The 72,089-nt window shown below is 34.8% G+C and overlaps 3 protein-coding genes and 1 pseudogene across 6 annotated transcripts; 3 read left to right on the forward strand and 1 right to left on the reverse strand.

The window, feature by feature from the left end:
- Nucleotides 1–6,263, forward strand: part of LOC127098396 (protein argonaute 10-like) — an 8,639-nt pseudogene extending 2,376 nt beyond the window's left edge.
- A 20,352-nt stretch (nt 6,264–26,615) lies between these two features.
- On the forward strand, nt 26,616–29,981 carry LOC127098397 (AUGMIN subunit 2). 4 transcript variants are annotated; one of them, XM_051036981.1, is made up of 7 exons: nt 26,616–26,896; nt 27,239–27,409; nt 27,505–27,633; nt 27,743–27,847; nt 28,136–28,204; nt 29,020–29,133; nt 29,414–29,981. In XM_051036981.1, exons 2-7 carry the CDS (start codon nt 27,284–27,286, stop codon nt 29,615–29,617), a joined length of 747 nt encoding a protein of 248 aa, XP_050892938.1. In that variant the 5' UTR covers nt 26,616–26,896; nt 27,239–27,283; the 3' UTR covers nt 29,618–29,981. The 4 variants fall into 4 exon arrangements, with proteins under 4 accessions (XP_050892938.1, XP_050892937.1, XP_050892939.1 ...); XM_051036980.1 differs by having other exon boundaries at nt 27,250–27,409; XM_051036982.1 differs by having other exon boundaries at nt 27,255–27,409.
- A 19,581-nt stretch (nt 29,982–49,562) lies between these two features.
- LOC127098398 (meiotic recombination protein DMC1 homolog) lies at nt 49,563–53,344 on the forward strand. Its single transcript, XM_051036984.1, has 15 exons — nt 49,563–49,681; nt 49,785–49,870; nt 50,265–50,356; nt 50,455–50,526; nt 50,610–50,648; nt 50,808–50,865; nt 50,991–51,036; nt 51,148–51,193; nt 51,337–51,398; nt 51,528–51,594; nt 51,707–51,799; nt 51,877–51,945; nt 52,031–52,109; nt 52,274–52,440; nt 52,691–53,344. Exons 1-15 carry the CDS (start codon nt 49,665–49,667, stop codon nt 52,733–52,735), a joined length of 1,038 nt encoding a protein of 345 aa, XP_050892941.1. The 5' UTR covers nt 49,563–49,664; the 3' UTR covers nt 52,736–53,344.
- Nucleotides 52,936–55,057, reverse strand: LOC127098399 (stem-specific protein TSJT1). The gene is made up of 4 exons (XM_051036985.1): nt 54,761–55,057; nt 54,014–54,254; nt 53,804–53,924; nt 52,936–53,499 (listed from the first exon to the last, which is right to left on the reverse strand). Exons 1-4 carry the CDS (start codon nt 54,958–54,960, stop codon nt 53,309–53,311), a joined length of 753 nt encoding a protein of 250 aa, XP_050892942.1. The 5' UTR covers nt 54,961–55,057; the 3' UTR covers nt 52,936–53,308.
- Nucleotides 55,058–72,089: the final 17,032 nt, after the last annotated feature.

A 72,089-nucleotide genomic window follows, 5' to 3' on the forward strand; every position in this document is an offset into this window, starting at 1 on the left:
ATTCAAACATACTCTAACAATTTTTTAGAAGTAAGGACGGATTTTCTCGAAATCTTTCAAACACTCATTTATCTAATTGAAATCTCTTTAATCATTGATTGAGACAAATACAAAGGTTCTTGAATGTTACAATTAGGCTGGAGATAATTACTTGCACCTGATAGAAATTGTTTAGAGCACCAATTGTGGGCTCAATTGTTTAGAAGGAATATGTCTTTTTGATGAGACCAAGTTCAAGACAACAACAAGTAGTTCCAATGGAAATGTTGGTTTTCCTAGTTCAAGCAAGTCTTTGAACTTTGCTACTAGACCTGGATTTGGAACTGTTGGTACAAAATGCATTGTGAAAGCTAATCACTTCTTTGCACAGTTACCAGACAAGGACTTAAACCAATATGATGTAAGAAGATCTTTTCCTTTGTATTTATTTATCACAAAACTGAAAAAAACAATTAAGTACTAGTAGTATTTAAGTTCTTCCTCTGATTTTCTACTTATAGGGAGAGGTTCTGATTTTTGCAGTCCTCTTTTTGGTTGTGCTATTTATAAAACTTAAATTTGGTTTGAGGCTTTTGTTCCTACTGTTGCTTTTGCTTTTAATGTAGTGTCATCATTATTATGTGTTGGTTTTGTATTGAAGGTTACTATTACTCCTGAGGTGTCATCAAGAACAGTAAACAGATCCATTATAGCTGAGCTTGTGAGATTGTATAAAGACTCTGACTTAGGGATGAGGCTTCCTGCTTATGATGGCAGAAAAAGTCTGTACACTGCAGGACAACTTCCCTTTTCATGGAAAGATTTTATGATTAAGCTTGTAGATCAAGAGGATGGACTTAATTACCCCAAGTAAGAATTTATTGCCTTTTGTCTAGTAAACTAATGGCCGAAATTTCAACCCTTAAATGTGAGTAAGTGGAATATTAGATGTCTCTGCACAACTATCAACTAATTCGGCTTAACATGATGTTGCTTATTAACACTTTAATAATTTCTGCACACGTTGAGAGATTGCGGAGTTGACTGCGTGAATGCGTGAGATTTGTGATTGACTACATGCACTCCAAATCTAAGAGAATACCTTTTTTGATGCATTGATTGATAACCTAAAAAAATGAACTTTTTAATAAATGTTTTCTCTTTTTCTTTATTTCTTTTGATCAGTGGCACACAACATAGCATTTGCCAAAACAAAATAGTGTTTTGATATGTTTAAATATACTTCAATTTCAGCTGACACATTTTGGTAAATATTTTTAGAAGGGTAAAAGAGTACAAGGTGGTCATTAAGTGTGGTACCTATGGAGGTTTGACAAGTAACTTGTAATTGAAGTAACTATTCCGTTGTGTTTTTGTTTATTCTGTGTGTTTCCTGTTCACCAGGCATGCAAAATTGTCGAAGGTCTACTTATACAAAAACATTAAACGAGAAACATATTACTTCTCTTTTGAAAGTTACCTGCCAGAGACCTCGTGATCGGGAAAATGACATTTTACAGACCATTCAACATAATGCTTATGACCAAGATCCTTATGCAAAAGAATTTGGAATTACAATTAGTGAGAAGCAAGCGTCTGTTGAAGCATGAATTCTTCCCGCCCCTTGAGTAATGTGCTCCTCCTTCTATTTATCTTGCTTGTCATACACTGAAAAACATTTAATTTTTATATAGCTTCTTACTATTCATTGATATAAATCACTTTCGAATGCAGCTTAAATATCACGAAAGTGGGATTTAAATAACTTCAAAGAGCAATAAGTTTTAAAAAATATATTAATTATTTGTATTGCAAGTAAGATTTCACAATGCTGCCTAACAAAGTATGTGTTCAAAATCACCAAACAGTATTGACTAACTTGACTCTAAAGATAAATGTGAAGGTTTGTTAGCTCTCAATCACATCAAAATGCATAATTTCCTTCATTAAATAGTGGTCATTTACTTACTTCTTGGTGCAGATGGGAGGTAGAAACACTCTTCTTTTAGATGCTGTTAGCTACAGAATACCAACCATAATTTTTGGAGCAGATGTTACGCACCCTGAAAAAGGAGAAGACACTAGCCCCTCAATAGCCGCTGTATTCATCTAATCTTTTTATCTTGTTTTTAATACCATTGCAGTGGTTATTAGGATTTTTTTTGCAACTGATACATGCTTCCAAATCATAATAGGTTGTAGCGTCACATGATTGGCTTGAAGTGACAAAATATTCTGTTTAGTGTGTGCTCAATCAAGTCACTGACAGGAACTTATACAAGATTTTTACAAAACATGGCATGATCTTGTTTGCGGCATGATAAGGTAATAAGAATATGAATTTCACTTTGTTAGTTTTGAAGATTGTCATAGCTTGGTTGGTTAACCTTTTTCTTGTGCAAGGATTTACTGATTTCCTACACAAAAACCTCTACGAGTTATATTTTACCTGTCCTTACATTTAATATATGTTGCAGTATCATAATGCATGTTGACGTAAGTTTTAGTTAATCGGCGTGCTAACAATGAAATTTAAACAGGGATGGTGTAAGTGAAGGACAATTTTATCAAGTTTTACTTTATGAGTTGGATGCAATCCAGAAGGTCAATGTCGTCAATTGCTTTCTCTTATCATACACTTATATGTTCTTTTTATAACAAAATCATGTTCTGATATAAGCATTATCTGTGCAGGCCTGTTATACGTACGCTAGGTGCACACGATCCGTATCCATAGGTAAGCCTATTTTCCATTAAAGTGAAGTTTTTTTTTCTTCAGTTTTTCAACATGTTTTGGACAGTTTTTCAACTTTTGTGCAGTTCCTCCAGCATACTATGCACATTTAGCCGCCTTTAGAGCATGATTCTATATGGAACCAGAGATGCAAGAGAATGGCTCTACAGCTGAGGGTGTTGATTCTAGCCATAGTTCCAAGGGAACAACAACAAGAGCAGCTGGAGAATGTGGTGCGAAGCCATTACCAGCATTGAAAGATAATGTCAAGAGAGTAATGTTTTACTGTTAGACTTCATTGTATAAATTTTGCTCAAAAGCCTTTACATAAGCCAACAATCATGCTTATTCTGCACCATAGCTGAAAGAAAATGAATCAAGTCATTGTAACATTTCTTTGCCATTTCTCTATGTAAATAAACAACCAAAAATTATTATATGTGCTAGTGTACAATGGTGGATTCATGCACAAGTTTATCCATCATTGTTATTTGATTCGTTTCTCTAATGTTTAACAAACTCATAGCACTATGTCCCACATTGACTAGAAAACCAAAGAATTAACTGTTTATAACCTTCTGACACATGAGTCAGCTTGCCGAGTTGGGTGACTCCAGCTTGTAACCCGAGTGGGGGTATTAGGGTGGTGGAACATGGGTCAGACATTACTGGGTTAGTTGGGTTGGTGATTGCAAATGCAAGTTGGGTTGGTGATTGCAAATGCACTATCATGAGCCTGACCCTTCTAAGGCGGAGTTGTTAACTTATGCAGACCGGGGTTGGTATTCGACCTTGGTTGAGTGACACAGTTCTATGTATAGTATAAAGGGCTAGTGGGGGGACTGGCTTCCCAGAGCAGTCTTTCAGCTCTTGTCCTTGGAAGGATAAGGATAACCAAGGTTGCTGAGCAAAAATCATCTGGCCCAGTGTGCCTAGTGAGTTCTGAGCTACTGAACCACCACTTTTTAATTTCTAGTTGTTGTTCTCGAAGGATACCAGTCCTTTGTATTTATTTATCACAAAACTGAAGAAAAAAATCAATTAAATAGTATTTAAGTCCTTCCTGTGATTTTCTACTTATAGAGGAGAGGTTCTGATTTTTGCAGTCCTCTTTTTGGTTGTGCTATTTATGAAACTTAAATTTGGCCTGACGCTTTTGTTCCTATTGTTGCTTTTGCTCCTAATGTAGTGTCATCATTATTATGTGTTGGTTTTGTATTGAAGGTTACTATTACTCCTGAGGTGTCATCAAGAACAGTAAACAGATCCATTATAGCTGAGCTTGTGAGATTGTATAAAGACTCTGACTTAGGGATGAGGCTTCCTGCTTCTGATGGCAGAAAAAGTCTGTACACTGCAGGACAACTTCCCTATTCATGGAAAGATTTTATGATTAAGCTTATAGATGATGAGGATGGACTTAATTACCCCAAGTAAGAATTTATTGCCTATTGTCACCATTTTTTTTGGTCTAGTAGCCTAAAGGCCGGAATGTCGCGGGTTCCAACCCGCACCTCTGCAGACGAATGTCCCCGCACAGCTACCAATTGAGCCGACTTAACGGGAGGTTGCTTATTATCACTTTAATAATTTTTGCACATGCTGAGAGATTGCGGATTTGGTTTTTCCACGGTCACAAATCTCATACCTTCGTGCAGTTAACACGTCGTTGACTGTTGGATCAAGATCAGATGGTGCAGAGAGCAAACATATTTTATTTTTTAAAACTACATGCTGACCTTGAAATCTGAATACGTTGACCGTGTGAATGCGTGAGATTTTTGATTGACTACATGCACTCCAAATCTAAGAGAATACCTTTTTTGATGCATTGATTGATAACCTAAAAAAGTTAACTTTTTAATAAATGTTTTCTCTTTTTCATTTCTTTTGATCAGTGGCATACATCATAGCATTAGTGATCATTTTTAAACTAATGAAACATTAAGATATCTTTTAGTCTTGGTTGCATTAGTGATATCTTTGTCTCTTAGTTCTTGAGTGCCACAGAAAATGATTAATGGAATGACTGTTAACCAGTGGGCTTGCATAAATTTCTCGAGGAGCTTGCAAGATAGTGTTGCTCGCACTTTTTGTAATGATCTCGCTCAAATGTGTCGAGTATCTGGCATGTTAGTTTTCAATCTTTTCTTTGTTGTATGTATGCATTGTAAGTGCAGAAAGAAAATTTACGATTTTTAATGCTATGCTTTTTTGCAGGAATTTAATCTGGAGCCTGTTACCCTCATCTACAATGCCAATCCTGAGCAAGTGGAGAAAGCATTGACAAACAAAACTAAAGGAAAGGAATTGGAGCTTTTGTTAGCAATATTGCCAGACACTTAATCATCTTTTGTTATTAGGTGATCTCAAGCGTATTTGTGAAACAGACCTTGGTATAATTTCACAGTGCTGCCTAACAAAGCATGTTTTCAAAATCAGCACACAGTATTTGGCTAACGCGTCTCTTAAGAAAAATGTGAAGGTTTGTTAGCTCTCTTGACCACATCAAAATGCATAATTTCCTTTATTTACTTCTCGGTGCAGATGGGAGGTAGAAACACTCTTCTTTTATATGCTGTTAACTACCGAATACCATTAGTTAGTGACATTAACTATTGATTCTGATTCGCTACGTAGGGTACTAGTTGGCCAGCTCATTATCATGCTCTATGGGATGAAAAAAAATTCACAGCAGATGGAATTCAATCTTTGACTAACAATCTTTGTTATACATTTGCTAGGTGCACACGATCCGTATCCATTGGTAAGCCTATTCTCCATTAAAGTTTTTTTTTCAGTTTTTCAACATGTTTTGATAGCCGAAAACTTTAACTGTATCCTAAATTCTTTTCCGTGCAGTTCCTCCAGCATACTATGGAACCAGAGATGCAAGAGAATGGCTCAACAGCTGATGGTGGCAATCCTAGCCATAGTTCCAAGGGAACAACAAGAACAGCTGGAGAATGTGGTGTGAAGCCATTAAGAGAGTGCTAGTGTACATTTCTGAAAGAAAATGAATCAAGTAATTGTAACATTTCTTCACCATTTCTCTCGTAAGTAAACACTGTTATGTGCTAGTGTACCATGGTGGCTTCTTGCACAAGTTTATCCGTCACTGTTATTTGATTCATTTCTCTTATGTTTAACAAATTCATAGCACTAGGTCCCACATTGACTAGAAAACCGAAGAATTACTGTTTATAAGGTTCTGACAGATGAGTGAGCTTGCCGAGTTGGGTGACTCCAGCTTGTAACTCAAGTGGGGGTATTAGGGTGGTGGAACGTGGTTCAGACACACCACTGGGTAGTTGGGTTGGTGATTGCGAATGCAATACCATGACCTGACCCTGAAGACTTCCAAGGCGAGAGCTGTTAACTTATAAACCATAGTCCTATGTGCAGTTGTAAACAGGACGCTATCTGGGGGGGGCTGGCTTCACAGAGCAGTCCTTTCATCTCTTGTCCTTGGAAGGAAGGCTTAAGGGATAACATGTGGCTGAGCAAACCATAGTCCTTGGTGAGATCTGAGCAACTGAACCACCACTTTTTAACTTCTTTTTGTTCTCAGAATGAATGGATTCAATGTTTCATTTCCTTCTATTTAGTATTTGTCCCTAAACATACTTAGGACAAGTTATAGTTCACTAACATGGTGGGTTCACACGAGTTTTTAATCCTTTTTCAACTATACGAATTAAATAGAAGATAACTGATTGATAATTGATTGAGTCAAACACAAAGGTTCTTGAGGGTTACAATTAAGCTGGAGATAATTATTTGCACGTGATAGAAATTATTTAGAGCACCAATTGTGGGCTCAATTGTTGTTGAAAAAATATAAGGAATGTGTATTTTACATTCAACTTAGGAAATTTATGATTTTTCTACCTTTGAGCTCATAGTGTTTTGTTGCAAAGCCAAACACGATTAGAAAAGTTCACTAAAGATTAAGCTGTCCAAGAATCAACGGTGAGTTTAGAAAAGACGAAGGCAGCATATTTATTTTTTGTTGGAATCGAGAAAGAAGTTTTCAAGGTCATTAGAAAGCTGGAAGACAAATGTGTAGTTAGTGTTTGGGCTTAGAGAATTGATTAAAAATATCTTTAGTTTTCGGAGATTTATCTTTGAATGCACACTAACACACACTCAACACAAACCATTATGACTGACATCCTATAAGCAGAATTATTTTTATTTAAGAGTTATATCTCTGAAAGTTTGGGTGGAATTTTGAAATATCATGTCATCTTTGCATGTCTGATATCTCCGAAATAATCTAATAAAAGAAATAGCGGCATGATCACACAACCATTGTTGTCATTGTTGTTTTCTAACACAAATCCTCACCAAAAATCCTTTCATTCTCAATCCATTTTTTCACTCCAAATCTTCAATCTTGTGGTTCATCACATCGAAGGGAGCAAAATAAAATACGATTTCAGGTAAAGATCTTTTATTTCACACTGGATTGCTCACATTAATCATGCATTTTGTCTAAAAAGCGAACTGTGTCTGGAAATGTATCTCTAGAACGAGTATGAATTTTTTCGAAGATGCATTTTCGGAACTAATATGTGTTCATTTTATCACTTTTGTTTTCAGTAGTAGCACTTATTTACTGTTTTGTGGTAATTATTTTCATTAGATATGGTGTACCCCAATATTTTCCTTAAATAAGTTGTTTCTCGGAATGTCCAAGGTGTTGTTGTGAAGGCGGTAGATGTTGGGAACCAATTTAAAAACGAGCAAGAGTTTGAATCTCGTGATCAAATATTTCAATGGATTCGTATGGAGACCTCTAAACTTGGATTTGGTGTGGTTATTGGAGGTTCGATAATGGTTCAGATAGACGATGCGTTTTCGTAACAATGACGTGCAAAAGAAGCGGGAAATATAGAACTCCACTCCGGATTTTTAAAGGAGACGACACCGGTTCAAGAAAATGTGAGTGTTCGCTTAAGGTATGTGGTTACATGTTGGCAGACAAAAACTAGTGTATGAAAAATTAGCTGGTCATCCTAGTGTGTGTCGGCTCATGCCAAAAGAGATGGAATGTGTTGCCAATATGACATTGAATTTGGTTCAACCAAAAAAATTATACTTGCAACATTGAAATAGAAAAGTCCCAAAATTATATCAAATATCAAGCAAGTGTATAATTTTCGTTGTCAAACTAATAAGGCGCTTATAGGGGATAAAATTGAAATACAACAACTCTTGAAACAATTGGATGATAACAGTTACGTGTCTAGGTATTGAATGTTTGAGGATGAAGTTACTGTTAGAGATATATTTTGAACTCATCCTGATTCCATAAATTTGTCCAACACGTTTCCTACTGTGTTCATACTTGATTCAACTTACAAGACAAACCAGTATAGACTTTCATTATTGGAGGTGGTTGGTTGGAAAATAACAAGGGTGATTTGTGTAGAGATTGAGACTCTGTGAACCACATGATTCAAAACCAGCATAATGAAATACATACATCATTTGTCAGAGCATCACATTTTTAGAACACGGATTTAAAGGAAACACTCTTTATTCTCAGTTGCTCAGATGATGAGCTTCACAGAGCAGTCCTTTTATCTCTTGTCCTTGGAAGACTAAGGATAACATGTCACTGAGCAAATCATCAAGCCCAATGTACTTGGCGAGTTCTGAGATACTTAACCACCATTTTTTAACTTCTTTTTGTTCTCGATTGAATGGATTATGGATTCACACAAACTCTTTTTATAAATACTTAATCTTTCTCACTATTTTATTTCTAACACTTTCTACAAACTCTTTTCAACTCTTTTAAGCAATCTCGTTTAAGGGTTAAATATGTTTGTAATCCTCATAAATATCTCATATTTTATTTTTAATCTTTAGAAAAAGTTCTTTAAATAATGGTTATCCTAAAAAATTTCATCCACATTTTTGGTCCTTCCTGTCAAAACCTGTCACTAGTTCAATCGCTAAATACCAAATCTTCGCTAATTTTATTGTTAAGTTATAAAAGTTATCGCTAAGTTGCATAAGAGACCAAAAATATATGTGAAAAAGTTTAGAAGGATAATTCTTTAATATTTAAGAGGACCACAAACATAGTTAACCTTTCATTTAATTAATTGAATCTCTTTGATAATTGATTGAGTCAAATACAGAGATTCTTGAGGGTTATAATTAAGCTAGAGATAATTATTTGCATGGGATAGAAAATATTTAGAGCACCGATTATGGCCTCAATTGTTGTTCAAAAAATATAAGGAATGTGTATTTTTCATTCAATTTGGAAAATGGAAATTTATGATTTTTCTACCTTTGAGCTCTTAGCAGGCCCGACCTGAAGGAGAAGGGCGATCCAAAACGCAACGGAAATTAAAATTTTCTCCTTTAGTGATCCTTACGAATGAGCATGATCAACGATAAAATAGTTACCTCTTGTGACGATTGAAACCTTTGATGCAGATCTACGGAGCGATCACGAACGTCGAACGATGACAACGCGTCTACTCAGTCCACACGAATGGATTCCTTCAATCTCAGTGCTAGCTGCTATGAATGAAGGCTTTGAGTGTGAGAGAGAGAGAGAGAGAGATAGAGAGAGAGAGAGAGAAAGAGAAAACGAAAATGCAACCGCAATCAATGCTTCTGCACAAGGGTTCTATTTACAGAACCACTTGTGTGGGCTTCAAGCTAAAAAGCCCACTTAAGTGTATGTAGCCCATATCTTATAATATGCCAAATTCACTTAACCACGTGGTACCTTACCATATTTCGTATTCTACTTAAGTACACCGTACCTTACGATGTTCTACAATTCACTTAAGTGCAACGTACCTTACGGTGTTCCTTAGTTACTCTATCTCTCATCAATCCGTCCTTTGTGTGTGACCCTGTAGGTTTTCGCGGCATTGACAATTATATTAAATCACGTATTTAACATAATAAACAGTGAGCGGTATCTAGCAACACATCACTGCTACCCAAGACACGAAAATGTCATGTGATCTGACAAATCCTTCTATGATAATACTTATGTGCATAATTATCCTTTTGCCTTTATGTCTATATTGAACACAAGGCATAAACTGTGTCATCCTTGTTCAGTTCAATATTGGGCCCATAGACATTTATCCTGTTACGCAGGATGGGCAAATTCCATATAGGTCATTCATGTCCCTCAGCATGCTTCGTGGAGTACCCATCAACTGTCTTTATGGTTATCCAGTTACGGACAATGTTTGATCAGCAATAAAGCACTCGGCTCTACATTTAGGGTCCATAGTGGTTTCAGGTCGAAGAGTGGTATACATCATTATCACCATGAGAACAACTTATGACACTTTGCATAACTTTCTATATAGTATTCTCATAGCGGGTCAATCCGGTATATATATTATTCTTAACATTCATACCTATGTTTAAGACTTGATAACTCCTTATCCATGATCCATGAGATGTGATCATCAGTCTATATACATAATAGTCTTAATGCTTTAATGTTATCCCACTTCACAATAAAGCTCGACTACGAATACTTTAAGAATAGTGTCCTTATATTTAATGTGATCTCATGATTAAGTCATACTTGATACATTAAACGGACTAGATATTCTAGGGACTTTATTAAACAAACATAATAAAGAAAAAGCCTTTTATTATTAATAAATAATTCGATACAAGTACCAAAAGTATTGGCCTCTAGGGCTTACACCAACAATCTCCCACTAGCACTAGAGCCAATCAGGCATACCCCTAATGCCCATAGATCTAGTATGACCATCATGCTTCTGCTGCGCAAGAGGCTTTGTCAGTGGGTCAGCAATATTGTCAAGTGTAGGTACTCTGCATCTTTTCACATCTTCTCTATCTATTATCTCTCGAATGAGGTGATAACGCCTAAGTATGTGTTTGGATCGTTGGTGAGATCTAGGCTCCTTAGCTTGTGCAATAGCACCATTGTTGTCACAATAGAGATCAATGGAATCCATAATGCTAGGAACTATGCCAAGTTCACTAATGAACTTTTTGATCCAAACAGCTTCCTTTGCTGCACTTGGGGCAGCAATATACTCGGCCTCGATTGCAGAATCAGCAACAATATCTTGCTTTGAACTTTTCTAGCTCACAGCGCCACCATTTAAGCAAAACACATAACCAGATTGCGAGATTGCGATCTAAAGTCATCCTTATCTGTCTGGAAGCTAGCATCGGTGTATCCAATTACATCCAGCTCTTCCTGACCTCCATATATCAAGAATGAGTCTTTAGTCCTTCTCAAATACTTAAGGATATTCTTGACAGCTACCCAATGAGCATCACCAGGATCAGATTGGTACCTACTCGTTGTACTTAAAGCATACGAGACATCTGGTCGAGTACATAACATGGCATACATGATAGATCCTATTGCATATGGATATGGAATCTTATTCATGAGATCCCTTTCTTCCTTAGTTGAAGGGGATTGTGTTTTTGATAGACACAGGCCATGTTGCATAGGCATGAATCCTTTCTTGGAATCATGCATATTAAAGCGTCTCAGCACTTTGTCTATGTATGTACTCTGACTTAGGCCAAGCAGTTTTTGTGATCTATCTCTATAGATTCTGATTCCTAATATATAGGTTGCTTCACCTAGGTCCTTAATAGAAAAGCATTTCCCCAACCAAGACTTTACTTGTTGCAGGGTAGGGACATCGTTTCCAATTAGTAATATGTCATCTACATATAATACCAAGAAAACGATCATGCTCCCACTAACCTTCTTGTAGACACAAGGCTCATCTTCGTTCTTGATGAATCCATATTGTTTTACTGTTTCATCAAAATGAAGATTCCATCTTCTGGAAGCTTGCTTCAATCCATAGATTGATCTTTGTAACTTACATATCTTTTGGGCTTCTTCTGGTATGTCAAATCCTTCCGGCTGTGTCATGTACATATCCTCAAGATTATTCCCATTAAGGAAAGCAGTTTTGACATCCATCTGCCATATTTCATAATCATGATATGCAACGATAGCAAGTAAAATCTGAACAGATTTAAGCATTGCAACTGGTGAAAAGGTTTCATCATAGTCAACCCCATGAATTTGTTTATATCCTTTTGCAACCAGTCTTGCCTTATAGGTATGTACCTTACCATCCATGTCAGTCTTCTTTTTGAAGACCCACTTGCTTCCTATAGGGTTAACTCCTACAGGAGGCTCTACCAAGGTCCAAACCTGGTTTGTGTACATGGAATCCATTTCAGATTTCATGGCTTCTAGCCACTTCTCAAACTCGGGACCAGTTATGGCCTCTTGGTAGGTCACAGGCTCATCTTGATCTATGAGTAATACATCACCTTGATCAGTTATGAGATATCCATATCTCTCGGGTAGGTGACGTATCCTGCCTGACCTACACTGGTCTTGTTCTACTTGAGCAGGTTGCTCTTCCACAACTACTTGTGTTTCCTGCTCTAATTCCTCCATAGGTGTATCAATGCTTTGTGATTCTTGAATTTCTTCAAGCTCTACTTTCCTCCCACTAATTCCTTTGGAAATAAAATCCTTTTCTAGGAAAACTCCAGTTCGAGCGACAAACACTTTGCCCTCAGAAGGATTGTAGAAGTAATACCCTCTTGTTTCTTTAGCATACCCCACAAATAAGCATTTGTCAGATTTGGGCTCAAGCTTAGTTGAAATTTGTCGTTTCACATAAACTTCGCAACCCCAAATCTTCATGTAAGACATATGTGGTTTCTTACCACTCCATATTTCATATGGTGTCTTCTCAACCTTTTTGGATGGAACACGGTTAAGTGTGTAAGCTGCTGTCAATAGTGCATGTCCCCAAAAGGAGTTTGGAAGATCGGCGTGACTCATCATGGATCGTGTAAGACCCCAATTTTGTCCCTAAGATCCCTCATGGCATCATATCATATCATTGCATAGCCTCAAGGATCATTGAACACCTTGCTTCCTTCCCTGTGGGTGGGATCTTTTTGAGAGTGGTTCTTGATCACCAAGAATTGCTTGAATTTGTATATCATTTCTTTTCTTTTAATCACTAACCAAAAATGTACAAAAATATGTCATTAACATTTGTCTTGCAGCTTAAGCAGTCAACAAGTCAAGGTAATTCAAGTGGATCTTTTGTGCAAGAGATGAGTTTTCCATTGAGATATGGGTCATGTGATCATTATATGGAGCTTATATGAGCTATATATTCATTTTGGAGCAAATTCCCCAAGTGGTTGAAGCTCAAGTTCATCAGAACATTGTCAGGTCATCTGAAGGCCTATGCCAGTCAACTGAAAAGTCAACTGTGGGTTTTGAGTGTGGAAATTGAGTTTCTTCATCTCATTCATGTCCAAACAATGCTTATTCATCATGTCAAATCTCTACATTGAAGAATTTGAAGTCAGTGCAAAAGTTTCCAAAAATGGAAAGTGACCTATAATTTCAACTTTCCAAAAATGGAAAGTTTTTGGACCAACTTCAACTCAACTTTCCAACATCAAAGAAGCTTCAAATGAATTTTTGTCCAACATGAAAGTTGAATATCTCTCTCTCCTATTTCCAAAAAGTCCAAGATCATGAGCATCTGATGAATGGTTGAGGAGATATGGTCCAATCATTGCCAAGTGTGCATGGAACTTCAAAAGGCCATAACTTTTGATTCATAACTCCAAATTTGGTGCCTCTTTTTCTAAAATGCTTCTCATGACATGAAGTTTCCAAAACATTCATCACATTGCATGAATTTCCATCACATGATCATTTTCTATTCCATGCCCATTTTGGAGGGAATTTCAAAAATTTAAAAATGGTGCATTACATGAACCAATTTCCATTGCCATTGTGTTTGAAAAATGTTTTTAAGTGAATTTAACCATGCAATTGGCATTGTTCACGTATGCATGCTTCATACACCACCAATTTTCATTTTTTTGCCATACACCTTATTTGCACTTAATTTCAACTAAGCATGGTTAATTTGGATTAAGAGTGGATTAGGACTTCATATATATTGATAATCATAATAGAATTGAGGGGAATGCTAGATCTAGATCTCAAAATTCTCTCTCCCTCCAAAATTTTCTCATAATCACAATTCAAATTTCTTCAACATAGCAACTGGATTTTATTGAAGAATCATGATCAGTGAACTTGATTAAGTGTGAATCCAGCTTTTGTTTGGAGAATTGGAGCCATAATCAAGCAGTTGAAGCTCAAGAACATTGCCATGGCAGTTGAGATTTGAGCTAGATCTACACAGTTTCAAGCCTCAATTTCTTCATCAAACATCATAGCAAGTATTCTGGAGTAGATTTGAAGCTTGCCAAGCCTTGGATCGTGCATTTCCAGAAGTTGATCTTCAAGAGGTTCAGTTTTCGAATCTCATAATTTTGCAATTCATTAACATGTTCATGTAGATCTTTCCATGCTGAGTTTACTGATGCTTTTAGAATTGAAAATAATGCATTATTGAGAGAGATATGCTTGATTAAAGTTTGTTGCCTCAAAATGTTTTCTATCGATTCTCTCTATTCATGATGATTTGGACTGAATTATTGCTTGATCTGTAATTTCCATGGCATAAGGTTTCGTTTGATATAAAGTTTGACAAATTCTGGAATTTTTTTTAGCATTGCTATTGTTCACTCACCGTCTTCACGAGGAAGACGGTGTTTTCCACCGTGTGCGGCCGTGAGCGCTGCCGTCTGGTTTTGCTTATGTGGCTTAGGGTTTTGTCATATTCGGATGCCATGCGAGCGCTTCGCTGGCCTTTCCATTGGCCAACATCCTTTTGACTTTGACACATGCGCGCTTGACCGCTGACTGGACGTGCCAGCGAATTAATGAAACGTCAGTGTTTCAGTGAGTAGCGCGCTTCATTTGAAATCGTACCGAGTTCGATTCTGGTCTGAAGCATATTTTCAAATTGATTCCTCATTTTGCCATTTCCCTCCATAATTGCATATGCATTCTTCATGATTATTTCATATTTTCTTTCCAACTTTGAAAATGCATAATAAATTGAAAAAGGCTCCAAATAATTCCATTCTTTTTGCCACTTGATCCTTGGTTTGTCTAGAATTTTATGGTGTTGATTTCTGAAATTGTGCATGGCTGGAATTTTGCTTGCTCTAGACTCTTCGAACATGTATGCTTTTGTGACCTTGCCTTGCTCTTTCCATTGTGAAATGCTTGATATTGATCCAAATGCCATGAAATTTTGCATGATGATTCTTAACATGTTGATGGATGTTTAAGGCTTGATTGTGCATTTTTACCATTTGTCATATCTATTTTATACACATGTTTGTATGGTGTGACAATGTGTGTCACACAATTTGATGTTCAACTTGTGCAATTTCATTTCCTTATCAAATGACCTCTGTTGATTCTGATTTTTTGTATGATGATTGTATTGGATGTGTTGTATGCTCATAAATTTTTCCAGAATTGTTTGATTCATTTCTGTTTTGTTATGGAATTTTCATTCTCAATGTCCAAATGTATGCTTTGAAATTGTCTTTGACTTCTCTTGCTTATTACATGGATTTGCTTGATGATTTTGTTTTGGTCCTTTTTAGGACATGTTAATATGTGTTTGAAGTTGCATTGTGTTGAATATTAGCTCCTATTTTGAATTTTTTCTTCACCTTTGACCCTAGCCTTTGAGTTAGTGGTTGGAACTCACATTTGAGCTTTGAATTTCAGGTTCAAGCATCCAATTTCCATGATTGATGTTGCTTCATCATTTGAATGTTGATATTTGCTATTGATTGCTAACATTTGGTTGTTTTGTAGGTTGATGATAATTCGCTCGAGTTTGCCTTATGGCTTACATATTGTACATTGGGATTGTCTGTTTGTTGTTGACTGTTGTCTGTTTGTCTGAATACTGTACTGATTTGTTTAGTTGTTTACACAGGTACATAAGTTGCTTTAAGTTCATTTGAACTTTGCTTTGCTTGTGGTTGGCATACCACTTAGGTATAATTCCTGATCTTCATGTAGTCTGGAAGACCTGCTGTTATTGGCAGGCACCTGTCTGAAGCCCTCCTTAAGAAGCCATGTTCTTGTTTGTTTAATTTTGTGCCAAGCAGGTTAAGTCCTCTTAAGAGGCAATTGGCAGATAGAAGGGATGTGCAATCCATCCCCTATTATTCAGTTGAGTCTTTCATTTTGCTCACACCATGTGTTGATGCAATTTGAATAAAAACCCAAAATCTTGTGTATAGAGTCAGTCATTGTGGAGTAGAGTTCCTCATTCTGGACTCCCACACATTCTTTGATTCAAAGCTCTCCCAAGCCAGGGATAAGAGCTATGAGGCATAACCCTCATCTCCATTTCATCTGCTCACCCTAACTCTCAATGTTAGAGGTTAAGAGCCTGACTACCCATTCCAGTATTTGGCTTGTTTGTCAAGGTTGATATGACCCCTTGACTAAAGCCCAACCTTGCTTGAGCCCCTTGGTTGTGTATAGTGTGTGATAACTGACCACTTGTTTGCTTACTTGTCCATCTGTGCATAATTGTTTATGTGTGCCTTGTGCATTGTTTTCATCTTTGAGCATTAATTGTATATCATTTCATGATCATTGTTCGTACTTTGTGACATTTTGTTTTGTCCATTGAGGAGTCAATTGTAAGTCCAGCTATTTGGCATTTGTTTCCTGTGATCTGGTAGGAGTTGGAACTAAGACCATTGATTGGCTTTCCATTTCCTAGGAGTCGAGTGTAAGACCATTTATTGGAAACTTGTTTCCTCTTGCTTATTGCATTTGTTTTCTTTGCTTTGTGAGGCTAGTGTAAGTCCATTGATTGGCATCTGGTTTCCATCTTTGTTTTGTGGAGTCAGGTATAAGACCATTGATTGGCACTCCATTTCCTATTTTTGTTTTGTGAGGAGTCAGATGTAAGACCATTGATTGGCTATTTGTTTCCTGTGATCATTTTGTGGAGTCAGGTATAAGACCATTGATTGGCAACTTGTTTCCAATTTTGTTTCTTGTTGTGGAGTTGGATATAAGACCATTTATTGGCCATCTGTTTCTATCTTTATCTCTTCTTTGAACCTTGCTTGTTAGCTTTGCTTGTTGCCTATTCCAAAGGAATCACTTGGATCATCTACATATGATCTCAAGAGGTGAACTCTTAAGAAGTTTTGCATCCCTTAACCACCCTTTTTGTTCTTTAAACCTCCATTTGCATGTTAACCCAAACCAGAAAACTTTGAGCAAACATTTTCATCTGTTTTCAAAACTAGAAACATAGGCCTTAAGCCTCTGATTTTCAAACTTCATTTTCACAATACTTCTTCTGAATTGAATCTAATATCAACTTTGACCATCTTTTGTAAATACTCTAATGGGTTAATTTCACCCACTCAATTGTTTTTGTGGCTCTTGTCCACTGCTTGATAAGTTTTCATACATTAGCCATAGATCTCAATTATCTTAGTGGTTGATGTGAATCTCACCTTTTGTCCTTAGTGATTGAATTGTAAGACTTCCTTGCTTATTATAGGGCATGGTCCCTTACTAGCAAGTTGAAGCTTTTCTCACATGGTGGACTTGTGGTTGTATAGGTTGAGTTTTCTCCCGTGGATAATGAAAGACCTTAGGGCTTTTGTTTAAAATCAATCCACTTACTTTTTTGGAAATCTTTTAGCCGAACTACGAGGTTTTGATCCTGTAAAGGTACGTAGGCAATGGATCTTTCCATCCAAACACAAAAATAATAAAAATTGTATATTCTTCTCTCATCCCTTCAATCAATGTTTGCACAAAAATCTTTCATAAACAAATAAATTGATACAACAAGTTGTGAAAAGAGGTTCCCTAGGAGTACCTAGGATGCATTGGGTGCCTAACACCTTCCCTTTGCATAATTACCCCCTTACCCAGATCTCTGTACCCCTTTTATTAGTTTTCTTTGTAAAACTTCTTAGGCTTTTGTTCGCTTTTTAGCCATTCCTTTGGATAAATAAAAGTGCGGTGGCGACTCTATCTTGTATGTTTTGCTTTTGATTTAATCAATAAATCATAAAGTGACGAATACACCGCTACAGATCGGACCATGTCTAACAGGGTTCGATTTCTTCTCTCAGATACACCATTCCATTGGGGTGTTCCAGGAGGAGTAAGTTGGGATAGGATCCCACACTCTTTCAGATGGTCATCAAACTCTAGGCTTAAATACTCACCACCTCAATCTGATCGAAGAGTTTTAATATTCTTACCATGTTGGTTTTGTACTTCATTCTTGAATTCCTTGAACTTTTCAAAGGACTCCGATTTGTGTTTCATTAAATACACATAACCATATCTACTGAAATCATCAGTAAATGTGATGAAGTACTGAAAACCTCCTCTGGCTGGTATGTTTAGTGGTCCACATACATCAGCATGTATGAGGCCCAAAAGATCATTCGCTCTTTCACCTTTTCCTGTGAATGGAGACTTTGTCATCTTTCCAATTAAACAAGATCTGCATGTCTCATATGATTCATAATCAAAAGAGTCCAAGAGTCCATCTTTATGGAGTTTGGAAATGCGTTTCTCATTTATGTGGCCTAATCGACAATGCCAAAGGTAAGTTGGATTTAAATCGTTAGGTTTCATCCTTTTAGTATTAATGTTATAAATAGGAATTTCGAGATCAAGGACATATAGTCCATTGCTCATTTGTGCAGTAGCATAAAATATATCATTCAAATAAATTCAGCAATAATTGTTCTTTATTATAAATGAAAAACCAAACTTGTCCAAACAAGAAATGAAAATAATATTCCTGCTAATTGCAGGTACATAATAACAGTTCTCTAACTGAATTATTAAACCACTAGGTAAAGTCAATACATAAGTTCCTACGGCTAAAGCAACAACCTTTGCTCCATTGCCAACTCGTAGGTCAACTTCACCTTTTGCCAAATCTCTACTTCTTTTTAGCCCCTGCACATTTGTACAAATGTGAGAACCGCATCCAGTATCTAATACCCATGATGCAGAAGTAGATAAATTTATTTCAATAACAAAAATACCTGAAGTTGAAGTCTCTACTCCATTCTTCGTATCTTCCAGGTACTTTGGGTAGTTTCTCTTCCAGTGTCCGGTCTTACCGCAATGGAAGCAGGTGCCTGCCTTTGCTATGCCTCCACTAGGATTCAAAGCAGCAACAATGGGTCTGGGTTTGACAACTTCCTTGCCTTTCCCTTTATCACCCTGCTTGATGGGCCTTTTGTTATGTCTCTTTCCATTTCTGATCATCAGAATGGACTTCCCTTTTGACTTCAGGTTCTGCTCAGCAGTCTTTAACATGGCTAGCAGTTCAAGAAGAGATTTGTCCATATCATTCATATTGAAATTTAGGACAAATTGACTGAATCTATCTGACAACGATTGCAAGATCAAATCAGTCGCAAGTTCCTTTCCGAGGGGAAAACCCAACCTTTCAAGGTTTTCCACATACCCAATCATCTTGAGCACATGGGGACCTACAGGGGCTCCCTCAGCTAACTTGCCTTGAAAAAGGGCTTTTGAAACTTCAAACCTCTCATGCCTTGCTTGCTCTTGATAGAGCATCTTCAGGTGTTCGATCATATCGAACGCTGCCATATTCTCATGTTGCTTTTGCAATTCTGAGTTCATGGTAGCTAGCATGAGATAAGCAGTTTCATTGGCATCATCGACATGCTTCTTATAAGCATCTCTTTCTTCCTTAGGTGCAAAACTAGGAGGTTCCTCTTCAAGATCAGGTTTCTCCAAGACATACAACTTTTTATCATGTTTGAGGACATTCCTCAGGTTTCGGTGTCAATCCAGACAATTTTTCCTTGTCAAGGATTGATCGCAAAATGTTGTTAGAGGTGTTTGTTGTCATGGTAATCTACATAAGAATTAATGAAAATATAAGTATCAATAACATATTTAATTAGGCCTTTAATTAAATATGCTCCCACTATTTTACTCAAAACAAATGACCCTCATCATTTGATTCGGGAAATCCCGTTGGAAGATTTTCTAGTGGGTCGAGATCCACATTTCACTTTGTTTTAAGTCCGCGTAGGCGGATTACACAAAACTAGGTTATTTAGGTAGGAACTCCTTTCAATTGTATCTAATACAACTCTCGAATATTTTAGTTGGGTGAATTACTCCTTATTCCAATCCATCACATGTATCATTTCCAACTTTTGCTTCTAAACATATATAATCTTATTATATTTTGTTTAGTTAAGTTTGACCCATTGTTTTAGCAGTTGGATATTAAAATTATCCCATCGCACCTTACTAATATAGAACATGCACCTCGCGTAGGCGAAACCTACATTATCTGATACTAGTCTTGATGAGTGCTAAAACTTGGAAAGGTTAAACTTAATATTTAATTTGAGGGAATTGCAATTGTTCTGATCTCACCGGCTTATTTATCATATAAATTGTCTCTCACATACATCAACATACATACACATGCATCAACATACATAATGAAACAATTATGGCCCCTAGCGCAATTGTTCTCCCAAGCCAATGAGAGAACCTAAGCTAACCTAATAACGATCTAAGCTTCTCCAAGCAAGATCTTCAAGGTTGTCCTCCTTTGATATTGAATTCTTCTCTTTCTTCATAACATTGTCCTCCTTTGATATTGAATTCTTCTCTTTCTTCATAACATTACATTACAGAAGAAACTCGTTTTACATACGAGGGATTGAGATGAGAAAAGAAGTTACATTAAGATATTAAAAGGAGAGGCACGACACGCAAGTCGTATTTAAAAACCCAAAAAAAAATAAAGGAAGACTAAGGCCATAACTGATCACCACAAGGCAATAATAATAAACACATTATTATTATTAATTTTAATTCCTTTAATTAATTAAAACCAAATTAAATTTCGGCGACCAATCATACTACGCAGAGTTAGCCGGGGGTCCGCTGCCCGATCAGCGGGAACGGGGTTTCCGCTGCCCGGTTAGCGGACGGGGGTCAAGGGGGCAACGCCCCTGTCCGAAATTTTTAATGAACAATTCATTTGAAATCGGCGTCGTTTTGCATCAACACAACTTTTGCGCAGTCACAAAATGGAAACCCCGAGAATTCTGACTCTGTGAATGTGACGACCGTCACAAGCATGTTACGACCGTCACGTCCAGCTTGTTACGACCGTCACAGACCCATGACGAACGTCACGCGGCCAAAATAACATAAACGCCTAGAATTCTGGATCTGTGAATGTGACGACCGTCACAAAGCATGTTACGACCGTCACGTCCAGCTTGTTACGATCGTCACAGGTCCATGACGATCATCACGCGGCCAAAAAACCAGCGCTTTGAAACAGTCAACATACGTGTTCCAACAAGCCCTCAATTCACAAATCATTGACGGCACAACCCTTGCGCCGTCACTAACCCTAATGCGCCAATTTCAGATCGTCAAACACACCTCGATTGTTGATTCAGTATGATTGATCAACAGGTCATTGCTTCACCATACTAATGTCGGATTCCGAAGCAAATGACCATTGATCGCTCAAAGGAAAATAACCATTAAGTGTTTGAATGAACGAAACAGAAACAGTATATCATATATACCATATTTTTCATTAGGATTATTTATATATCATATATATAACTTGATCGATCTCAATTGCGTAACCTATGGACGATCGATGTATCGCTGCTTCACCATACTAATGTCGGTTCCGAAGCATAGTCAACATCAATCATCCAAATCGTACACACATGATGCCAAATTTAATTACTCGTTTATTCTTTGATTCATTATGTCTTTTAATCATATTAATACAGAAAATAAATAGTTATCCGATGCATGGTTTCGTAAGTGGCTCTGATACCACTGAAGGAGATTGGCGATCCAAAACGCAACGGAAATTAAAATTTTCTCCTTTAGTGATCCTTACGGATGGGCATGATCAGTGATGGAATAGTTACCTCTTGTGACGATTGAAACCTTTGATGCAGATCTATGGAGCGATCACGAACGTTGAACAATGACAACGCCTCTACTCAGTCCACACGAACGGATTCCTTCAATCTCAGTGCTAGCTGCTATGAATGAAGGCTTTGAGTGAGAGAGAGAGAGAGAAAGAGAAAACGAAAATGCAACCGCAATCAATGCTTCTGCACAAGGGTTCTATTTATAGAACTACTTGTGTGGACTTCAAGCTAAAAAGCCCACTTAAGTGTATGTGGCCCATATCTTATAATATGTCAAAATCACTTAAGCACGTGGTACCTTACCATATTTCGTATTCTACTTAAGTACACCGTACCTTACGATGTTCAACAATTCACTTAAGTGCACCGTACCTTACGGTGTTCCTTAGTTACTCTATCTCTCATCAATCCGTCCTTTGTGTGTGACCCTGTAGGTTTTTGCGACATTGGCAATTATATTAAATCACGTATTTAACATAATAAATAGTGAGCGGTATCTAGCAACACATCACTACTACCCAAGACACGAAAATGTCATGTGATCTGACAAATCCTTCTGTGATAATGCTTATGTGCATAATTACCCTTTTGCCCTTATATCTATATTGAACACAAGGCATAGACCGTGTCATCCTTGTTCAGTTCAATATTGGGCCCATAGACATTTATCGTGTTACACAGGATGGACAAATTCCATCTAGGTCACTCATGTCCCTCGGCATGCTTCGTGGAGTACCCATCAACTGTCTTTATGGTTATCCAGTTACGGACAATGTTTGATCAGCAATAAAGCACTCGACTCTACATCTAGGATCCATAGTGGTTTCAGGTCGAAGAGTGGTATACACCATTATCACCATGTGAATAACTTATGACACTTTACATAACTTTCCATATAGTATTCTCATAGCGGGTCAATCCGGTATAAATATTACTCTTAACATTCATACCTATGTTTAAGACTTGATAACTCCTTATCCATGATCCATGAGATGTGATCGTCAGTCTATATACATAATAGTCTTAATGCTTTAATGTTATCCCACTTCACAATAAAGCTCGACTACAGATACTTTAAGAATAGTGTCCTTATGTTTAATGTGATCTCATGATTAAGTCATACTTGATACATTAAACGGACTAGCTATTCTAGGGACTTTATTAAACAAACATAATAAAGAAAAAGCCTTTTATTATTAATAAATAATTCGATACAAGTACAAAAAGTATTGGCCTCTAGGACTTACACCAACACGACCCTGTGTAGAGCAGCGAGCTTTATAAAACATCAGACTCTATAGCACAGGGTTCCAAATTTTAGAGGGTCTAAAAATTTAAAAAAGTCTATCTTTTTTATATTAATATTAATAAATATAAAAAAAATTATAAATAAATATATTTTTCTTCTTGGATTTATTGATAGAAGAGCCAGGATCACGCTTTCAAATATGAAAGGTAAAACTATGAAGACTAGTTCACGTGATAAAGTCAAAGAAGAAAACAATACTTTTTTTTGCTCCTCTACTTCCTTTGTTTCTCCTGCGTCGAAAGGTCCTTCAACATTGGTGTCGACTGGTGCTTCAGACTCACATGAAAATCGAGATATAAGAAAGACTTGTATGAAAGTAAGTTAAAGACAATATTAGATATATGTACCTTGTTCTTGATTTTCTTATACATTGGAGAAAGCGGCATAAAGCCTTTTTCGAAAATCTTCTTCTGAAAAGTGGTTGGTGAAATACTTTGTCCACCAATTGTGGAATTCGACTGTCATGAAAAATGATTGTTGAAATTGGAAGGTAGGGGGTTCAAGGACTTGGTCATGGACAAATGTAGTGCAAGCTTTATAGTCTGAAATGCTGAATCTTCGTTCCAACCAGCAAATGTCTTCTTCCCAAACATAAAGTGAATGAGGTTGAAATTGGTTAAAGCTAAATTGTCTGGATACTAAGTTGGGTTAATAACCAACAAAGTCATAGCCTGGAGTGCCGGTTTCGATCCTTATGGATAAAAGTGTAGGAGTTAAAAAGGTTGTCAAGACTGAATTCGACATGGAAACTACTGAAGAAGAAACACATGGGAATCTATTTCTAAACCAAGATGGACCTACCAAGCGATCTAGAAAAGGAGCCATAGCCTAGGCAAAGATGGTCGATTCGAGAAATAAGTCGATGTATTTCATGAATAGCCTTTGTAATGGAGTTTCTTGAGGAGTAATCAAAGCTAACCTAGTGCCTTCAATGACTCTAGCATCGTTCTGTGCTATTAAGGCTTGGGAGACGGCTACATTAATTTTTGTCTCAAATGTGGCGTTCAACCAAAGTTGGAAGGGCCATAAAGGACCTAAGACCAGGTAAGAGTTGTTGGTTTCAGGGAGCTGTTTTAGTTTGTAAGAGGCTTCTCCAAGTGACTAGTGAAGGTTAGCCAGGAGGAGATTACTTAAAGAGATCTTTCGACCTTCATGAAGCTGGATGGCTAGAGGTACGGATTTCTTAGCCACCTGTAGAGAGCTGGAGCAGAAGACGTAGTATGATAGCTAGAGGGTCAAGAAAGCTATGTGTTCTTGGTCGGAAACTTCAGCGTTTGCTTTGTCATGATTGTGAAGAATATGAAATTCTTGAAACTAATGGACTTAAGCCTATAATGGCCGCCACATCGAATAGGGTCGGTGTCAGAATGCCGCCTGGAAACTGAAAAGTGTTGGTCGATCCTTTCCAAAAGAAAATTGAATCCAATAACATGGTTGGGTTATACCTAGGGTTAGTCCTCAAAATTTTGACCATGTCATAAATGCCTAGGTCTTGCCATTGTTTTTTCTTTTGAGTTTGAACTTTGTCAAGCTAAGATATGTACTCTTTGCTCTGAGTGAATGGTGAAGATCGAAATACACGTGCAAGTTTGTCCATAAAGGATAGGTTGAGGGCGCGTTATTCAAACACTAAAGGCATTGTGATTGAGTAACCTGGGAAGAAGCGTGTAACTTTCCCAACGTTAGACCTCGCAGTCAGATATGTCCCCAAGAAAACAAAAAGCTCATTAGACAGGGAGAAGGGGATGAGTACCTATTTTTCCTAGATGACGATTTTTTTCTTTTTATAATGGAGGTTCAAGGATGTAATCTATGCCTTCTTCATCCGCATATGGAGGGATTGTGAAGGCTATCAAGTTCTTTCCTGTATCAGATTTGAAAGGCATTGTTTTAGTAGTTGTCATTGATGAAAGTAAATATTTTTGAAGATAAAAGTGAAATGGTTTGCTCTGTGTAAGAAAGTTATAGAAAAGATGAAGTGAAGAAGAATAACAAGGGGTTGAAATTGGGTATTTATAACCTTTTTCACTGTATGTTTGAAATCGGACACATGACAGCCACGTGGAATTTTTGAAGTGTTTTCATGGGTTACGAAGCGAATCATTGATGTGAGTGGGTGTAGTTACTGCAGACGTGCATACCCATGACCTCCTAGGAAATAGGAGTGATGATGAGATTCTAAACAGATCTCGTTGAAAATGACAATGCATCATAAAAGGGGTAATGATGACAATGTCGAAAAATACTATAAAAAATGCCACGTCTCTCTTGCTTGATCCGAATCGAAACATGGCCTTTTAGGGGAAAAATAATAAGTATGCCATGTGAAGGGTTGGAATTGAATGTAACCAACTGGAGGTCGAGTTGGTCTAATGTCGAAATAGCTGGAAGTCGAAGAACATTATTAAAGTTTGGGGACTTAGCAAAATTTTGAGTATGTTGGTCAGTTGTCGCCTGATTGAGTATTATGCTATGTTGGCTAAGGTTGGAGTTCATCATTACAATGGAAACAATGTCGACTTGAGTACTGCATGTGGAAAGTACTACAAAGTGTGTTGTCTCAGCATCATAGATCCTAGTGATTTCGACATGATTGAGTAAATTTCTGGTGACCAGTAAAAATAGTTAAGATATTTGAATGGTGTTGAAGGAGCGGGAATTGATTTGAAATTAGCGGTTACTCGAAGACACGTGGAGACTCATCGAAGAAAACGACTGCATGAGATTGAGACGTGTCGTGACAGGGTTAGTCGACCGTTCTTAGGTAGTTATTTTAAATTAGTATATAAAGGGGCTCATGTTTATGTTGTAAGGATCCGCAATTGTACTCATATTTCTATAAACTCAAAGTATCTGCATATTTGAGAAATTAGTGAAGAAAATGTACATATTTGTTCCACATTTATAAATTTCAAACACTTTTATATTCAAACCTTTTTTTCCGCATTGAGTTACATTTCGATTTCACATTACAATTCTTGTCATTTTATTTCGTACTGCATTTCAACTTCAGTCACTTTCATTTTTAAAACCCTTGTATTCTAAATCTTGTTCAAAATCAAATTGTTACTCTTCAAATATTACCCTTTTGATTTCAATAGTAAAATATTGTTCAAAGGTTTAAATACACACAAATATGTTCCGAGATATTTTCGAGTTTAATCTCTTAAATATTAATAGAAACTTGTTTTGTTTACCAAATTTTCAAATAAAAGTGAAGTGGTTTCTCATACCATCATAAACACCATCATACAAAGCTTCTCACCGGTATGGACAAACCCTAATCATCCTAACTATTATAACATATATTTATTTTTATCTTAATTTTATTTTTTTCTAATAATTGTGTCTCAATAGAATTTTTTTTAGAAAGAACTATACCAAAAACATCATAAAAATATACATTCATTAGCGCATTTTAATGATAGATTGTTTTAAGAGAAAATGGTAATGTATCGAAAGTGTTTTATACTATCCACCAATGTTCCAATGACGAACATTCATCCCGCATATTCATTAAAAAATTTAAAATATTTATATAACATGATAAAATAATATATTCTTGGATGAAACATCACCATTAAAGTCTTGTTTTAATATATTTATATTTTTGTCAAGAATCCAAACCTCCCATTTTTTAACGCTTAACCCAACTGTTTTAATTCAAGGAGGGAGGAGTAACAAATTAACAATCATTCAAAAAGAATGATTGAAAGAACTGCAATATTACACTACTTCCTTCTCTCCTTTCCTTTATGTCGATCGTTTCTTCTTCTCAGACGCTCACACTTTCTGCAAACTTCTATGGGAAATCAACGATAGTGTGTCGCAAATCGCAATTGATATATATCACTCGAGACTGATTTTTCAGTGGTTTAGGGAATACCAAGTGGAGATTCTTCATCAAGATTTTGGTAGAGTCAGATTCTTTAACATTCTTTCTTTTTCTTTTCTTTTTTTGTCAAGAACACTGCGATTGCGATATCTTGAATGAACTCTGTAGGCTTGATCAACCGTTTTGTTTGTGGTTAATATAAATGGATTTACGTATTCTTTTTATGAATAAATTTGATTTGTGATTATGATTATGAATTATGAAGTTGAATTCGGAATTACAATTTTAGAATACCATAACGGAATGCTGTTAGAAACTGTTTTCGAGATTAATTTTCTGCATCATTCTCATCCTAATCAGTGTTCTGCGTCATTCTACATGCAATTGCATGTGCCAAATCGCCAATCATAAAAATATGTAGTTTCAATGCAGAATAGTATAGCAGTGTTTGAGTTTGAATTTTAAAATGTCAATGTCAAGTGCGTCGAGTCCGGTTAGAAGGAAGCCTGTGAAACGCGGAGGCGGAATGTCTAATGCTTTGTCAATTGCAAATGATCTTGGTTTCTCAGTGTCGTCTACGCCTTCATCCCGGGTACCATACCAGTCTCTCCTGTATCCTCCAAATCGCTTCAATTGTTTCAGAATTGAGGTTTGTTAACGACGTGACGTATCTCGTGATTTTTCTAGGAAGGACTACAGAATTCATCTCCAGCAACAACTAGGGAAAAGGGTGAGGACTTGATCAAGGTTTTGAGAGAACTAACCAATGTCCAAAGAAAAATAGCAAATTTGGAAATTGAACTCCAAGGTCGAAAGGTCAGCCTTACTTATCCATTCTGGTTTTTTGTGGGTCTGGATTTCCACATCTAGTGTTTTAGCTTTAAACTCTTTTTTTAATCAATACTTGTTACTTGTGAAATTTTAGGATCATGAAACTTCTGGATATTTGACACATGTGAGTGAAATGGAGAAGAAGATTGAGACGTTGTCAAGGATTACTACTATTCTCAAAGATGTTATTCAGAATAAGGTATAACCAATATTGTTCGTTATTTTACTCATTTATCAATTGTAGTCTACTACAGATTGTAGTTAATTAATTCATCAGTCTGATTCGATTGTTTTATTAGACTTTCATTTGAAGGGAACTATGCCTTCAGTGACTATAAAAAGAAATAAATTTTCAGAAGTTCCACTTTACATTGTTTTCTACTCTTGTTTGCTTTCCTTGTTAAATAGTTCCCATCCTGGCATTGGGGTTCAAGAATTTAGTTATTCATGTACTTATCAACATTATTTTATTGTTATAATTTGGCAGGATTGCATAATAGCTCGTCTGCAGCGGCCATATTCCCTAGATTGCATTCCTGTTGAAGTAGAATATCAGGTTGGAGACCATAATTTGTCATGTAATCAGACTTCTCATTCACATAATCTAAACACTAGGTCGCCCAACACAAGAAGTCATGTGCATTTGGTATTCTAGTTGTGTCTAAATCAATACGCACATTGTATTTAGTTTCATATTTTGCTAAATGTAGTCTATGATGTGATAATTTTTTTAGTTTTCCCGAATAAAGCATGTTAACTACAAAATGCAGCATTCCAGAGAATACTTAATAAACTGTCTTCAACTGGGCTGTAGGAAATAGCTATAAGATTCTTATATGCATTAAAAGTTATACATTAAGGGACTTGGCCTCTGTTTGTTTTCATGTTGGAGACGCATGTATGAAGAAAAGCTAGTCTTTCTGGTTCTTAAAATCACAGTGGAAGTCATAATGGAACGCGAGTATGGCATATAAAACGCCAAAACAATCACACTGCTAACCTATTTGCTTCACCATCCATTGTATAATGGAAATCAGGAATATAGTCAACCACGTTCTCGATCAGCCAAGTGTAAATTGACACCCCTAATACTAATACATACCTATGTTGTTTGTAACCAGGCATAAATATCTTATGCAATATGAGTTAATTATTCTCAAAGCTTGAGTGGCTAACCTGAAATTTACTTGTACAAAATGTGGTATAACTAAAAGTTAAATATAATGATGGCATTTAAGTGTATATTATTACTCCAATAATGTGAAAACATTAGTCTTTTTTGTCCCAATGCTTTTACAGTTTTACCTAGTTCACCCAATAGTAAGCCGGACATTGAAATGCTTGCATCATATAAATTTTTAATTCTTGCAGAAACAATTCTCTGAACTACTGATGAAGGCAGCTAGCGACTATGGTACCTTGACAGTATCTGTGGCAGATTTGCATTGGAGTATGAATTTTAAGGAACCTCCTTCTCTTTGGGGGGTATGCTTCTACAATCATTTTATTGTTCCTTGATATTGATGGCATGACTTTCTGTTGCCTCCATTATGATAAACTAATTTGCATTCCTTGACCATAGTTTTTAAGTTCTTGCTTGGAGTATAAGTAACTAATCTTGGTTTCTGTTACATGTTCTGAAGGTTATGCGTTCTGCTGCATTTCAATAAGTGTTTTCACAGGCAACAACACTACTTGAAGTGTGTGTTCACTACTTCTACTACTTGCCTTTTAAACGAAATTTCTTTGTTTTTTCTTCTTCCAGGACATGCTTCGACCTATTCCTCTTGCTTTGGCATATTGCACTCAGTACTTTGAAGCTATGTCTGCCACAAGAGTATCACTTGCAGCACTTCAGAAACTAAGAGAGCGCAATTTTGATTCTTCTTTAGCCAGGACACCCACAAGTGATTCTTCCCAGATACTATGTGGTGTTTCTGATTGTCTAACTTCACTTCCATCACAATAATCGTAGAAGATAAAGGATCCTGTGTTGCCCTCACCCAGTTAAACAAGAGTGTTACGTAGTTATCCAACACATCTGCATCTTTCTTGTCATATATCATACTTCATTCGCTTGTACATATCAATAACATTGCTTCAAAGTTTAATATTTTCAGTTCACAAGGACATCATATTCCACACTTTGCCGGTTCCAGTGCTGCAATGCTAAAAATGGATGTTATTGACTCACGATATGTACATCTTGCTAAATAATTTTTCTTCAAAGAAAAACATCACTAAATAGTGTAATCTATTAAGTTGTGTATATTAGGTACAATCATGATAAACCTTTCAAATTCAAAATCTTTAAATACAGCAAAACTTTATTATTTGTGTGTATATATAGTACTGTAGCTACAGCTATATCCACTAAGTATTGTAGTGCAGTGTGTGCAACCATTTTGTTGTAACCGTTTTAGCAGAGTTGTGAAAGTTTGTTATTCTCTATTCTCTCTCTTCCATCTTCGTCTTCTTTATCTTGTGCACCAACAATTGGTATCTAGAGCTCCGGTTCAGATCCATAGAGAAACACAGGGAAACACGAGTGAACGGTGAGGCATTGTGTGATTGATTTCGTTTCTTGAATTCATGTTGAATTTCTGATTCGGAATCGTAACAGAATCACATTTCTTGATTCTGCGGGATTGAGAAACACCATTGTTTGGTGAGATTTTAGTGATTTGCACAAAGTTGAAGATGAACGGAAATGGTAACCTGAGAACTAAGTTTCTAGTGTTCGATGACAAGAACTTGAATCGGTGGATGATTCATATGTGTGTGTTGTTTGACGTTCAAGATGTTCTTGATCTCGTCAACGACGGTTACGTTTTGGTTGCACTTCCAGAAAATGCAACGGATGCGTAGAGGAATGCTCAGCGTGATCTGAAGAAGAAGGGCCATAAGGTGTTGTTCTACATCCATTCGTGTATGGATGTGAACATGTTTGAGAAAATTGTTGATTCGACGACGACAAAGGCTGCGCGGGACACACTGGTGCGGTACTACGACGGTGATGCATCAGTGAAGAAGCTAAAGCTTCAGTCTCTACGTAAGCAGTATGAGAATCTCGGCATGAAGAACAATGAGAAGGTACTTGACTATATCTCCAGAGCGACTCTAATCACAAATGAGATGAATTCGTGTGGATAAACTCTCTCTAAAGAAAGCATTATTGAGAAGGTACTTAGATCTCTTACTCCTCAGTTTGATTACATTGTTATAGCAATTGAACATTCTAAAGATCTGATCACCATGAGAATAGAAGAGCTGCAAAGCAGTCTAGAGGCACAAGAGTTGTGTCTGACTAAGAGAAACTCTGAAATGTAGGTAGAAATATCATAAGCAATCCTGGTCAGAAGTCAGGAAGAGACTTGATGGTGTTCAGAAGTCAGAAACCTCAACTTCTGAAAGGCAGAAGAGTGCTCATAAGAGGAAGGAGAAATATGATAAGAGGAAGGTTCAATGCTATTGTTGTAAGAAGTTTGTGTTGGTGTAAGCCCTAGAGGCCAATACTTTTGGTACTTGTATCGAATTATTTATTAATAATAAAAGGCATTTTCTTTATTATGGTTGATTAATAAAGTCCCTGGAATAGATAGTCCGTTTAATGTATTAAGTGTGACTTAATCATGAGAACACATTAAACATAAGGACATTATTCTTAAAGTATCCGTAGTCGAGCTTTAGTGTGAAGTGGGATAACATTAAAGCATTAAGACTATTATGTTTGTAGACTGATGATCACATCTCATGGATCATGGATAAAGAGTTATCAAGTCTTAAACATAGGTATGAATATTATGAGTAATATTTATACCGGATTGACCTGCTATGAGAATACTATATAGAAAGTTATGCAAAGTGTCATAAGTTATTCTCATGGTGATAATGGTGTATACCACTCTTCGACCTGAAACCACTATGGATCCTAGATGTAGAGTCGAGTGCTTTGTTGCTGATCCAACATTGTCCGTAACTGGATAACCATAAAGACAGTTGATGGGTACTCCACAAAGCATGCTGAGGGACATGAGTGTCCTAGATGGAATTTGCCCATCCTGCGTAACAGGATAAATGTCTATGGGCCCAATATTGAACTGGACAAGGATGACACGGTCTATACCTTGTGTTCAATATAGACATAGGGGCAAAGGGGTAATTATACACATAATTATTATCACAGGAGGTTTTGTCAAATCACATGACATTTTCGTGACTTGGGTAGCAGTGATGTGTTGCTAGATACCGCTCACTGTTTATTATGTTAAATGCGTGATTTAATATAATTGCCAACGCCGCGAAAACCTATAGGGTCACACACAAAGGACGGATTGATGAGAGATAGAATAATTAAGGAACATCGTAAGGTACGGTGTACTTAAGTAGAATACAAAATATGGTAAGGTACCAAATACTTAAGTGATTTTGGCATTTTATGAGATATGGGCCAAAATGCACTTAAGTGGGCTTTTTGGATTGAAGCCCACACAAGTGGTTCTATAAATAGAACCCCTTGGGTAGAAGCATTGTAACTCACTGAGACAGAAAACACAACTGAAGAGTTGGAATTTCGTATCTCTCTCTCACTCAAAGCCTTCATTCATAACAGCTAGCACTGCGATTGAAGGAATCCGTTCGCGTGGACTGAGTAGAGACGTTGTCATCGTTCAACGTTCGTGATCGCCCCGTGGATCTGTATCAAAGGTTTTGATCATTATCATAAATCTGCACCAAAGGTTTGAATCGCCACAAGAGGTAACGATTCTATCACTGATCATGCCCATTCGTAAGGATCACTAAATGGAGAAATTTTAAATTCCGCTGCGCCTTGGATGGCAATTCTTCTACAGTTTGGCCACTTCGCTGCTGATTGTTGGTCAAACAAGTAAATGAAGTCAGAAGAAGCAAACATAGGTAGAAGAGACTTTGATGATGAACATGTGCTATTAATGGCGTCTGGATCTAATGATGCATATTTGGGAGACTGCTGGTATATGGACACTGACTACTCAAATTATCTTACTGGAAATAACAAATGACTGGTTGACTTTGACTATGGTAAGAGGACAAAGATCATATGTGTTGATGATAAATATCTTAATGTTGAATGTATGAGAAATGTCAGAGTAGTTTTGAATAATGGTAAAACAACATTGATTCATAATGTGTGGTATGTTCCTGACATGAAAAATAATTTGAAGAGTGTAGGTCAATTAATTGAGAAATGATTTTCAGTTACCATGAAGGACAATCTTTTGAAGTTGTATGACTGTAATTAGAAGTTGATTATGGATTCGGAATAGGGAAGGAATTGAACATCTAAAGTGAATGTAAAACTGCAGACTCTTAATTCCTTAGTGCAACAAGTGTCGTGAAGAAAAGTGAGGTGTGGCACAAAAGATTTGGTCATCTAAACTTCATAAGCTTAGGGTATCTGAATTTAAAAAAGATGATACATGGAATTCTGTTGAAGCGGTAAAGCAACAAGCAAAAGTAATTATTTTGATTTTTATCGTCTCCACAGGGATTGATGCGACATCAACACCCTTCAACGATCTCTACGATTTTAAGCTTGGGTTTGTAAGATTTGAATTCAAAGTTAAGCTATGTAAAACAAATGAATAAATAAATAAAGCTTCCGAGAGATATGAGAGTTTTACATGATTGAATTTCATCCATTGATCGAACATGTAATTTACCAACCAGTTATGCACAAACTAAACATTTATCAATATCATCATGTATCGCTCACAACAGGGTTCATGTCTAAACTTCCGTCGAGAGATCAACTATATTGTCTAATTGACGATCTCTAAGCCTATCAAACAATACATAACATTAAGATTTGATACTCACGCGAATGTTAAATCTAAATCTATGTATATATTTTAGCGTCTAACATATGATTATCCTAGATCTAGATTCGAAGAGTATTTGTGAATAACAGTTCAAATCAATAGATAAACAAGGATAACATCGATATAGATTCGTAAATAGATCGTACATAACGCCATGATTACTAAAATTACATATTTTAACAGTAAACTTACATACAATCCTAACAAGAAAGGAATTTAAGAAAAAAATGAAGATGAACAAACATCCACCGCGATTTCCCAATGATAGAGACAAATCCAACTCCGGATCTTCAAGAAGCACCCTCACTTGTTATTTTCTAAGTATCTATCTCTCCTAACTAAAACTTGGTGTAGGTGGAAATAGGGTTAAAAGTTCCCTAAACCGTATCAAAAAATATGATTTAGACCTATTTATACAAAATTGGAAATTTTCTATCTCGCCCGGCAAAATCACGTTTAAGTGCCTTCCATCTGACTCAAACACAACCAAGCGTCATTGGAAAAAAATATATATTCTCACCCAGCGACCAAGACCTCGTATGGAGAACTCAAAATCACAAGCCCTCACTGGGATACCAAGGCAATATTTTCCCCCGGATTTGGCTTTGCCCCGAGCTCGCCATAGCTCCCTGGGCGAGCTCGCTTCTTGCTCGGCCGACGAGCATGCTTTATTTTCAATAAATTTGCTTTGCTTCTAATTGCTTGGTTTTGTATCTTTATTATTTAGCTTCCTACATACTTAGCACACACATCAAGGATACCAAAGCCAAATTCCAAATATATAATATTCTATAAATAAATCGGGGAAATTAATCATTGAAATCGCAAATTAGAGCTGAAAAATGCCAAGTTTTTATGTACAAAAATAGTCAAAATTTACACTTATCAAATTCTCACCAACTTAAAACTTTGTTTGTCCTCAAACAATGGTCAATCAAACCTAAAGAAACAAGATCAACTACCAAGAAATCATGATCAACAAGTTTTTAGAAACGAAAACTAATGTATGATTCAAATTGTAAAAGTCCAAGCAAAGTAACGTTTATCACTATACTACAACGACACCATAATCATGAAACATATTTTAAGCACAACACACATGTCAAAAACTCTAAAGAATACATATTCAAGAATGAATCACACCTAACATTCAAATTCATCAAGGGATGAAAAACAAACACAAGGGACTTAACTCACATCCAACAATCTTGCTAATATCTTTATCAAATTATGCATTCATCTAAAAAAAATATATTAAAGTATAAAACACAAATCACAAGGACTTCAACGGTTGTAATATGTCTTGGGTAACAAAGAAAGGTCATTTATTAAGGTAATTGAATTAAAAATATTGTCTACTCATATGAGAGTGATCACTACTCAAATTCTCAAACATTCACAACTTCTTTTACCTTTTTCTTATTGCTCAAGTGTTACACCTTTTCACACAACTTATTAGCATAAAATCTTTTTGCTATTTTTTTCTTTTTAAAGGCTTTTTCTTTTTCAATTTTCTTTTCTTTTTTTTCTTCAAATTTTTCTTTTTCTTTCTCAACCTCTTAGCAACCAACCTTTTCTCCCCAACTTTTTTACAACCAAATATTGTAATCTGAATGCTCCCAAACTTTCTAAGGCAAGAGTAAAAATTCAAACCACAATTTATGGTTGAGGGTTCAAGAAAAAATCTAATAATCCAATCTAAAATCAATGATGAACTACTATTTGCGTCCAAAGGAAAAATCACACAATTCAAAATTGATATAGATCCTGATATTAAGGCTCAAAGGGGTTAACTAATACTCACTCAATCACAAGGTATGCTACTTTTTGGTCAAGTAGTTGTGCTCAAAATAAAAAAAATCCTTGATTATTTTCATGCCTTTATACAATTCAACACAAATGCAAGATTAAACATAAGCCAAATGAGTTAAAACAAGAATTGTTTGTCGCCTGTGCATATAGTAAACAATGGAAAGTTTCCTCACATTTGATTATGATCTAAAGTGACTCAAACATAAACATGTATAGAAAAATAATGAATGACATGAAATTTTTACAAAACTTAAGTTTCATATTCATGTTATGTTCTAGAAGGCATTAAACATGTACTTTGACAATGTAACTTCCTTTCAAACTTTTATCATTACCATGACATTTTCTTGTTGATCCAATCAAACTTGAAAAATGACTCCATATTTTTATTCAAGCTGATCAAAGATAAGTTTCTTGGACAAACACAAAATAATTTTTTAACAAATTTTAAATTAAACAAGTATGTATACAATATACACAAATGTAACAAAGCTTAACAATATAGAAACATGTATAAAGCTCAAAAATACAGAAAAGGGTAAAAATAAAAAATATAGGCAGTAAAGCAGCAAGCAAAAGTAAGTATTTTGATTTTTATCGTCTCCACAGGGATTGGTGTGACATCAACGCCGTTCAACGGTTCTACGATTTTAAGTTTGGGTTTGTAAGATTTGAATTTAAAGTTAAATTATGTAAAACGGATGAATAAATAAATAAAGTTTCGGAGAGATATGAGAGCTTTACAGGATTGAATTTCATCCACCGATTGAACATATAATTTACCAATCAGTTAAGCACAATTTAAACACTTATCAATATCATCAGGTATCGCTCAAAACATGGTTCATGTCTAAACTTTCGTCGAGAGTTCAACCGTATTGTCTAATCGACGATCTCTCAGCCTATCAAACAATACGGAGCATTAAGGTTTGATACTCACGTGAATGTTAAATCTAAATCTATATATAGAGTTTAGCGTCTAACAGGTGATTATCCTAGGTCTAGTTTCGAAGAGTATTTCTCAATAACAGTTCAAATCAATAAATAAACAAAGATAACATCAATATAGATTCGTAAATAGATCGTACATAACGTCATGATTACGAAAAATACATATTTAACAGTAAACTTACATACAATCCCAACAAGAAAGGGATTTAAGAAAAGAATGAAGATGAACAAACATCCACCGCGATTTCTCAACGATAGAGGCAAATCCAACTCCAGATCTTCAAGAAACACCCTTACTTGTTGTTTTCTAAGTATCTATCTCTCCTAACTAAAAAATGGTGTTGAAGGAAATGGGATTAAAAGTTCCTAAAACAATACCTAAAAATCTGATTTGGACCTATTTATACAAAATTGGGAATTTGTTGTCTCGCCCGACGAGCAAGGGCTTGCCCGACGAAATCACCTTTAAGTGCCTTCCACCTGGCTCAAACGCAGCAAACTGTCATTGGCAAAAATATTTATTAACCCCCAGCCACAAAGACCTCTCCCGGCGGACTCAAAATCACAAGCCCTCGCCGAGAGACCAAGGCAAGATTTGTACCTGGATTTAGCCTCGCCCCGAGCTCTCCATATCTCGATGGCGAGCTCGCTTCTTTCTTGTTACTGCTTGCCCGACGAGCAGGCTTTATTTTCAACAAATTTGCTTTGCTCCTAACTTCCTCTTTTTGTGCCTTTATTATTTGGTTTCCTGCACACTTAGCATACATATCAAGGATACCAAATCCAAATTCAAAATATATAACATTATATAAAAAATCAGGGAAATTAATCATTGAAATCGCAAATTAGAGCTTAAAATATCAAGTTTTTATGTACAAAAATAGTCAAAATTTGCACTTATCAAATTCCTGGAATTAAGAAGCCAGAGAAGTCATGCAATGTGTGTATGAGATGGAAGCAACCAAGACTACCATTTGCATATGAAATGCCTCTAATACTAAATCATGCTCTGGGTGTGGTGCATTCTAATGTCTGTGGACCATTTTCAGTACCTTCACTTAGAGGTAATAAATACTTTGTGTCATTTGTTGATGAGTTCACAAGAATGACATGGATATCGCTCATAAAGTTCAAACACAAGGTGTTTGCTATATTTAACATATTCAGAGTCAAGGCTAAGAACCAGGGTGGTTAAAAGCTGAAAGTTCTTAGAACTGATGATGGAGGTGAGTATAACTCTACAGAGTTCAGAAAGTTCTGTGAGGAGAATGGAATTGAGCATGATGTGACTGCTCCATACACTCCTCAACCCAATGGTCTTGCTGAAAGAAGAAACTGTACTTTTCTTGATATGACAAGGAGCACACTGAAGGAGAGGAAGCTACCTCACACCTTGTGGGGAGAAGTTGTTGCTACTGCGACATATGTGCTCAACAGGTGTCCAACCAAGAAGCTGAAGGAAATTTTTCCTTTAGAGATATGGATTGGAGATAAGCAAAGTGTGATCCATCTGAAGGTGCTTGGTTTTGTTTGTTACAAACATTTTGGATGACAAAAGTAGAGTTATGTTGCTTGTATTGTACCACAATATATGTGCTTATAAGCTTTACTGTCCTACCATTAACAAGGTTGAATTCAATAGAGATTTTATTGTGAAGGAATCATAAGCGTATCTCAATCCAACTTTGGTGTAAAATTAACCTCTGAAGATACTTCAGAATCTGAAGGTTCTGAAGATGATTCAGAATCAGAAAATGATTCTGAAGAAAATGACTATGAAGGTGAGTCTGACTCTGATGGTGAATCTGATTCTGATGGGGATTCAGACTCTGGTGGAGATCCAAACTTTGGGAATATTACAGACTCTAAGGGTGGTCATGCCTCTGAAGGTAGTATTTTTGGGGTTCCAATATCTGATATTATTCCAACATTTGAAGGAGATTCTGAACATGTCCAGAGGCCACAAAAAACAGAAGCATACCAAGAAGGTTTGCAGAGTTTGACATGCTATAAGATACTGAAGTGGACTATAAAGGAGAAGTCATTTAGTGTGCCATGTTAATAGACTCTGGACTAGTCATTGATGAAGAAGCGTTCAAGAAGAAAGTATGGATGAAGGCCATGAAAGAAGAACTTGAGGTTATAGAAAGAAACAAGAGTTGGAAGTTGACTGAGCTTCCAAAGGACAAGAAAGTCATCAACTTCAGATGGGTTTTCAAGGAGAAACTGAAGCCAGATAGATCAATTTGCAAACATAAAGTAAGGTTAGTAGCAAGAGGATTTCTACAGAAACCTGGGTTAGATTACTTTGAATTATTTTCTCCAGTAGCGAGATATGAGACAATCAGACTGGTGATTGTGATAACTGCTATTAGGAATTGGCCTCTGATGCATCTAGATGTCAAATCTGCATTTCTGAATGGTCCATTGCAAGAAGAGGTATACATGTCACAACCTCATGGATTTGAGAAAAAGAATCAGGAAGGGATGGTGTTCAAGTTGCAGAAAGCCTTGTATGAACTGAAACAAGTTCCTCGAGCTTGGAATATGAAGATTGATTCATTTTTCAAGCTCCAAAGATTCAAAAAGTGTGAGATAGAGTATCGCGTTTATGTTCATCATACTTCTAAAGGCAATATGATTCTGGTGTGTCTCTATGTTGATGATATGTTGCTAATAGGGAGTTGTGAACATGAGATAACTAAGTTCAAGAAGGTGCTGATGAATGAGTTTGAGATTACTGATCTAGGAAAGATGACATATTTCCTAAGGATGGAGTTTATGTACTCTGAAAAGGGTATTATTTTACATCAATTGAAATATAAACTTGAGCTTCTAAAGAGATTTGAGTTACTGAGTTGTAAGGTTGTTGTCACATCTGCAGAAACAAATCACAAACTGGATTCTGATTCTGAAGGTGATGATGTAGATGCCACAACTTTCAAGTAGTTGGTTGGCTCTATGAGGTATTTGTGTAATACCATACATGACATTTGCTATGCAATTGGAATGGTTAGTAGGTTCATGAGTAAACCAAAGTGGTCTCATTACCAAGTTGTTGTCAGGATTCTGAGGTATATTAAGGGGACTCTGAAGTATGGAGTTTTGTTCTCTTATGGAGAGAAGAATAATACAGAGCTTATGTGTTACCTAGACTCTGATTGGTGTGGAGACAGAATTAACAAAAGAAGTACTTCTGGATATTTGTTTAGTATCTGGGAAGTTCTATTTCTTGGTGTTCCAAGAAGCAACCAGTTGTTGCTTTGTCAATCTGTAAAGTTGAATATATTGTAGGTGTTGTGGCTACATGTCAAGTTGTTTAGCTTCTGAATTTACTGCAAGATCTGAAGATCAAGGTAAACAAGCCTCTGAAGCTGATGATTGATAACAAGTCTGCAATCAATCTTGCCAAGAACCCAGTGATGCATGGGAGAAGCAAGCATATTGAGACTAAGTATCATTTTCTGAGAAGTCAGATTCATAATGGAGTGCTAGAAGTTATGCATTATAACACCCAGAAGCAGCTGACAGATGTTTTGACGAAAGCGATCAAGATTGATCAATTTCTCCACTTAAGGGATGGAATTGGTGTTATTAATTTTGATTAGTTAAATCCTAAATTAAGGGATGATGATGAAGGGTAATTCAATATTTTAGTATTTCGCCAACGTGGCAAATATGTTTGTGTATATATAGTATTATAGTTGTCAACATTTGTATCCACTGAGTATTATAGTGCAACGTGTGTGCAACCATTTTGCTATAACCGTTTTAGCATAGTAGTGAAAGTTTGTTATTCTCTCTTCTAGCTCTTCTTCCGTCTTCATCTTCTTCATCTTGTGCACCAACAAACTTTTGTCCTGAGTTTTCATGGGAAAAACAATTTCTTTATATTTTCATTCAAAAAATTAAACCGAAGCTAACTCCACTTCACTGTTAAATCATAAAGTTAACAAGTGCATTTTATGGGAAGAGATTTTCTGCAGAGTGACATTTTTCTACGGTGGAATCTCACCCACTCATTCTTTTCTCATAAAAATTAAACTTAATTATAAAGGAATTAGATGGTAATGGTTGATCACTAGCATTAATACCTATGATACATAGGTGTGGCTACGTACTAAATAATACATTTAGAAAAATTAAATTACAATTACATTTAATAAAAATAAGAGTTTAACTATAAAATATACACCTTTTGGTCACTATTATAAGTAACAACAAAAATTTAAGTTCATTGAATAATTAATGTATCTGATATATAATAACGACTAAATACATCATTTATTCAATGAATTTAAAAAGCTTTTATTTGCTTATAATAGTGACCGGTGGGTGTACTTGTATAACAAAACATCGGAATAAAAGTTTAAAAAATAAAAAATAATAAAATAATAAAGAAACTAAAATATATAATACAGATGCATATACACAAGTTATATCGGAAATATGATGCTTCAGTATCAAATGAAGTTTCTCCAACTGCAGATTGCGAGACTCTAGCTTTCTTCCTGAGAACAAAAGCATGTTGTTGGGTCACTCTGCCATGTCTCATTCATTTTTAGTTATCAGCCATTTTTCTATAATCAAACAAGAAAAAACATGTCATAATAAAACAGTATTGGATAATTGAACCTAAAAATATAAAACGGGTAAATTTGGATTTTTTTATCCGGACTAAGGGTGTGCATTTCAAAATCTGGACTGAATGAAACCAGAATAAAAGAAGCAAAAACAGAGCTTACGAACCCTTAGCCATAACTATTCAAAATTTCAAACCAAAGCAATTTAGAACAAAACAGATATAAAATATCTATTGTATGTAATCTAACGTATTATAAATATAACCTATTTAGATAGTTCATGCATCTCAAATAAAAAAGTAAGGAAATGAGAAACTTACCAAATGTGAGAGTTGAACGATCTTGGATTGAATGTTGTGGAGTAAAACTTGAGAGACATGCTAAGCTTGAATGCAGTGAAGTATAAGTTGTGAGAAATCATGAAAAATGTTAGAACAAGAGTATGCTCACGAGCTTTGTTTGTTTTTCCTTGTTAACTTTGTTGACAGATCTGGAAGGGGGAGAGAGAAAGGCCTGGATGCGAATACCTAAATAGAAACGTCTTTTGGAGTTCAGCAATGAACCTCCATTAACAATGCACAAGAACTGGAGAAGACGATGAACACTTGGAGAGAGAGAAAAAGATAAAGTTGTAACTAACTCTATCAAAATGCAAAATTTCAATTTTGTTCAAATCTGTTACAAAGGCAATTACATTTGGGTTTATATAAACACCTAAACTCAACTCAAATTCAAATGGAAATGAAATTCAAAAACTAAACTAACTTTAATGTTTAATTACATTCAACACCATCCCCTAATTCACATTCAATTTTAAACATCAACAACACCAATTCCATCTCTCAAATTAATAAAGTGTTCAGTTTTGATTACCTTGGTCAGCACATCTGCAGGTTGTTTCTGAGTGCTGACATGAACAACCTCAAGTACTCCATTCTAAACTTGATTGTGCATAAAATGGTACTTGGTATCAATGTGCTTAATTCTTACATGTAGCAAGACTTATGGCTGATTTGTTGTATATCATCAACTTAATTGGTTTGCTCACCTTGAACTTCAGTTCCTGCAGCAAAGTCATCAGCCAAGTAATTTGACAAGCTGACATAACACCAATTATGTATTCAACTTCACATGTTGATAATGAAACCATTGGTTTTTTCTTGTAAACATACCATATTTCCAAGGTCATTCATATCAAAAGCATTCATCAACACATTCTTGAACTTGTCTATCTCACGTGTACAACTTCGTGTCAGAAGTATGCCATCTACATAAAGACACACTAGAATCACATTATCTTAAGAGGTATGCTACACATACACATCATACTCCATCTCACATTTCTTGAATCCCAAATTCTTGAAAAATGAATCAATTTTCAGATTCAGATCCCTTGGAGCTTGTTTTAGCTTGCACAAGGCTTTATGCAGCTTGTACACCATCATTTCTTTGTTCTCTTTCACAAAACTAGGAGGTTGTAACACATAAACTTCCTCTTGCAATGGACCGTTCAAAAAAATTGACTTTACATCTAAGTGTATCCAATGCCAATTCCTATTTGCAGTTATGGAAATAATCAACCTTATGGTTTCATGTCTAGCTACATGTGCAAACAATTCAAAGTAGTCTAAACCATACTTTTGTAGGAATTCTCTAGCTACTAACCTTGCTTTATGCTTAGAAATTGAACCATTTGGCTTCAGTTTTATCTTGAAACCCCATCTCACACTAATGGCTTTCTTGTTTTGAGGTAGAACAATCAATTCCCATGTCTTGTTTCTTTCAACGACCCCAAGCTCTTCCTTCATGGTGTTCACCCACAACTTCTTCTCGAGAGCCTTATTGATATTGATAGGTATAGAGTCCACCATCGTGGAACTCTGTATGACTTTTCCTTCAGAATCAATCTCAATATCTTACAATAACTCAAAATTTACAAGTCTTCTTGGTATTTGTGCAGGTCCACCTTCAGAGGTTGGGTTACCTTCAGAGTTAAACCACCATCAGAGTCAGAGTCATCTTCAAATTCAGACTCTCCTTCATAGTTAGAATCACCTTCAGAGCCAAACTCACCCTTATAGTCAGTGTCATCTTCAAATTCAAACTCTCCTTTAGAGTCAGAATCACCCTTAGAGGCAGAATCTCCTTTAGAGGAAGAATCAGAATCTAGTGTTGACACTACATAAGAGTTGGTTTGAGACTTGCTTCAATCCCTAGTTTTATATTCTTTCACTATGACATCTCTAATGACTTCAACTTTATTGGTGACTGGACAATAGAGCTTATATGCACATGATTGTGATACCCTATAAGCAACATGACTTTGCTCCTGTCATCCAATTTCCTTCTAGTAGCATCTGGTATATGTTTGTAACATGCATAACTAAACACCTTAAAATGGTTGTCACTTTGCTTTCTTCTAGTCCACTTCTCAATTGGAACTACTTCATTTAACTTCTTTATTGGGCATCTATTAAGCACATATGTTGATGTAGTAATTGCTTCACCCCATAATTGCTTAGGTAGATTTTTATCCTTCAATATGCTCCTTGTCATGTCAAGCAAAGTTATATTTCTCCTTTTAGTCAGGCCATTATGTTGTGGAGTGTATGGAGCGGTCATCTCATGCTCAATACCCCTCACAGAACTCCTTAAACTATGTTAAATTTAACTCACCTCCAACATCGGTTTTGAGGATCTTCTCTTTATCCACTTTCATTTTCAGCCTTCATTTTGAACTTCTGGAACTCAGCAAACACCTCATGTTTGAACTTAATAAGTGTTACCCATGTCATTCTTGTGAACCCGTCCATAAATGAAAAAAAGTACTTGTTTTCTCCAAGTGAATGTTGAAACAAGATTTGTTTATGCCCTCAAAAGGTTTTGATGATAACACTGTATTTAAAGAATACTAGGGTTTGCTAACATTTTATTTAATTGTGCAGAATCACAAGCATATAACTAATATTGATTGTTAGCATATGTGAAGAAGCAATGCTTGCCTAAATTCTGATTGATCAGAATATGAAATGATTCATCAGCATCTAAATGCATCAGACTCCGAAGGTTCAGAATCTGGTCTCAAAACTCAGCTTTTGATGACAACCCAGAGTCTGAAAGGATGAAGGGCATCTGATCCGTACACTGTACCAAAGTAGTCTTGTCTTATCAAAACCCCATATTTCTTGATAAAGTCAACTAGGTTTTTTTTCCGCAAAGCTCAAGGAATAGAGATGTGACATCTTCAGTCTTTTCTACCTCTTGGTAGATACCTAGTACTTCGAAAGATACTGAGAGTAATGCTATTGTTCAGTGGACAAAGCTTCAGACCATACACTAGTCTTTAACGTCTCTCTCGACATACTTCTTCACTAAGTTTGCTCGTTATGTTCAAACCCTCCAATGACTTTTTTTCAGTCTCTATAAAAGGAAGCTGAAGACTCAAATGAAGGTTACAACATCACAACAAATTTTAAAAGATCTTAAGCTTAACTCAAAGATGTTATTTCTTGTAACTTTTATTGCCTAAAGATCTTAACGTTTCCTATCTTAGACTATCTTAGAAATATTAAGAGGTTGTAAAACCTTTGTGATTGTTGCACAACTATTATACTTCTGATTGTGCATCAAAGTATAATAGTTATCTTTTCTACTAAACTTTTGTTTAAAGTAGAGGAATTCTCTTTCCTGCGTGATTGAGCAAGGAAGTATCTTTCTAGGTTGATTGAGAAAGGAATTCTCTTGTTTGCGGACTTGAGTAGAATTCTCTTTCTAGGTCTATTAAGAAAGGAAGTCTCTTGTCTGAGAACTTGAGCATAAGTCTCTTCCTAGATTGATTGAGCATTGAAGTCTCTTGCAAGTGTGTTTGAGCAATTTGTAACTTGTTTGGTTATAGTTAAAAGCTCTTGTTGAGGCAATGGGACTGGACTACTCTCAGTTGAGGAGAGGATCCATGATAATCTTTGTGTGTTGCTTGCGTTTACTTCTGAACATTATATTTTTGTTGCTGTATTTACTTATGATATCAGAGTCTGAATTTGCTGGTTCATAAGTGAAATCAATTTTGGGCATATACCACTCAACCCCCCCCCCCCCCCCTTCTTGTGTATTTTCCTCACCTTCAATTGACAACAGAGCACAGTCTGTACTTATACTTAACTGTGGTGCAGTAATCGATCCTGGGATAAATACACTTGCTCTATCATGTCTAGTATTTCTGTTTCTTATGGCTATAGTGATCATGAAAAAACTCACTATTCTTGTAAACCACCTTCATTCAGTGGTGATTCCACCCAGTTTGAATGATGGAAGAGCAAAATGTATACTTACATCATTGGCCTTGATGATGAGTTATGGGACATAATTGAAGATGGAATTGATTTGGTTGTCGATGGTGTTGGGATGGTTAAAGATAGAAAAGTTCTTACACCATCTCAAAATAAAGTGTATAGGAAATATCACAGAGTAAAAGTTGTTCTGATTGAGGCTCTAACTCACTCATAATACATAAAAATCATTGATAAATCTACAGTCAAAACTATCTTCAAATTGTTGTTTCCACGTATGAAGGGAACCAACAAGTGAAAGAGGCAAAAGCAAATCTTCTTGTTCAACATTATGAGTTCTTCGGGATAAAGGTAAAGGCATAACCAACAAGAGAAAAGAAAGGTAAAGGGAAGTGGTTCGACGACTAAGGCATATGAGGCTATAAAAATCCGATTGGTCAAAATCAGCAAGAAGGAGGCTAGTCGAATCAGAGGAATCCCTCATACCAAAGTAACCAAAGAGGTGGTGCTGCAGGTAGAGGAAGAGGCGGTGGTCGAAAACCTGAAAAAAGTCACATTTAGTGTTTCAACTATCAAAAGTATGGTCATTGCTATAGTGTTTGTCTCGAAAAACAAAAGAGTCAAGATAATGATGCAAAGTTTGAAAAGCACGAAGAAGAAGAGATGTTATTGATGGTTAAAATAAGAGATGAAGAAAGATTCTAGGACCAATGGTACTTGGACTCAGGATGCTCATTACACCTGAATGATAGGAAATATTGGTTTGTCAACATGAAACCCTCAATGAAGAACATGGTAACATTTTCAAATGACAATCATCTAGCAACTGAAGGTATTAATGATGTTCTGATTATGATGAAAGATGGAAAAAGGTCAGTAATTTCCAATGTACTGTATATACCAGGCATGAAAAGTAATTTGCTCAACATATGGCAGTTGGTCGAAAAGAACTACAAAGTCTCGATCAAAGACAGGATGATAAAAGTTCACGACTTCGGTGAAAGGTTAATATTGAAGGAACCTATGTCTTAGAATAGAACCTTCAGGATTGAACTTAATGTGATGGAGCACAAGTTCCTTGCAACTGCAACTAGCAGGTATGAATGGAGATGACATTATAGACTTGGCCATCTCAATTTCAAATACATCATAGATCTGAAGAGAAGAAATATGGTTTTAGGGTTTCCAGAAATTGACATTCCAAACAAAGTGTGTGAGGAATGTGTGAAGGCGAAGAAGCGCAAGAACAACTTCAGCAAGGATGCAGAAAATAAGTCGAAGGTAATCCTTGAAGTCATATACTCTAATGTGTGTGGACCTATCCAGGTGGATTTGATTGGAGATAACATGTACTTTGTCACATTCATAGATGATTTCAGTCGAAAACTATGGACTTACCTAATCAAGAAGAAAAGTGAAATGATCGAGGTATTAGCCAAGTTTAAATCTATGGCCGAGAGATAAAATGGTCGGAAGCTCAAGATTCTGGGGACTGATGGTGGTGGAGAATATGTTTCGAAAGACTTCGACATGTTATGTGAAAAAGAAGGGATTGTGCATGAGATAGTGCCACCCTACACTCCACAGCAGAATGGAATTGCAAAAAGGAAGAATAGAACCATCATGAATAGGGTGAGAAGCATGTTGAAAGGCAAGCATCTAACCCAAAGAATTATGGGGAGAAACTGTGTCGACAACAACATATATTTTGAATAGATGTCCGACGAAGAAGCTAAAAGGAATTACACTAGAAGAAAGTTGGTATGGTGTCAAGCCTAGCTTGAGTCATCTGAAAGTATTTGGATCTGTAGTACATAGACATATGCCAAATCAGTTGAGAAGAAAACATGATGACAAGTCGAGTCAGATGATTCTAATAGGATATCATTCGACTAGAGGTTACAAGTTGTTTGACCTAGTGAACAAGCAAGTAGTGATCAACATGGACGTGATCATAGATGAGCTTAAGGTATGAGACTAGAATGGAAATGTCAAGAAGGATTCAATGAGAATCTTATGTGAAGAACCAGTAAGTGAAGTCAAAAGAGAAGTTCGACAAGAAGAAGTCAAAGGTCAAGCAAGCACAATCAGACCTCAAAGGACAAGATACATGCCTGCAAGGTTGCAAGAATGTGTGATTACATTAGATGATGTGGTAATTGAAGAATGTGTGTTGGTATATTATGCTTTCTATGCAGATGTCGAACCAATGCAACTGAAGTATTAAAGGATTCGAAGTGGGTGAAAGTAATGAATGAGGAACTGGAGTCCATCGAAGTCAATAACACTTGGTCACTTTTCGAATTTCCTCAAGGCAAGAAGGAAATTGAGAAGAAGGTGTGATTACATCATATGATGTGGTCGATGAAGAAGGTGAGTTGGTACACTATGTTTTCTATGCAGATGTTGAACCAATCAATGCAGTTGAAGTATTGAAGGATTCGAAGTGGGTGAAAGCAACGAATAAGGAACTGGAGTCCAACGAAGTTAACAACACCTGGTCACTTATCGAATTTCCTCAAAGAAGGCAATCGATTTGAAGTGGGTATACAAGGTAAAGTTGAATCCCAAAGGAGAAGTAACTTGACATGAGCCAAGACTTGTGGCGAAAGGATTTCTTCAGAAAGAAGGAATCGACTTCAATGAAGTTTTTGCACCTGATGCTAAGATCGAAACAATCAGGTTAGTTGTTGGTCTAGCAAACATGAACAACTGGAACACATGTCAGATGGATGTGAATGTGCATTCCTGAATGGCCCTTTAGATGAAGAAGTTTATGTTGCACAACCAGTTGGGTTTGTGAAACATGGAGAAGAAAACAAGGTATACAGGCTGCATAAAGCCCTGTATGGACTTAAGTAAGCTCCAAGAGCTTGGAATAAGAAGATGGATAGTTTCCTAATGGAGAAGGAATTTGTAGAGTGCACAACTGAGCATGAAGTATATGTAAGAAGAAGCAATAGTGAGTTGCTTATACTATGTCTATATGTCGATGACCTGTTGATAACAGGAAGTTGCAAGAAGAAGATCAAAGATTTCAAACATGACCTAAGTGAGGAGTTTGAAATGTCAGACATGGGAAATCTCTCATATTTCATTTGCATCGAATTTTACTAGAGTAGTAGATGTTTGATGATGCACCAAATAAGATATGCAGGTGGAATACTCAAGATATTTGAGATGCAAGATTGCAACCCAACTTCGACTCCAGCTGAGTCCAGATTGCAACTATCGAAAGATACAAATAAAGATGATGTCGATCCAACGCAGTACAAAAGACTATTGAATCACTTCGATACCTCTGTCACACAAGGTCTGATCTAGCATACAGTGTGGGTATGGTCATCAGATTCATGCAGAAACCGAAGGTATCACACCTAGCAGCGACAAAGAGGATACTAAGGTATTTGAAAGGAACTCTCGACTATGGCATTTTGTTTCTTGCAGCTGATGAATGAAAAGAATGTTACACTGATTCAAGTTGGTGTAGTGATTCTGAGGATAAAAAATCCACAACTGGTTATGTGTTTATACTATGTGGTGCACCAGTTGCTTGGAGCTCAAGAAAAGAACTAGTGGTGGCACTGTCTTCGTGTGAAGCAGAGTACATAACTGCTTCTCTTTGTGCATGCCAAGCAACATGGATGATGAATTTGGTCGAAGAGATTACAGGGAAGAATCATGGAGCAATGGCCATGAAGATCGACCGTATGTCAGCTATCAATCTGGCGAAGAATCCGATTGCGCATGGACGAAGCAATCACATCAAAATGAGGTTCCACTATTTTCGAGAGCAGGTAGCTAATGTGAAGCTGAACTTGGAACACTGCAGAATTGAGAATCAGATTGCAGATATCATGACGAAAGGAGTGCAGGTCAAAATGTTCAAGAAATTAAGGTATATGATGAATGTAGATAGCTTTAACGCAATGAATTAAATGGTGTATTGAGAATGTAATTCATGGTATCAAAACATTTTGTTGTCGAAACACCTAGTCATCGAAGCATGTGATTGATTTATATATCTTCTTTTCCCAAAAACTTTAGACAAAATATAAAACTTATACCAAAAATGGACCATGTGATTGGTTTACATACGCGAGATTTCCAATTAAATTAAAAGAAATTTGTGTCAACTTTTTTCAAAACTTTTAGATAAGTATAATTAATAATCTAAGCAAACTAACTTTCAAACAATTGTATAAAGTTAATCAAATATAAAACATCATAAAGTGATAATGGGTGTGATATTTTCACCTTATGGAGACAATTACCCCATCAGTAAACACATTGATACGCGATGGTGAATCCTAACAACCAAAATTTAAAAAAGATGGAAGAGAATGAAAAAACGCGGGAACGCTAACCGTTTTGTATGTTACTATCTTCTCATTTCCCGCCCTATATAAACACACGCATTCCTTCACTTCTTCGTTCAAATCTCATTCAAAATTCAAAATCTCTCTTCTCTCTCCAGCTTTCTCTCTTTCTCTCTGCATCCAAATTTTACCTCAACAACCACTATGCTTGCAAGCCTCAAGTTAGTTACAGAAACCAGATCCATTTCTTCTCCGTTTCACAATTTCATTTCTATTTACAGTTTCATCGGTTAATAACTTATTTGTTCCGTATTTTTTTCTCAGATCAGAAGAATCCAGCGGCCAGTTGCAGCTGGTTGAACGCGAAGATATGGAAGATGAAGAAGATCTCTTCGAAGCAATCGACAAGCGTATTTTCTCTCAACTACTCTGTTTTCCTATTTTTCTATTCTCGTTTTCTTTATAGATCCGCTTACTATAAACCGATCTCTGTATTTGATTTATCTCTGTAACATGATGCTTGGTTTCAGATCATAACATCTTCATTCTGCTTTTCTTTCCGTTTTTTCTGCTATTCACTGTGAATTTTTGTTAGATTTACCTTTCAAATCGGTTAGAATTATATAACCATCATCCTCAGTGATATTTGTTTTCCTTCTTCGTTTTTTGAAATTTTTCGCTAGTTAATTTACTTATACTGTTTTGTTATACAATATATCAAGTTTGAAAAGCACAAATCAATACTAGTTTGATTGTTGCTTAAACGTTTTGTTTCTGATTCACATGAATATACATCTTCGCCAGTGATTTCCCAAGGCATTAATGCTGGAGACGTGAAGAAGCTTCAGGACGCAGGGATCTTTACATGCAATGGCTTAATGATGCACACAAAGAAGGTTTAGCTGTAAACGCATCTCTGGTTCGAAGATCTAAGGATGTTAAATTAGTCTGAGCTTTAATCACTATCGTAATGTTGTGATTATTTTTTCCGCAGAACTTGACTGGAATCAAAGGTCTATCTGAGGCTAAGGTTGATAAGATCTGTGAAGCTGCTGAGAAGCTTGTGGTTAGTGATTTTAATATCTGAAATCTAAGTTACTTTAGATTACTATTTCAACTTTTTATAATTTAATCTTTTCTCCTACGCAGAATTCTGGTTATATTACCGGAAGTGATGCACTGCTCAAAGTATGTTGTTTACTTTGCTTCTAGTTTTTTGAATTATGAATTCAATTTTGATCTGTGTATCTTTAACATTATAGAAATTTTTGTTGTCTTCTTAAAGCTTAAGTTGATCTTAATTACTTGTATTTAAGTTAATAATTTATTTAAGCTATGTTACTGCAGAGAAAGTCTGTGGTTCGAATTACAACTGGAAGCCAGGCACTTGATGAATTGCTAGGAGGTAGCTTTACAACAAGAATTTCTTGTTTATAGTTTTGCAATTTTCTACTTATATGACTTGTTAAGTTTGAATCCTTTATGCCTGTAACTATTTTCTCTTAAATTTAATTTTAACGTTTGAAAAAGGTGGAATCGAGACACTGTCAATTACAGAAGCATTTGGAGAATTCCGGTAAGAAATGAACATCTATCTAGTTTTGCATGTATTATCTTCTAATAATTGGACTATATTATGTTAGTGAAGAATTTCATTCATTCTAACAATAGGACTTTATGTTTTCAGATCAGGGAAAACGCAACTAGCTCATACTCTCTGTGTTTCCACTCAGGTTTACTTTTATCATCTATCCTTGGTCATAGCATATGAGTATTTGAATGTGTTTGTATTGTATCTCTTATTGTTTGCATTCATAGCTTCTCAAACAAAATTTTCTGTGCGTACTATAGCCTTATCTTCATGCACATTCTACAGCTGCCAACTAATATGAAGGGAGGCAACGGAAAAGTTGCTTACATTGACACAGAAGGAACTTTGTATGCTCTTCATTACTCTCTGCTTTTAAAAAATTACAATGAACGTCTAGTCCATCAAAACCAATTAACTTGTGAGTGTCTTTTAAATTGATATTCACTTACCTAAGTTTATGCTCACTCGCACTGTAGTCGACCTGACAGAATTGTTGCCATAGCTGAGAGATTTGGCATGGATCCAGGGGCTGTATTGGACAATGTATGCTTCCATTGTTTCATATATATAAAATTATATGCATCGTAATTGGCTCTTTGATGGTGGTGAATATTTTGGTGCTGACTGCTAACTAAATTATTTGTGACTACATAAGATCATCTATGCTCGTGCCTACACTTATGAACATCAGTATAATCTCCTCCTTGGTTTGGCTGCAAAAATGGCCGAAGAACCATTTAGACTTCTGGTGAGATGTTGCTAATGGAGTAAAATAGAGTTATCTTGCGTTGCAATGTGAAGAGTTGACAGTTTTATTTTTGGCAGATTGTTGATTCTGTGATTGCTCTTTTTCGGGTGGACTTCACTGGAAGAGGAGAGCTAGCTGAACGCCAGGTCTGTGAGTCTGTCATATACATGTACCAACAGATTTTTTTATCCCTTCATGACTAATTTTGCTGAAATGAGAAACTTTTTGCAGCAAAAATTGGCACAGATGCTTTCTCGCATGATTAAGATTGCTGAGGAATTCAATGTTGCAGTTTATATGACAAATCAAGGTAAATTCTTCCTAAAAGATCTGAATTTTTTCGTTGATATTTCACTCCTGAGTCTCAACTGGTTAGAATCTTAAAGCTTTTGTTTATATCATTTGCTTTTAGTAGTGGCTTTTATAAGAAGACTACTTAGGCATATTGCTTATTGCATAATATTTTGTTTGCAGTCATAGCTGATCCAGGAGGTGGCATGTTCATAACTGATCCAAAGAAACCAGCAGGAGGCCATGTGCTAGCTCATGCAGCCACAATAAGGCTGATGTTCAGGAAAGGGAAAGGTGAACAGCGTGTGTGCAAAGTGTTTGATGCACCAAACCTTCCAGAGGCTGAAGCAATATCCTTTACCATAAAATAATCTATTCAATGAACTAAAAATGACTTGCTAATTAAAAGCTTGCGGTTTATAACTTTACAGTCTTCCCCAAATGATTAAATTTTTTTTGTTAAAACGACTTGAAATTACCTTCAGATAATTCCAGATGCCCAACATTATCATCATGGCCATTGAAACCCATTATAGTGCATTTGTGATTGAGGAAATAGTTACCACTATTGTCTGCATGTTTTCTCTTGACAAGAGTTACGTGTTCCAGATAACACCAGGGGGCATCGCTGATGCAAAGGACTGAAGCAGCTGCTTCTGACTTTTGAGAGTATTCCACAATAGAGACTGATTAGTTTTAGTAAATTTAATCTTCTTGATATTTGCTTATAGTTTATATTAAAGTGTTATTACTTGAACACAGTATAATCCAGAAATATCATGTCAGTACCATTTATATATGTTTCCTTTATAAGAGTAAGCAGCTGATATTTGGCAACTATAACGTAACTGAATATTTCAAAACTTTATTGTCATTGACTTTCTGGGGTGAGTTGTTTCTTACATAATAATATCCATCACATTACAGTTTAAGTAGGAGGCATAGATAAACTTAAATGAAATAACATCAAGCTAAGACAGTGAATAATCTTCACTTTATGATGAATCAGAGTGCAAGTCAATATTATTACATGATATGTGCCAAGCAACTTGTATTTTCATCAAACCATATCTCTGTTCAGCAAACTAATATGATAAGCCAAGTCTCAATAGATTAGAGTGCCTCATTATCAGTCTGATGGGAACAGAAAACCAGAACTTGAAAATTCAATGAGTACAGCTAAGATAAAAGTCTTGGTTTAAACAAATAGAATTGCAATTAGATATTATTAGACCAGTTAGCCGCACTCCCAACCCTTGGCATGCCAGTTGGTTCCTTCTTAGCATCTGCATCCACCTTAAAAGTTGCACCGCATACTTGGCCGGAACTGTCAACCCGTGGTACAGGCTTCAATTCATTAAGTGGATGCTCAAAACTACTCAAACCTCCGGATGTTGTAAAGAAACATCCTGAAATGTGAAAAGATCTGTTATCTCTTGCATGAAACCATAACATACAGGATGATGAACTTGAAATAAAATTCTAATCGCAAAGTTAACAATAATATGATGGTTGGGAAACAAAAGAAAACATCATTTGCAATCTATCTTAAAGGACAGTGGTATTGAAATTTCCAAGTCAATGAACTTGTTATTCCTTGCTTCCTCTTAATTCACTTTTAATGTACTTATGATGATAGGTAGATCTAAATGGGAATGTTCGGGTGGAAACTTGTATAGTCAAACTACCCTTCCACATCAATCTAATCATTACCTTTTGGGAATGGTGCAGAAGATATCCCACAGCTCTTAGTTACCGTCTCATTCTCATCGGAAAGAACAAGATTTCCATCCGCATCAGTTCCCCAGAAGAAGGGAACACTCCCATCAGCATCCTGTTACATAAAAGAATGTCATGTTAGAGAAGCAGATAATTGGAAAATATTTATAGGACAGCATAAAAGGTAAATCGAGTGAAACTCACCGCGGAAACAAATGTGGTTTTAGAGCCACTGTCAAAGAGAATAAATGTAAACTTTCCCTGGAAATCTCTCACGACCTGAGCTGCAGAATAGGGACCACGATCTCTTAGAGTTCTATAAGCCTCTATGACAATGATCACTTCATTTGCGGTTTTATTCAATCCATATTGTTGCTTAAGATTAGCAACATTATCAAGGTGGCCTTGAAACAAGCAGAAAATGTCATCCACAACCGCAAACAGCCTACCAACACAAGAAAAGAAATATATGTAATAGAGTCTCATGAAAAAGGAATAATCTTTAAGCATCTAAATGTCTTTCAGAGTTAGCTTTTAAGGATCTATCTCAAGTCAGGATTTTCAGATATTGCGATTCTGGTAACAAAAATTCATATAGTTTTAGATCTGTGAATGAAAGAACAATAGAACAATAGTATTATTTATAACACACAAAGAACCTAAGGGGTTTTATCTATATATATCAAGTACTGATTCATACAAAAAATTAAGCCACTCATGTCCTTGTCATCAAGTTCTCAATCCGAACAATAACGTGTCAGTGATTTTTACATGATTCAATAACTTAAAAAAACACAAGACTGAGGGGGTAAAAAACGAAGGAACACAGATCAAGACAAAAACAAAGGTTGAACTAAAAATAAGCATAAAACAACAGAATAATGTTTTTTTATTATTGAATCCAAAATGATGAAAAACAAAAACGATAAAAGAAAAGGGGTAGTGCAGCACCTTGGGAGGAGAAAGTTCTGTTGATTAAGAGAATAGGCCAAGGCACCAGAAGGACCAAGGTTAACGGTGACGGAACCAGGGTAAACAGATGAGAAATGTTGTGGGAGAAACCCGTCTTTTAAGGCTGAAACAGAGTTTGACTCAGGGGTCTGGAGACCCTCTGGGCTTTTAGCAACGGATTTGTCGAAAATCGCAAGCATTTTGTGTGGATCGTTGAAGGGAAGTGAGTATGATGAGGAAGAAGATTATTCTGTGCAGAGTAAAGCGGTTTAGATCGTTAATATAAGGTTATGGTGTATGCTGAAATGGAATAGAATCTCAAATTACCCATTATACCCCGTGCTTTTTGGGATTATTTTTCAAAATTGTCTGTTTTATAAAATAAATATTTTTAAACAGTTTATACATAACAATAAAATTTTGCTATTTAAAAAAAATATATTGTAAAATTTAATTTTTAAACATTAAAGAATTAAAAATAATTTTCATCAAATTATAATTAGTTTTGTTTTTGAATAATGAGAACAGCAATTATAAAATCGACACTTAGTATTGTTTTATAAAAGAAAATTTATTTTAAAATTAATATTGTTTTCAATTTTAATTGTTGAATTATAATTATTTTTTAATTATATATTATATGGTAAAAGTATATGTATTCTTACAATTTTATTATATTTTTTATTTATATAAAAAATCTTAAACAACTCTTTTTAAAAGGGAAAGAGTATTTTTTATAAGGATATATTATTAATAAGGGATGACACTTACTAAAAAAAACCATGTCAACGTTTTTTATAAAAAGAAATATTATAATCGTAATATATTTGTTAAACATTTGTTAAAATAAAAATTAGATTATTTTATAGTATAAAATTACCTTTTCTTTAAACAATAGTTTAAACACGTGTTAGCATTAGCTTCTTCTTTTTGAGCTAATCTTATCCATTGAAAATGTCCAATACCAATAATATTATAGGAAAGAAAATAAATTGTTTGATCTTAAAAGATAATTATATCTTCTATTTACAAAAAAGAATTTATAGTATCTTTTTATAATTTTAATTTCATATTTTATCACATTAAAAACAATTTATTTTAATAATGTTTTATTTTAAATTATTATATGTGTTGTAATTGTTTTTATATTCTGAGCGTTCTAAATATTGAGTCATGAGAAATCTAAAATTATTATAATAGACTATAAACAATCACTTTAAAATGAATTGAATATTATATTTTAAGCCAAAATCTTAACAAAATTAAGTTTATGGATTTTAGTATCCATTTTTATATTCGATGAATTTTTACTTTCACTTGATATATCAATAATCCAATATTAGTTTTGATAAAAAAAATGACTTATATATTTAATTTTATATTTTAATATACAAATACCACTTTATTATTCAAAATTAACACCTTTTTTCCTTCAAAAATGGGCTATTTTTAGGGATAAAATGTAAAATAGACCAAAATTGTAACAAATACAATATTAAGAGACAATTTTTTTTTAAAAGGAGATATTATTTTTGTGAGTTAAACAATTAAACTTTGTTAATGATATCATAAGCATAAATGAAAAGAGAAAATAGATGATGGATTGATAATGTAAATTAATTTTATAAATTTTAAATCAGATTATATATTCTGACAAATCAGATTATAAATTTTAAAATATTTATATGACATAACAAAATAATATATTTTTATTAAATGATAGTGTAAAATCTTTTTAAATTGTAAATAAAATTATTAAATCTCATATAATAAAATTTTAAATTGTGAGAAGCTCGTATTGAACCTAATGTTTAATCACAATTTAGTAAAATTATTAATTTTATTAATATTAAATAGTTTAGGCTATATATTATGAATCTTACTCATTAATTTCACAACAAATTACTTTACTAAAATCCTGTAAACATATATAATATTTACTTATATATTGTTTATATTATAAAAACTAAGTAAAAGTTTTATAAAAAAGCATCTAATTTTGTAATTGTTAATCTTATCATTGAGTGAGTTGTGGTCAACATTTTTACGGAAAAAAAAAATATTTAATTTTTGTTTTTAAAATTAAATAGTATATTAATTATTTATTTGTTAATAATATTTTCTATTATTTATTATGGGAAAAAATGAAAACAAAAATAAATAATAAATAATAAATAATTAAGAGTAATAAAGAAAAAAGAAGTGGGTAGATAAAAGAAATATTGCAAGAAAACTACAAGATTTCAAATTCTCTTTCCTTAAGGTTATGCTTGGATTGATGGAACATAACAGAGCGAAGTGGAATGGAACATGACGGAGCGGAACGGAGCGGAGCGGAATGAAATATAGATCTCACTCTATTGTTTTATTATTTTATTAAAAATATTTCATTCCATCACATACACCAAAAATTGGATGGAACAAAAAGTAGAGATTTGGATGGAATTAGATGGAATGGATTTCATCATGTTTCATTCCATTCCATCTCATCCATTATTTACAAATCCAAACAATGGAATATCATTAGTTACCACTCCATTCCATTGCATACCACCAATCCAAACATACCCTAATTGTTTCTTTCAATTGCTCTCTTTGATCGTCCATTACTTCCTTGTGTGTGCTCCTATTTTCGTTTCTTTCTTCTACAAATTGCATTAATCGATGTGTGTGTTGTTGTGTTCTATCCTTCTTTCGATACAAAATTGACGTCTCCTTAATTTGGATTTTCATAAACTCATGATCGGTTGTAAAACCGTGGAATCCGGTAGAATCTTGTTCCCATATGAGTTCAAATCTGGGGAATACCCCTAAAGATTATAACTAAACAGGTGAGACATAAAATAGGATCCCAACTTAGCAATGCGACCCAGATGAAATCCGAAAAGTGAAAATATATACAGATTACAAATTTCGGGTAGATATGGTAATGAAGAACATAGACGAAAACACCATAATGATGAACATGCAAGTCCACAATAGAAATCATGTGAAGACTGATAATGATGGTCACTGCAGCAAGCAAAAAGTGAATGGTAAAGCAAAGTTTTAGGAGACGATGGAGGAGAATCCGTAGAACAAAGTGAATGAGAGAGAGACGAGAGTTAGGGTTTCTGAAGCTATAGGAATGAATAGTGGCAACGCCTTAAAAGACAGATCACGTGTTAGATTGGTTATCTCAAACATCAGAAAAACTCTAACAGGACAAAAGAATGGATCACTCCACTATATCAATAGAACTGATAATTTTAGGAGGTTACTTCTGAAGGAGAATTGTCATCCAAGGCGCAGCGGAATTTAAAATTTTCTCCTTTAATGATCCTTACGAATGGACATGATCAGTGATAGAATCGTTACCTCTTGTGGCGATTCAAACCTTTGGTGCAGATCTCTGATAATGATCAAAACCTTTGATACAGATCCACGGAGTGATCACGAACGTTGAACGATGACAACGTCTCTACTCAGTCCACACGAACGGATTCCTTCAATCTCAGTGCTAACTGGTACGAATGAAGGCTTTGAGTGAGAGAGAGAGAAACGAAATTCCAACTCTTCACTTGAGTTGAGTCTCTGTGGAGTGACAATGCTTCTACCCAAGGGGTTCTATTTATAGAACCACTTGTGTGGACTTCAAGCTAAAAAGCCCACTTAAGTGTATTTTGGCCCATATCTCATAATATGCCAAAATCACTTAAGTATTTGGTACCTTACCATATTTCGTATTCCACTTAAGTGCACCGTACCTTACAATGTTCCTTAGTTACTCTATCTCTCATCAATCCGTCCTTTGTGTGTGACCCTGTAGGTTTTCGCGACGTTGACAATTATATTAAATCACGCATTTAACATAATAAACAGTGAGCGGTATCTAGCAACACATCACTGCTACCCAAGTCACGAAAATGTCATGTGATCTGACAAAACCTCCTGTGATAATAATTATGTGTATAATTACCCCTTTGCCCTTATGTCTATATTGAACACAAGGTATAGACCGTGTCACCCTTGTCCAGTTCAATATTGGGCCCATAGACATTTATCCTGTTACGCAGGATGGGCAAATTCCACCTAGGACACTCATGTCCCTCAGCATGCTTTGTGGAGTACCCATCAACTGTCTTTATGGTTATCCAGTTACGGACAACGTTGGATCAGCAATAAAGCACTCGACTCCACATCTAGGATCCATAGTGGTTTCAGGTCGAAGAGTGGTATACACTATTATCACCATGAGAATAACTTATGACACTTTGCATAACTTTCTATATAGTATTTTCATAGCGGGTCAATCTGGTATAAATATTACTCCTAATATTCATACTTATGTTAAAGACTTGATAACTCTTTATCCATGATCAATGAGATGTGATCATCAGTCTACAAACATAATAGTCTTAATGCTTTAATGTTATCCCACTTCACACTAAAGCTCGACTACAGATACTTTAAGAATAGTGTCCTTATGTTTAATGTGTTCTCATGATTAAGTCACACTTAATACATTAAACGGACTATCTATTTCAGGGACTTTATTAATCAACCATAATAAAGAAAATGCCTTTTATTATTAATAAATAATTCGATACAAGTACCAAATGTATTGGCCTCTAGGGCTTACACCAACAACTTCTCCCATCCTTATGGGTGCTCACACACTTTTGTGAAAAACCAAAATTGCCTTTGAAATTTGGAAATATACTTTCAAACACACTCTACTTCACACTCAATTCATTCATAAGAGAGTCATACCCTTATTTTCCATAAAAATTAATACGAAAATGTATTTTCGTATAACTTACTGAAGTGCACCTCCATACAGGGTTTTAATCAAATACGCGTCAGACATCCCCCTTCCTTATTTACAACAAAAACACTCAAAACCTCTTCTCAATTCCATTCCTCACTTCCATTTTTTTTCAATCCAAGTTTTCTTTCTACTCCATCAAATCCAAGTAGTTTGTCAATTTCTACTTTCAACATACAACCAATAAGTGTGCTCAACATCAACTACACATTTGGTGAGCTTTTAAATCCATGTTTCTTCACATTTGATTTTCTATACATGCATTAAGAAATAGAAACATTAGGTTGTGGAATATACATCAATATATAGGTAGTTGTAGTCATTGTTAGGTAGTATAACTGAGCAGTGTGTTTTGTTCCTTTTTAGTTTCCCCGTGTTTCTGCCATTTTTGCTTTTCTGAGTTATAGGTAACTACGAAAATGCACTTATGCATTATTTCAGAATTTGATTTTCAAATAATACAAAAGTGAATTTATGTATTTTGTATGTCTGCATTGTTTGGTTTGATTTGAATGTCACTCATTTGGGTTTGATTTTTTCTTCTTCGTCTGGATTGTCTGGTTTAATTATAGGTAACATGGCAGACAATAAAAAACGATTAAGGCTCGGCAGAGTGTCCTGAAATGCATCTATTTGAGGGGAAAAAGCCCAGTCCTCACTGCCACCGATTGATGTGAATTCATTTGATGCAAATGAGCCAAATTTTGGGGTTCAGGAGTCTTGAGCTTCGTCTTCTCGGAAGTAGGTGTCACATGTGTTGAATATGTGACTCCATACACAAGATGAAAAAAAATTATTATATTTTAGAGTTTAAAACCATTTTTAACAACTAATAGCGGAAAGTAAAGAGTTAAGAGTAAGAGAAATTACGCCAAAGATTTATCTAAGTTCAGTCAAGAAGACTTAATCATCAAGAAGGTTAAACTCTCGAACCCCTTATATAAGGAAAAAATGAAGTTCCTGACTAACTTCCAACCAAATAATAAACAACAGAGAGAAGCAGTTTGTCTTCTTTCTAAACACGAACTTGCAGAGAGAAGTGGTTAGTCTTCCTTCCAAATAGTTGACTGAAACAGTTAGTCTTCCTTCTAAACAGAAACTTAAAGCGGTCAGTCTCCAGGATAAACCAAGATTTTGTACTAACTTATCTCGAACCAAGATGGGCTTGCACCTCTGCCCAACTTTATTTGCATCTCCTTTCAATGAAATACTAAAAAACTTATCTATTTGATTAACAACATTATTTTAATTCATGAGAAAAATTAGACGCACAATTTTAAAGGATTAATCCGAGTGTTTTTATCATTTCAACTTTAAAATAGTGTTCTACCTTAATTATCAAGAAGCCTTGATAAAAGGTTCCTCTTTTGTGGGAACATCAGCATATTGTGGTGTGTCCTTCTCTACAGATCGTTGGATGCTATAATTGGTTAAATAATGAGATAGATATGTCTACTACAAATTTATCCATTCAACCTACTTATGACGTTAAGTAATAATTGAAGATAAGAGATATTGATATCATCCTCAATAGAAAAACTTTGCTTTGATCACCATCGTTGATATTCACCATTATCAATCATCCTAGATCAAAGACTTTAAACTCACAGACCACTGTATACTCGGGAGTATACTTTTTGCTTTGCACAACTTTATTTAATATGTGATAAGGTTTTGAGTTGCAAAGCATCCCTTCAAAATATACTAGGGTTTCACCTTTGGTACTCAAATTTTCTTGAGTCCAGGTGTGTTAGTGATTCTAGAAGGTCTAAGGTTATTACCTTTATACCTTTTCAATTTATCAAAACAAAAGAGCTCTAAGTGGACAAATATATTGCAATGAGAACATTTATAAACGAGTCGCTTCTTTTTCTTCATATTTAATCCTTTACTAGGTGTTCCATCTGATTTAAATCCTAGTCCATTTTTATTTGGGAATGCCTTTGACTTGATAAGATCAAGTCAAGGTTTTATTTCCCCTTATCAAACATTCTGACACTGATATATTTTTTCAGTACCGTGATGCTTTAAAATACATCAACCACAATCGGAAGATTGTGAGGATGCAATAGCTTGAAGAGTAGTGGTTCATATGCATGGCAACGGGGTGGGACGGGGACGGTTTTTACCTCCCCCAAACTCAAACCTGAATCCTTAAATAGTCCCCGTTCCCCACCCCAAACCCAAACGGGAATGGAGAATAAAAACCCAAACCCGTCCCAAACGGGTTCGGGTATCCCCGCCCCGCCATCATTCATTTAGTGAAATTAATTTTTTTCAAAATAAAATTACATTACAAATAATAAAATAAAACAATCTAAACAAATTCATTACATATATTTTAAATAATAAATTCAAATTAAAATATCAAAACATTGACCATATATTTAATACTCTAAATTATCAAAAATAAATAATAATGTACATAATGAAATAAACGGGGCGGGGCGCGGGGTGGGTACTAGTGTCCCCATTACCCAACCCATTCACATATTTTATAATCGGGGAAAACCCAAACCCGAACTCAAACCCAGTCAAAGCGGGTTTTCCCCGTCAACTTCGGGGCAGGTTCGGGTGGGTACCCGTGAGTACGGGTTATGTTGCCATGCCTAGTGGTTTATGATGCCATGTAATTATTTGGGTTGTAAGATCTATTCATGATCGGTTATACTACTATTAACAATGGTATGTTGTCAATGTTCGTTGAGAGATGATACTCTAAGATGTCATTTTTTCATCTTCTACACGGTGAGATGTCCATCGCATTGGATGATGCATGCTACATCTTCCGATCAAGAGAAGATTATTAGACCACTATAGGATGACCAGACATGATGCGCTAGAGATGATGGTGAACTATTTAGGAGTTAAGTCATAGGATTCCTTGAAGGAGATAAAAGACACCATAGGGTGTCATGCTAGATTTGGATTCTTGGAGAACCTATATGCGCACCACTTGGTCGTGGCAATGCTGATCGATGGTGATGATGAACAAGTTATGTATCATAAAACATGGAAATTGAGATCATACCTCATGTACTTGGTTGACACGTCCATATTTGTGGACAAGAATGCATATTACGCCAGTATGGTTTACCTCAGATACTTGGAACGAGTATATATAGAGGAGACTTCCCGGAAGGCAAATATGTGAAAGTCATTGTAGATGTCATTTTATCTGAGACGTGAACGACATTATAGTACAGGGGGAAGCGAAAGGACAGGGGGTCTGATATACCCAGTAGGATAATATTTGTATAGGGATTATGGATAGTTTTATCGTTTGTAACTTTTTAGTTTTACTGTATTATTGATTATGGATAGTTTTATCGTTTGCTTGAATTAGCTTCTTTGCATAACCTTATAGTTCCTGAAATAAATGTCAAAGTAACATTCCTAAATAGAGATCTCGATGAGGAGATTTACATGGAGTTGCTGTTATGTCGAAATGAACAAATGGTGCGCAAGTTTGAAAAATCATTGTATGGATTAAAACAAGCACCGAAACAATGACATCAAAAGTTTGACTATGTCATTATATGATTCACCAATTAAGTGGAGACGCGCAACTTAGGGGATAATTTGCAATCATTATCGAAACAAGAATTCAAAGAGTTTGTCATCATGAAAAAAAGGGAGATTGTGAAGAATATGTCTTATATCTAGTTCAGTTTTGATGAAGACAAAGATAATCAAAGAAGAAAAGGATCATCAATGTCACATCAATGATGGAGTTGATCAAGAAGGTTTAACATATAAATTCAAGTGAATATTTGAGACAAATGAACATAACATAGGTACTCATCACAATTCATTATATTACTTTAAATTGTTCATAATTTCATCTCTCACTTCATTTAAAAACCTTATTGCATAATCATGCATGATTACCTAAAAATATTCTTCATCTAATTCTTGTGACAAGTGTTTATACACAAAGTTGTGTGAGAATATTGTGATATTCCTTTGTCTCTATGTTGATTACATATTGATCATTAGCAATGAGATGAATGAAATTTTAGAAACAAAGAGGTTTCTAACTTCCACATTCAAGATGAGTGGTCTTGGACTAGTTGACACACTTTTGAGGATCAAAGTAAAGCGAAATAATGGGGGTTATGAACTTAGTCAAACACATTATGTTGAGAAATACTTGAAAAGTTCAGACACTTACATTTCAAGAAAGTGAGTACTCCATTTCATCCTAGTATCAAACTTCAAAAGAATGATGGAAGAGTTATGGCTCAATTAAAATATGCAAGTGCATGCAATACCAATATATCATTTGCAATTAGTAAAATGAGTAGATTTTACTAGCAATCCAAATGGTGAGCACTAGAAGGCCATCATTAGGATTTTCAAAGGTGTTGATACATTATGAAAGTCAAGCCACTTTACCTAAAGCATATAAAAGGTGTATAATAGAAAGTCTATGTAAGTAGGACTTAGACATTCTTTCGTGGGAAAATTGATTAAGGATGTAATCATTTCATTCACATATATATGATCAAATTATACTTTGGCTGATCCGTTTACTAAGCCATTGGCCAAAGACTTAGTAAGAACAACCTCAAGAGGCACGGGGTTGAAACTCCTTGAGTAAGAGTTCCGACAGCGGCGACAACCCAATCTTACGTTAACAGAATATTAACTTCAAGATTCAATGGGTAACACCAAATCGTTGATTTGGATGTTTGTCGAACATTTCGTGATATTGTTGACCTTTTAAAATGAGGGTTGAGTTTTTTATTTAAACTCTTAATGAAGGTCAATACTGAGGGTATCTGTCTCATGGAAAATGATACAATATAAACTTCACCTATGTGAATTTCAAGATAGTGTCGTCTCAAAGTGAGAGTTGGAGTTTCTCTCATGAAAAATTCATGAAACAGGAAAGCATATGACCATAAATAAGTGATATGCGAGATATGTATGGGAAGAACCCTTAAAGAATGTATGTAAGGTAACACCGGTCTAATCATATGGATTAATGGTTTAAAAGCATTGCTACTTAACATTTCGATTAAACTTTGCGTTGTCCTCACTAAGGTTAAGTTTTAAATCGAAAGATACCTAACTGTATTAACATTATTTATTTCTCTTTTTCTGGAATTGATCTTGTCATTATTATAACAAGTAGGGGATTATTGTAAATTATTAAGAATTAATAAATTTGAGTGTGTTCCAAAATGACAAGAAAGTATGTAAGCAAAGATTAATTTTGAATTCAGAAATAGGCTACACTTGTGAAGTGTTGCAGGAAGTTTGTTTTCAGAAATAGGCAACGCTTTGTGAGCTGTTGTAGAATGAAAGTATGTAACTCTTGAAGAATGTTGCAGTAGGCGAAACAATGTAACTTTTGGTAAAAGTACGTAACTTTTGGAAAAAGCTTGTAACTCTTGGTAAAATGAAGTTGTTTCACCAAGGGTCGCAACCTTGTGAAACAACACCAATATGACCTATAAATAATTCATTCCGAATTTAGAAAAAATATAACAAAAATATACATCATTTTCACTAAAATTTCAGATACTCTTTCTTACATTCGAGTTTTCATCGGTCTTGTGCAAACTCGAGTATATGATTATCTTGGGTATTCATGCGTTCCAACTCTAAGACATTTGAGAGTGTTTGAAATATTTATAAGGAAAGTGATTTCGTTCACGATTCCACCCTCGATTCATTCGACTTAAAGAAAGTGATTTTGTCCTAAGTTTCAAGATCTTGAACTTTAGTAAGTTTGTTAAATTTAAGAGGTTTAAGCTATACATGTGCTCCAACATTGTCCTAAGCTTCAAATATGTAGTAAGTTGTAGCTAAATTAAGCATAGAATAAATGAGACCTTGAAACATGAGTGAAGAAGAACCTCAAGGTGGAGATGGTCGCTGATGCATAGAGGTGGCAAAATGGATGGATCAAAACAATCCATTAGTCCATTAATAATCCATTAAAAGTTTCTTAAAAATATCCAATCAAATTCATCCATTAAGAATAAAATTCATCTAATCCATTCATTATCATATTTTTAGTTGATGGATATCCATCCATCAATTTTTTTTCTTCAAAAATAAGTTTTTTTTAAATATATTAATTTTTTATTTTTGAAAAATTTAATTTTTTTACATTTTTTTGAAAAAATTATATTTTTCAGAAAAAAATAATTTTTTTTGGGGAAAAAAACATATTTTTGTATTTTCGGAAAAAATCATTTTAAAATCATTTTTTTTTCGAAAAAATATTTTTTTTATATTCGTAAAAAAAATAATATTTTCGAAAGTAAAATCGAATTTTGGTATTTTTCAAAAATTGATTTTTAAGTTTTTGTGAAAAATCAACTTTTAGTATTTAAAAAAAATCGATTTTTTTTGACAAAAAAAGTTAATTTTGTATTTTTCAAAAAAAGTAATTTTTTAGTATTTGAAAAAATTCATTTTTTTAAAATCAGATAAAAAAAATAAAATCATTAGATAAAATGTGTTGGATGAATTGGATCAATCCATATTTATAAATAGATGAATTTAATTCAATCTATTTACTTAGTTTTTATGTAACGGATGAATTGAATGAATTTTTTAGGAATGGATTGAATGAATTTTATTTTAATGGATTCAATTACCATCTCTAGATGAATTTTGATTGTTCTCTTTTCTATATTAGAAACTTTCAACTCTAAACCATGCTGTAAACAAGTCGTTGAAAATTACTTGCTAGTTGCTAGAGATTATAACTGTAATTTAATCGTTGAAAATCAAAATAATTGAATCCATTTAGGACAACCACCAAAAATAATAATTTATTTTGCTTTTAAAAATTAATAATAAAGGAAAAACACAATGAACAAATACTAGCACCTTTGCTTTGACATATTAATTAGCAAATTAAACATTTATATATTTTTTTTCATGTCTCAAAATAATTGTTATCCAATATTTATTATTATTTTTTCATTATCATATTTCTATTTATTAATTTTTATTTTATTCAACTATTTTTTTAATTATAATTAATAAGAATATTTTAATAAATGATATTAATTTTATTATCAAAATCGGTCTATCTAATGATTTTCTTAAAAATCATTAATTATTTAAATATGATAATTTTTATAAAACGGAATATAAAATATATAGATGCCTCAGAACTTACGTCATTTTGTATTTATTAAAATTGAAATTCATCTTTGACTGGACTTTTGTTTACTATCTCGATATGTTTGGGTGAAAGGTTGACACTCTAGATATTTCTTTCTAAAGTATTAATTTATTTGCAATGGGCGGTTCCCACTTCTCAACATTAAACGTTAAATTATTATAACTTGTCTCTTAATTAGCATTTTATTTTGCCAAATCACCTGTTATAAAAAAGAAACTACCAAATATACCATGTACACCTGTCTAACACTTTCGTACAGTAGAAGAAAACCTTATATATTTTCTAAAACAATTTATACACATAATCAACGAAAAATGTTTTACATAATTAGTTAATCATAACTACTAAGAGAGGAATCTAACTTAACTCATATATGTTAATTGATCTAAAGGATAATTTAAGGTTCATCTATACTATCAAAACTTAGTGATGATAATATAAAACCTTTTAAAATTATTTTAGAAATTATTTATTTATTTATTTAATCAATATCTTGACAATATTATAGATTAGAATTTTTTTTAAAATAATCATTAATTTCAATTTAAATCCTTAAATAACATATTTTTTAAAAAAATAACGAAATAATCATATTTTATAACTAATGTGTAAATTGAACTGACGCATCTAATAAAGCTATAAAGGAGAGAGAGATTTGAACCAAATTAGATGACCATACTTTTTCTTACTTTATAAAATGATTAGATTTAAATGCAGTTTTTATTTTGTTTTTTCTTACATTTTTAATTTTTGTTTTTTTGAGAAAATTTGAATTTTTTATTCTTTTATTAATTTTTTTGGATTTTTTCTTCATAGTTATGTATATGACATTTCAAAAGACAGAATCACATCATTAAAGTGTTTATATATGATAACATCAAATTAAAAAATTCATTATTTTATATTTTAGTTATTTCTTAAATTATTTAGTCCTATTAAAATTAACTAAAGACAAACCCTAAATTATTGTCTTCCTCATTTGTTACACTCCATCATCTTCTTCGTTGATTGGATGTCATTCCATCATCCTCAACTTCAGACAAACATTAAACCCATAACATCGCCTAAATCATCCTCATCAAAAACAATCATGTTCCAGTTATCTCAAGCAAGTAATCGCACGAAATCTCATTCCATCTGAGACGAATGTAGGTGTGGTCTTGATGCACCACTGATGACATCATGGACCAATTCTAACCTAGGACGTCGTTTTTATGGGTGTGGGATGTATAAGGTATTAATATTTTGAAACTCTTCCATTCAATGTTCATTATGTGTGATTCAGAAATCCCCGAACTTTTTCTTCTTCTATATTCTTTGTAGCTTTAGGGACATAAAAGATGCAATCATTTTGTTTGGTATGATGAAGAGATGACCCAACACAAAAAGAATTGATTTCTTTGTTACATAAAAGATTAAGTGTAAAGAATATTCAGGTGAATGAAGGCTGACTCAAAGAAGATGAATTGAAGATGAAGATAAAGTTTCTGAATGTGCAGTTGAAGTTTACATTTGTCATGAGTTTTGTGTTGTTAATATGACTAGTTACAAGAAGTATTATGAAGTAAGACTAGTTATTATTGTTGGATATGTGGCTTCCCACACAAGAGGGTGTGAATTGGGTGGTTCTGAAAAGCATGCTTTTGAAAAACGTTTCGATTTAACATCAGAGTTTACAATCATTTTGAAGATAGTTTTAATATTAAGTAGTGAAAAGTAAATTTGCAGAATATAAATTGCATAAATTTAAAGAATTAAAGGGGGAGAGGAACACCAAGAGTTATACAAGTTCAGTCAAAAAACGACTTAGTCTTGTCCCCAATAATTGATCTTGAGACCATCCAATAAAATTGAGAGCTTTTAGTAGGTTGTACTCTTATACAAGAAAAAATGAAGTTTAAGGTTGACTTCTAACTAAACAATAAACAATGGAATGAGCTAGTGAGTCTTGCTTTCAAACGTCAGAATGAAGCGGTGAGTCTTCCTTCCAAATAGTGGATTGAAGCAGTTAGTCTCATTTTCAAACAACGAATCGAAGCGATTAGTCTCCTTTACAAACAGCAGATCGAAACAGTTAGTCTCCTTTCCACGAGAATCTTAGAGCAATTAGTCTTCGAGCTTTTAACACCAGTCTGAGCTCACGAACCTTAAACCTTGGTTTTACCATGGGCTAACCAAAAAGCTAAGAGATTTTAATATCGGACTAATCTTGAACCTTATCAAGCTTTTAATATTGGGTTAAGTTTTAACCTAACGTTGGTTTTACCACAAGCTAATCAAGAACCTATAAAAGATTTTGACACGAGTTAAGCCTTCACACCTAAACAAGGGTTTGATCACACAATCCCTAAACCAAAGCTTTTTACGGGTTTAGCTTATAACCCAAACAATCCCTAATATGATAAAATTTTCAAACAATGTGTAAAATAAACTTCCTTGGTAAACTTGCAATTCTACCCTTCCAGAATTACAAATTATCCTCACTCACAAAAGAACTTCCTCGAAAAAACACTTTGGCTAAAATATTAGTAAGAATAAGTAAAAGAAAAGTTTATGTATGGTTTTATTGATCTTCAAATCCAACCAAAATCTAATTGATTGTGATCACCTAAATAAACCTCTTTCAAAAGATTTATAAAAATTTTAGCCAAACGTATTGATCACACAATCGATGATTTCAACAATTTGCAAATGAAATGTAAAAGATATATATATATATATATATATATATATATATATATATATATATATATATATATATATATATATATATATATATATATATATATATATATATATAGATATAGAGAGAGAGAGAGAGAGAGAGAGAGAGAGAGAGAGAGAGAGAGAGAGAGAGAGAGAGAGAGAGAGAGAGAGAGAGAGAGAGAGAGAGAGAGAGAGAGAGAGAGAGAGAGAGAGAGAGAGAGAGAGAGAGAGAGAGAGAGAGAGAGAGAGAGAGAGAGAGATTCTGAATGATTTGAAATGAGGGAAGGGACCTCTATTTATAGGCTAGAGATTAGCTCAAAATTGAAATTGTTTTTAATGCATTTTAAGACTTCCTAATCGATTAGGAGACATTGTCAATCGATTAGATACCCTAAAAATAATTATTATTATTAAGTTCAAAAGGGAAAGAAAAGATATCTAGTTGTTGCACATTATTAATATATTGTCCTAATCGTTTATGGCTCATTTTTAAACTCTCTCAATCGATTGGGATAATGTGTCAACCGATTTGTTAAGACAAAAAAAATTGCCTAGAGCTTTCCAGACACCTTACAGCTCATCTGGCACAACTTCAAGATATTTTTGAAAATATTTTCTTGAGAAAATATGTTTAAAAAATTGTTTGTGTGTGTGTGTGTGTGTTGTAGCCATCCATTTTTACGAGAACTCCTATATGCTTTACATAGTATTCACTCGGTACAATCAAGGTATAGTCACTTCAAGACTTTTTCGGATGATTTATTTCTTGTAGTCACTTGCTTGAGTTTATTTGAGACGAGGCTTGAGTTTATAATCCATTTGATTGTCATCGTCGTATAGTCAAATCCGTCAAACCCTAATACTTAGCTTTGCATATTTAACCGCTTAACCATTTATGTTTGACTTGTCATCATTAGACAAAAGTTGTCATCATCAAAAATAAAATAATTGTCCTTGTTAAAAGTATATTACCTGCAAAACAAGGTTCCACTGTTGTTAATAAGACTAGCTGCAAAACTTTTGTCAATTGATATAGTTCCAAAAAGTGTAATGAAGTTGAAACAACCATGTTGTAACTTATGTGTCAACTAATTATGAATAAAAAATATGTTTTGATTATGAACTATTCCAAAACTATGTCAATTGATATTGTTCCAAAACTATGGTAATTGATATTGTTCCAAAGTTGTGTAACATTATATGAATTTTCCAAAACAATGTTAATTGATATAACTATGTTATAAGTTTGTATGAACTAAACTGGTTACATGGAAGTTTGTGTTAACTGGTATAAATTCTAAAACAATGTTGATTACATTATTACAGGTATAAGTTCCAAAACTATCTAACTGATTATGACTATTTCTAAAATAATGTTAACTGGTATAAATTCCAAAACAATGTTAACTACATTATTATAAGACATGTTTATTGTAGCACCCTGAAATTTGATTAATTTATTTAATAAAATTATTCGTATTTTATTTCATTAATTGGTATGTGGTGTGCTTTTAAATATGTATAGTAAATTGTATGTGCATGTAGGGCATTGGTGGGGTGTAGTGAGAGCATTAGTAGGATAGTATAAGGATTAGAAGAACTAGAATAATTAAATTAATTGAAAATAATTAGAATGGATAAATGTTTTTAATTAACTCATTAAAATAAAATGGAAAAATAAGTTTTTGGGTGGAAAATATGAACTATAGGGATATAAGGGAAGTGGTGAATATTAAAAAAAAAATGGGCCTTAGTATAATTACTTATAGATTAAATTAGATTTTTGAGATAAAAAGGAATTAGAGACATTAAAGTTGTTAATGCGTGAAATAGATTTTTGAAGAGAAATTGAGGCTAGGGCTTGAAGGAGGAAGAACAAACTGTCACCAATTCAGAATTTTGCAAGAAATCCGAGGCATGGGTAGAGAAAGAGATTTTATATGGGTGTATTGCATGAGAGGTAGAGAAGAAAGACCCTTACTCTCTTTAGGAATTTTGTGAAATGCTTATGAAGTTTTATTGTTATATGTGGTTCTAGAAATTGATGATTAAAGGTGTGTTCATCTAATTTTCGTGACTGAATTTATGTATAGCTGATTTTCTTTATGTGTATATGTTTGTATGTCATTGTTGAAGTTGTTGAAGGTTTGAACATAATCATGAATGTACTAAAATTGATGAATAATTTGTGTACTTTTGTGATAATATTTTTTGGGCGTGTGGGAATGATCAGAGGTCAAAAATCGGAGTTCAAGGGGACTCCCATTCCAGAATTTCCATTTTTGCCTTATGGCATCACCCAGTTGACGGGTTACTTGTCATGCGCCTTGATACGCTGACATGCATCAACACTCTGACGGAGAAACCATCATGCTCTTCGGGATTGGTTTTCCAACCCGGTCATCAGTATGATGACAAAATGAGTGTTTTAAACAGGTGACAGACGTCACCAGGATGACGGGTCACCCGTCATGCTGTTAGAAGGGGTGTTTTCGTCCCTGTTGCATGGTTTGAGCTGTCAGTTCGGATTTTTGAGGTGTTTCTGTTGTTTGGGTGATGTATGACCATTGTTTGGGCATGTTGGTGTCGTTAATTAATTAATTATCATGAATTTAATTAATTATGGTGGAACTATTTGTGTTGATTGAGAATTGCCTTAGCTT

Source organism: Lathyrus oleraceus, chromosome 6 (genome assembly GCF_024323335.1).
Source record: "Lathyrus oleraceus cultivar Zhongwan6 chromosome 6, CAAS_Psat_ZW6_1.0, whole genome shotgun sequence".
Taxonomy (NCBI): domain Eukaryota; kingdom Viridiplantae; phylum Streptophyta; class Magnoliopsida; order Fabales; family Fabaceae; genus Lathyrus; species Lathyrus oleraceus.

What these genes read in the sequence shown, in the direction of transcription:
- LOC127098397 (XM_051036981.1), top strand. Translation starts at nt 27,284, where the DNA reads ATGTCAATGTCAAGTGCGTCGAGTCCGGTTAGAAGGAAGCCTGTGAAA. An exon ending in CGTCTACGCCTTCATCCCGG is followed by an intron (nt 27,410 to 27,504) that starts GTACCATACCAG and finishes TGATTTTTCTAG; the next exon opens with GAAGGACTACAGAATTCATC. An exon ending in AAGATGTTATTCAGAATAAG is followed by an intron (nt 27,848 to 28,135) that starts GTATAACCAATA and finishes ATAATTTGGCAG; the next exon opens with GATTGCATAATAGCTCGTCT.
- LOC127098399 (XM_051036985.1), bottom strand. Translation starts at nt 54,960, where the DNA reads ATGCTTGCGATTTTCGACAAATCCGTTGCTAAAAGCCCAGAGGGTCTC. An exon ending in CAGAACTTTCTCCTCCCAAG is followed by an intron (nt 54,255 to 54,760) that starts GTGCTGCACTAC and finishes TTGTGTTGGTAG; the next exon opens with GCTGTTTGCGGTTGTGGATG. An exon ending in AAACCACATTTGTTTCCGCG is followed by an intron (nt 53,925 to 54,013) that starts GTGAGTTTCACT and finishes TTTATGTAACAG; the next exon opens with GATGCTGATGGGAGTGTTCC.
- LOC127098398 (XM_051036984.1), top strand. An exon ending in CAGGGGCTGTATTGGACAAT is followed by an intron (nt 51,595 to 51,706) that starts GTATGCTTCCAT and finishes TGACTACATAAG; the next exon opens with ATCATCTATGCTCGTGCCTA. An exon ending in AAGAACCATTTAGACTTCTG is followed by an intron (nt 51,800 to 51,876) that starts GTGAGATGTTGC and finishes TATTTTTGGCAG; the next exon opens with ATTGTTGATTCTGTGATTGC.